The sequence below is a fragment of the Cajanus cajan genome, chromosome 2, assembly GCF_000230855.2.
Source record: "Cajanus cajan strain Asha chromosome 2, NIPB_CcT2T_4, whole genome shotgun sequence".
In the NCBI taxonomy this organism is placed as follows: domain Eukaryota; kingdom Viridiplantae; phylum Streptophyta; class Magnoliopsida; order Fabales; family Fabaceae; genus Cajanus; species Cajanus cajan.
In genome coordinates, this window is record NC_138518.1 from 16,037,529 (window position 1) to 16,109,617 (window position 72,089).

The window sequence follows — 72,089 nt, forward strand, 5'->3', positions numbered from 1 at the left end:
TGAATCAAATTTAAAATATATCTTTATAAATATGATTTAAACATGTTCTACTTCATGCTAAGCTCAAAAAACTAAACTAAAAAATAAAAAATCAGACTTAAACTTCATTTTAAAAACTTCGATTTGCATTTTATTTGCCCCTCTAAACTTATGATCGGATGAATCATTGCGTATATTATATTTATTTTAAACTTCTGTCCTATAAATTCTAATTAAATTCTTCATACATATATTTTTTTTATTCAGAGAAGACCACAAGGCCAAATTCTTCGTATAATATAAAAACAGCACCAAAAGCTTCATCTAAGTATTATTATTTTCTTTATAATAAGGAGTTGAAATCTTCACCATCTTCACTAAGTACTAGTTGCGGTTCTTTCGAAGCCCCTTTCTTCCATCACAAAACGCAAATCCCGATACAAAAATTTGCATGTTCTAATCACTGTGAACGTCAAAACTCAGTAGTACAAAAAATTCATCACCCATTTCTCATTTCTAATTTCTCTGTCAGCCTTTCACTAGGTAATCCATTTGTTACTTTCTCTTCTTTCACGATTCAATCTTATTCATTTGGATCAATGATGCCATTCTTTTGTACATATTTTCTATATTTACATGTGTTTTGTTTGAAAATTCTCTGTTTTGATTTAATGGGTATTGGAATTTTCTATCATTTAGAATGCAGGCATCAACTTTTGGTGTTAAAGGACCCACTTTTGGGGTTCAAGAGCGAAAGGGGTTGGTGGGGTTTGGAGAGTTCAGAAATGGGAGTGTTCTGAGACCCAGAAGAGTCTGCATGAGAAACAATGAAACTGATCTTTGCGGGTTAAGGCTTGGTTCTGTCGCTATGGAAACTGAAGTAACTCGTACTAGAGTTCGTTTTGGTGGCATTTTTGGGCCCTCTGTTAAGCCCAGATCAGTGAGGGCTATGGCTTCTGGTTTGTATGCTGTTGCTGTGGCTTTGATTTGTTTGGTTTATTAGCAATTCTGAAAATTTTTGGACTGCATTGCCAGCGATGTGTATGTAATGTGCTTGGTTTCTTGGATTGTAGATGGGCCACGTATTATTATTCTTAAAGATGCCATGTTTGCCTTTCTTGACAAAATTGCTTTTTTTTTTTTTTTTTTTTATGTTTGATTTTGTTGTTAATGAACTGCGTTGATGTTTTCTAACAGGGCTTGGCTTGTCTATGTGTGTTTGCTGTTGTTTTTGTTGCTTTTTGACTCAGTTAGTTAAGACTGTTGCTTGATTTCCCCAACATAAAATTCTGTGATTGATTTTAGGAGAATGCAGATCATGATAAATTAATTAATAATATGATACAATTTGATAACTTTCTTTCTAGCTGTTGCATATACTTATATCTTCTTAGTTCTTACAGATACTCATAGCGAGTAAAATTGAGTTGCAGATGGAAACATTGAGGATGTTGTTCAACCTATTCCTCAGGGAAAATCTTCTGGAACTGTTCTACCCTATGTCGGCGTTGCTTGCCTTGGAGCCATTTTATTTGGCTACCATCTAGGGTATGGATAGCCTCTTCATATTAGAATGAACGGACTATAATGCATTGTGTCATTTTCTTTATGCTGCCATCTTAAGTTATAAAAATGATATGAGTAACTTGTGGAGATCTTTATGTATTTTTGCTACTACACATGTGTATAACCGCTACTATTTTTATTTAAATAATATGTTCATGTTGGAGAACTCTAACATCCCTGTTTGGTGTAGAGTGGTAAATGGTGCCCTTGAATACCTTGCTACGGATCTTGGAATCATTGAAAATACTGTTCTACAAGGTGCATGCTTTATTTATGTGTGTATTCATAAATTATTTTTTTTTATTGATTTTATAGGTAATAAAATTATAGATAGATGAAAATGCTGTTTCTTGATTTACACACACATATCATTAAGGGCAAATTTTCAATGTGCATTAGCAGAAAATTAGTTGAGCTTTATGGAAGAAAGTTTAAATGATTTTCTTAATTATTTTGTTGACATGAATTTAGCTTCACTTTCATATGTGCCGTCAATTGTTTTCTCTTGATTATCATGAGTGAAAATCCATGAACAGGCTGGATTGTCAGCACACTACTTGCTGGTGCCACTGTTGGCTCATTTACTGGTGGATCATTGGCTGACAAATTTGGAAGAACTCGAACTTTTCAATTAGCTGCAATTCCTCTAGCAATTGGAGCATTTCTTAGGTCTGTCAGTTGATCTTCAGGATGAGATTTTATATTTTTATATTTTTGAAATCTGACATCATAAACAACGATATATTTACAGTGCTACAGCCCAGAGTGTTCAACCAATGATCATTGGTCGCTTACTTGCTGGTATAGGAATTGGTGTTACATCAGCTATAGTACCATTATACATATCTGAGGTAATTTATAAGTTATTATTATCTTTGTGATCATGATTACATAATGTATATGGACTATATGGTGATTTCTTCTAATGCACAGATTTCACCAACTGAAATTCGTGGTGCACTCGGTTCTGTTAATCAACTTTTTATATGTATCGGGATTCTTCTGGCACTGGTGGCTGGGTTGCCTCTGGCACGAAACCCTATATGGTATTGAGTTGTTTCACCTTAGCACTGTTTTTTTTTTCTTTCAGGGGGAGGGGGTTGGATATTTTCACCTAGCCTCTTTTTGAACTGTTTATTTATTCTGGTGATTGCTATCATCCAGAGATGGTAAAATATTAGAAGAAAGTGGAGGTATTTGTGTTTTTTATGTGACAAATAATTTGACAGAAGAAAACATGTTCCTAGAAGAGAAAATTTCACGAAGGTTTTATGGATGGTCCCTTGCCCCTACCTATCTCCAAAGTATTTTCTCAATAAGAACTGATGTCAAGGTTTTGATTGGGGGCTTGGGGCTAAATATAGGTAGTTATTTTCTAATAGATGGATTTCTTTAGTTTAATAATATGACATGTCCCACCACTTGTTGCTTGTTTTAATCTTCCCATCATCTTTGACATGAATGAATAAGAGAATTTTCTTATGAACATGTGCTTTGGAATAAAAATGCAATTGCAAATTTTCATATACTCTGGTCAGTGGTTATTGAAATTCTGTGTTGAAAAGCTGCCTTAATTGCGGTCATCCCTAGTCCACCTTAGTTGTGATCTCTTTGGTAGATGCCTTAATTGCAGCTTCAAGGGTGGTGTAGTGTTTAGTCCCACATTAACTATAGATATGGCCTAAATAGAGCGTATAAAGCTTGGATAGTCATCACTTTACAAGCTAGTTTTGCGAGATTAAGTCAGGCTTTAACCCAAATTCTAAGATTTAGACACTATGATGAAGGATAAACTGTAGTATTCAACAAGCAATATGAAAATTTCATGTGCACCAAATGATATTAATTCCATTTTTTTAACCCGGGGGCTTACTTTTGTCAATATTTGAAGTCAGTACTTAATATTTCTACTATATAGAAGTCATAGCTTGTTATAGCTACCATCTGGATTCACTGGAAGTTTTACACCTCTGCACATTTGTCTCGAAAATAATTATTCCTGACTGATTTGGTCATGTAACATGTTAGTTTCAAGTTAGATCAAAAATTTTTGTTGTCTTAATTGTTTTTAATTTATTTTCCTCTTGGGTGATCAAAAACATTTGGTGGTCAGATTTCTACTTCTAGTTCATTTAGTGTTTTTAATTTTATTTTATCAGGTGGCGGACAATGTTTGGCATTGCAGTAGTTCCATCTGTTCTGTTAGCACTTGGAATGGCAATTTCACCAGAAAGCCCCCGTTGGCTTTTTCAGGTTTTCCTTTGATTATGTGGTATCTTTTGTTATGGAAGCAATAAATTCATATGACAATTAAACTACTGGGAAAGAAAATTACTTTTATACAAATCAATGGCTTTTTTATCTAATAATTGTATCACAAACCTAACCATGGGACTTTGTCATATAGTGACAACCTTGCAGACCTACAAGCTTATTTAAAGACTGGGAAGTACAGCACATTGAAGTGAAGATTATATTGAATTTTAAATATAATTAAGACTATGTGAATTTCCTTAAATGCTTAAACTGGATTGAAACAGTTGTGATACTTATGTTTTGTTATGTAATGCAACAGAACATACATATTATATGTAGAAGACGTGTCTTTTATATATGTTAAGATATACTTAAGAGGTTAGACACTATCAAATTCCTTAAATGATTAAACTAAATTGAAATTGAAAGTGTTGGGATACTAATACTGTTATATAATCCAACAGAACATACATATTATGCATAGATGATGTGTCTTCTATGTATATCTGTTGAGAGTTTAATGCAATAATTTTATTGTTGGTTTTCTGACAAAATTGTATATATTATTTTCAGCAAGGAAAAATTGCTGAAGCTGAAAAGGCTATTAAAACACTCTATGGAAAAGAAAGAGTTGCTGCAGTTATGTATGACTTATCAACTGCAAGTCAAGGTTCATCTGAACCTGAAGCAGGATGGTTTGATCTGTTTAGTAGCCGATATTGGAAAGGTATCCTAAATTTCGGTCAGGACTGATTCTAGATTTGATCAAAAATACTTTTTGCTGATAATACTAAGCTGCATCTTTTGAAGGTCTTTTCATTAAAATTTCCTTTCAAGGGTGTTTGTGTAAAGGAGGTTCAATGTAAAATAATGGTTGTGACAATTTTATCTTGAATGATGATTCATGAAAATCAATTATCTTGGTTCAACATAAACCCAATGCATAGATCAGATTTGATAACACATGTGACTTCCCTTAGATGTTTGATTTCATTGAGGCCCTTCTTTTATATCTGATATATTTGTGTGAAGAATTTATTAAACAATAATTTTTCTGATAACTTTTTCTTAGTTTACTATATAGTTGTTTAAATGTATTCTTATATAAAATAGTATGATTTAAAATATGCCTTGTTGCAGTTGTCAGTGTCGGGGCAGCACTTTTCTTGTTCCAGCAGTTGGCTGGAATAAATGCTGTAGTGTATTATTCAACTTCTGTGTTCCGTAGTGCTGGCATTGCTTCTGATGTTGCAGCAAGTGCCTTGGTTGGTGCATCAAATGTTTTTGGTTAGTATTTTTTAATCTTAAATATGTTTTTTGTGCATTTAGTAAAAAAGGTGATTGTACATGTTGCACAAGCAAGATATTGTTTTTTGATTGATGTGTTATTTTGTTGCAGGAACTGCTATTGCTTCCTCCTTGATGGACAAACAAGGAAGGAAAAGTCTCCTTATCACAAGCTTTAGTGGGATGGTAATAGTTATTTTCAGTGCACATCTGTGTTAGACCCAAAGCACAAAGTTTTAGATATTCCATGAAAAATTAATGATATGCATGAAACATCACAAGATTAAATGTAAAATATTATTTTTGTGGGCCCAATGCTTTGCCTGGCTAAACTTGTCCAGAGTAAAAGAAATATATCTTTTGCATGGTTGGACTTTGGTAGTGACATGGTGCATGGTTGGTTCATGCGTCCAGATATACTTTTTCACTTCAAATGTTAGTTTAGACACGAGCATTTTGATAAGTCAGAAACTATCTCCTTTCAGCATTCATCTCAGCTATGATACTTGAAAGGTCTACCTGGCAAAACATGAATACAAGTAACACTTACTTATCAGTACTCACGATATACTAGAAATGCTTCTGCAGAAAAACAACTGTATTCACCCTACTCGAGTTGCTGATTTGCTTTTCCATCTTTGAATATTCTCTTCCTAATCCTCCACATACTTTTGTAGTTGAACCTTTAGTTTTTATTGATGTGTGTGGAAATTGATTGCAATTTGCAAATATCATTTTGATTCGACCCAAGCTGGTAAGTGGTAAGTATGGCATGTGGATTCTATTGAGTTTATTACTTACTAAGGGGAGTCAGGAGACTCGTATGCCAGTCAGACGAGGTGCTTTGCAAGAGTGTATGCCCTTGTCTGGCTAGTACTTGGGAATGGAAGGGTTTATAGATACTACTATGCCATATTTTAAAATGTGAAAGATAAAAATAGGCAATGCAATTTTGAGAAGTACAAATAACAGGTTAAACTTTATCTTTTCTACTTCTCTCATTCCCCTTTTCTCGTGGAAGCTTATATTTTATTCCACTCTTGAAGTAAGGCAATTTTTAAGCATTTATTATGTTCGATTTCATTTCATGATAACATGTTAGAAGCATAATTAGGTTGGTAGGTATGGATCTATCCTTACCCTTTGTTGCTTAAACATAACTTGAAATAATTTTGTTTATAATTCAAATCCCTGTCCTCCTGGATGACACGATGCCTTTGTATTTATGTTTCTGTTTGGCACACGATCAAACTAAATATCCATTCCAATGGCTTAATTTTATTTCTGGTGCTATAACTTTTTTGACTTATTCTAAGCTATGTAACAAAACATCCTCCATTTTTCATTTGTATAATTGACATCCTGTTTTTATGTCTCTCCCAGGCTGCTTCTATGTTGCTTCTTTCTCTGTCTTTTACTTGGAAGGTTCTTATACCATACTCTGGCACCCTTGCCGTCCTTGGGACTGTTCTGTAAGTCATTTAATTTGTCAATAATAGTGATAGTGATTTCATTCTCTGAAAGATTAAAACTTCAATGAACCTATAGGTTCATTTATTATTTAAGTTTTCTATTTGTGATGACTGCATAATCTATGAATCTTAACCAGCTATGTCCTATCCTTCTCTCTTGGTGCTGGTCCTGTGCCTGCCCTTCTTCTACCGGAGATATTTGCTTCTAGAATTAGAGCAAAAGCGGTTTCTTTGTCATTAGGCACGCATTGGGTGAGTGACTTCACTGTGGAATCGAATATTTTACCTTTGGTCAATGCCTTTATCTTGCAACAAAATTTTGATATCATACTTCTTGAAAGCTAAAACAAGCTACAATTTTTGTTCTTTGTAAGAGTAGTTGCTGTAAGTGTGAGCTTACCAAACATCCAACTTGCTGTTAAATAAAAAAACAGAAGTATCTTGACTTGCCACCCATAAGTCATAATTCTCGGCAACACAGTTTTGCTTTCTACACATTGATTTTCTAAGTGAGTTGGAGAAGCATTCTTTAGAAAATAGCTTCACAATGAATTTCCTTACCCAATTTATTGCTACATTAAGCAATTTCAATAATAATTATTTTATTCGTTGCCTTCATATTATTTTGACGATGAAACTATGGATTTTTTTGGTATAATCAGATCTCCAACTTCGTCATTGGCCTCTACTTCTTGAGTGTTGTAAACAAATTCGGTATCAGCTCTGTCTACCTGGGGTTCTCAGCTGTCTGTGTTCTTGCTGTTTTGTACATAGCTGGTAATGTTGTGGAAACAAAGGGTCGATCATTGGAGGAAATAGAACGTGCTCTCAGTTCAGCATGAAAATCTTCCAGGAAATGCATGTGTTCATAATTCCTATGCTGCTCACAGAACTGTTAATAACTTGTTTAGTGTAATCAAATTTTGCTCATGTGCAAATATGGGAATGATGTGTGAGCTTTGTTTAAGCATCTGTGATAAGTACTATCTTTTCAAACCGATAGTTCTTGTCACACAATGTATGGCAGATATCAGCAAGAACATTCTCACTTCCTTTGTTAAATTGAATAAATTGGACGTCCTTTCTTTAAAATTGAGAGTGATAATTTTCACGATCTTCTGATATAATAAACAAGTGTTGACAATCTGAGTTTCTTGAAGGAATGAATAATAATATTGGATTTGTATAGTGAAAATAATAGACGAATGGTATAACTACATAAGAGCATCTCAGAAGAAAAAGGTGACAAAGCGGCGAGTATATATCCTGATATGCACTCTATTAGGCCTCTGGACCATTGGTGTCATAAGAACTTATGCTGAAATGCAGTAACTTTGTGCACAATTGTCACATCAAGATTTTCAGTTACACGATGTGTCCTATAAAAATATAATCGTGACAATAAAGTATCACTACAATCATCCAAAGATTGGACAAGCAATAAATGATTAGCTAAGTGCATAAGAGGCTTGTGTACTATTTAAACTTACACAACAGCTATTCAGTACAAAGAAAAAATATCAGTTTCCCCAAAGACATGAATTGATACCTGAATTATTGTCTTATTTCTTCCACAATTATGAATTAAAAAATAGAAAAAATTACAGTGTTTCCTTAACACATGTTTGTATTGTTTTGATAAAATCGATTTCTTAAGAATTAACCATATTCTTAAACTAAAAGAGCAACATTTAGCATGACCATCCAAATTTATTTCACTCAACTTGAAATGAACAGAGAAAAATGCAGATAACTAATAAGAAGCAAATGAAATGAAGCCTTAAACAAGAAATTCATAGCTTTTATTTTCTATCTGAAGCTCAAATTTGTTTCATGAATTCACTGTAGATAACATTAGCTCATTACATATCAAGTTTATTTGTTAATTGCTATAAACAATAACAGCAGTGTTGTTACTGATAATCATGGTGTTACACGTCAACTTTAAAGCCCCAAAATATGAAAACTAATAAACATGGTGTACATGTCAAATTTTTAAAGCCCAAAAATATGAAAGCTGATGTTCCCAATGCATGTGCTACATTTGCAACTGCAACACCATCTCGAACACCCCATGGTTATCTGGCCTCCAACAATTGTCATTTTATAATCATCTTAAGTAAATTTTATAGATTCTTCATTGCAATTCCATGGTGATATCTACATGTTGGATTTCCTCTCCCACCTCTCCTTGGCGTCAAGCCTACAAAATGTTAACGATAGATGCATAAAATTGTGAACCACTCACATGAAACAACACAAACAAGTGAAATAACCATATATAAATGGATAAAAAAACAATTACAATAGTATAAACACAACCAGTAATGCGTGATGTGTAAACAGAGATTAACTATTGTTAACTAAGATCTATCAACCAAAGTGGTGTGAATTGTAATATACATACCCCCAATGCAATTTTTGCTTCTTTAATGCAGAAAACACAGGCACACCATCCTTTGAGTCTTCATTCCCAGAATCAAATCCTTCACAATCATTCAAGAAGCTTGTTGATTCTTTGTGATCAACTTCTACACTTTGAATTCCACTGTTTTGGCTTGATAAATCACCCCCTTGTGACTTTTTGTTGACCCCATCTAATATAACACATGTAGAAGAAAACATCAACAACAATAGCATCAGCAATGCATAATCAAATACAATTAAGAATTAAAGAAAGAACCTTTGGGTTTCGTTTTGAACTTTGATTTCGACTTTAGTTGCAAACGCCTCTTGTGAAGTTCCTACCACATTTAAAAATTCAAATAACGTTAATAAGGAAGAGCGTCAAACAAAGAAACACAGCAGTGGAACAGTACCCAGGTTTCAGAATGTTGGGAAAATCTAAAATTTTCAAATTTTTTAATGGAAAAGTGTAAAAAAAAAAAAAAAAAAAAAAAAAAAAAAAAAAAAAAAACAAGAGAAAAGTGAAGAGGCGAAGAGGGTACCCACGCGAAATTTTGAAAGCTGGTGTTGGGTGATGCCTTTAGGGTTGAAATTGGGTTGCAGAAGAGGCGTGGATGCGATTGCAGCTTCTCTTTTACGGTCCTCTTCTTCCATCCTCTTTCTTTTTCATATTTCTCTCATTCGTGTGTGGCTTCTTTTATATGTTGCCACTTGTAAGTTGGAATACACTATTTTTTTTTCTTTGTAAACAAAGTAAATATACTTTGTTATATAAAAAAAGTTTAAATATATATTTTTTTAATTTATCACTTTTTCATTTTTTGTTCTTGAAAAAAAAATTATTGTTTCTTTTCTAATTTTTTATAACATTTTAGAAATAGTTTTTGTCATTAATTTTTGATAAAAAAATCTTATATGAAACGAAAAATATATTATATTGCACGAATGTAAATTAATTTTAATTTTTTTTAGACAAAGTCTCAAAATACACTTCATTGCGACACTTTATCATACTCTTCATGTGCATCTTTTCTAGACTATGGAATGTTGTGTCCTGGTTGTTATCAATGATAAAGTTAAATCATTGGCCTCCTTTTCTCCGATGACGAGTCCCACACATTGCTATTGTGGTAGTTACGCTAGTTAACAACGATTTTGATGATTTTGAGCCAACCGACATAATTCTTCTTGGCCTTGGAGAGGGAGGCATTGGCAATGGCACCAGTAGAGTGTGGACATTCTCGTGGTGCATGAGCACCTACATGATCGAAGAGTGGTCAAATGTGAGGTTGAACTCCTTCATAAGGAGATGGCGGTTGATGACAATCTCATAAAGATGGTAGTTGTTGAGGACGAACTCGACATTGTTGTTGAGATCGTGGATTGTGAGAAATTGCTCCTTATCAATGGTATTGGAGTTTGCATTGAAGGATTTAGGGTTTGAAATATCAGTTTTGGATTGAAGAAGGGAAGTTCGACCACTAGGTGAGGGTTTGGGTGCGATGAAATGCATTTTAAATTTTTTTAAAAAAAATTTAAAATCAATTTACCTACGTGACAATAGTAAAGTGGAATATAATGAATATAATATGTATTCTATTTGCGATGTAGGATTTTGTTAGTGGTAGTTGACGGTAAGGACTATTTTTGAAACGTTATAAAAGGTCACGGATGAAACAACAACAAAAATTATAGGGACCAAAAATAGGGACGAAAGTTATATTTAAATCTATAAAAAAATGTTATATATTAATTATTAATGTTTTTCAATTTAGACTAAATTATTTTTTTCTTGTCTTATCTTTTATATTCATTTTAATTTTTTCAATTGACTTTCAAATCCCAAACAACTATAAACATATTGTTGAGCAACTAGAAACTAATGTGAAAATCATATTTTCTTTGATTTTTTGGTTGGTAGTTAGACTTATTTGTATGCGATTCCCACCATATTTATGACATTTTTTAGTTTGAATTTATGACATTATACATATTTATCAGTGGAGAAAATATAAACACTAGAAGAGGGGTTGAATAGTTAGTGTATATAAAAAATTCACACGTTCTTTAACAGTGAAGTAGTAACACTAGTTAGATGAAGCAAGAAGAGCAGTCAAATGGAACATCGAGTATTTTTATACTAGTTCGACTCAACTACCAAGATTGCGTCTAGTTCTGAATCCACCAAATTGAGTTCCACTATCTTTAAACAAAGATATAAGTATTCTTTTAACAAGTCACTTCTAGCTCAACCCTAAGTATTCTTTGACTTGTCTCTTCAAGCAATTACCCAAGTATTCTTTTAACAACAAGTCTCTCTAAGCTTAACAACCAAGTATTCTTTTATAGTCAATCCTCTCCATGCTCAAAACAAGTATTATTTTACAAACAAGTCTCTCCAGGCTCAACCTTATAACAATGGTTATAAAGGTTACTCAAATGTTGTATTTGTCTCACTTAAACATTATACAATCAATTATAAAGCAATGAATGTATACAAAAAAGAATATATTTTTATAGAATGTTTCTATACAAATGTATATGTATCAATTATAATTTTTGTCTCTCTTTTTCTAATGCTTTGAATCTTCTTATATAGTAGCTCAAAGAAGATGAATATTGCAACACTTTGAGTCCATCTCACAAGTTTACTTCCTTTGTTTTCATTGTCTTCCCTTATGGTGGTAGGTAACCATTTGACACATTTAATGTGAACATTAAATTTATTTCACTAAATAGTACCTCTTATCTTATTAAGAAAGCTACTTATCAACTTTTCATACCAAACAAAGTTTGTAGAAACAATGTTAGTGTAGAGCAGCTATAATAGTGACTTTATCTACTTTTTCCCATGATTTTTGGGATTTGGTTCTTGTAGAAAGCATGGTTCTTCTCTTTAACAAATTTGTAAGTTTCGAGACGGTCTTTTGATTCAATCTGTTAAGGAATGAAACAGTTAAAGAGAACTTTGTCATTAGTCTCAATAAATGATAAATATTTAATATATATAAGGCAAACTATATGTTTCGTCTGATTAACAGTTGTCTTACAAATAATCTACTGTTAAGTCAGGCGAAGCAATTCCCAGTAAGGTTTTGAATGAGACAAATATAATGCATATTGTTATTTCTAACAAATGTGTTAGTATTTTAGATAAAGATGCACAGGTAAGCTGAAGATTTAAGAATATACATAACATGTATCACCTTCTACATCAAAACCAAGAGACATGAGCTAAGCACCGAATAAATGTTGATCAAAAGAAGGAAATACATCAAACAGAGAAACTCACAAACACAATGCTAAATAAAAGGACAAAGCACAAGCAACCAAGATAAAGGGTAAAAGCTACAAAACATCAGATGAAGAGATCAAACGAAAACAAGCTCAACATAAGAAGAAAATTAGTAAAGCATCAGATGATACAAAACCATGGACGATGGACAAAACTGAATCAAAGCATCCTATATGGAGTCAAGAGCTTGCATAGCTGACCAGACGAAGACTCGAATACACAGACAAAAACTAAGAATGCTGGATTGTGCCTGAAGTCACAACAAGAAGAATTCCCTAGCATCCACACTCTTAGTAAAAAATATGGAGTCATCAAAATAAAAGAAAAAGAGTAAAGAAAAATGGACTAGCACTTATCCACAAGTCAAAATTGCATGTGTTAGAGCAAGTACACCTACCAGTCAGCAAAAGACAACGCCTCTGCAGCTACAATGCCAGGAAAGTACAGAGATGTGTAGGTCATGATTGAACCCAGACATAGAAGTATACAAACGGTACAAAAGACTTCACATCACTGAGCAAACAGTTAATGCAAGATCAAATGCATTAAATGTAAGATCTATGAAGGCTGGACAAACTAAACAAAAGAATTAGATGATATGGCTAGTCAGGCATCAAGATTAGGTCTGATCACAGATGGAAGAACATTCAACAAACACTAGATGAGGCCTACTACAAGTCAAGACATTGAAGTATTAGAAGAAAAGCCAAAACAAGACTAAACCTGGAACAAGAAAAGATGTGTTAAACATCGGATGTAACCAGATGGTCAACTCTGATAAAAGAATAGTAAGGCAAGGCATATCATGAGAACCAGACCAATCAAATTGAAAAAGACAAAGTACAATATGGGCACCAGACGACTGTGAGTCCAATATTAGATGAAATTATGTCAAGAACAATCTCCAGTGCAACATAAGGAATTAGACAAAGCATGGGACAAACAATAAGAGAAAGTCAAATGAAAGACAGGGCAGATTGAAAGACACGACAGATAAAGAACAGAGTTTGTCCACCAGTAATGTTGATTAGAATAAGAGAAAAGTCAAAGCACTAAACTCAGATGCTTAAATAGAGGACAAGATTGAGATGCATAGGACCAACAGACGCAGACGAAGACTGCCACACAAGCAATTAAAGAATCAAGTCTTAAAGGACAAATCAAGGCATCGTTTACAATCACTTAAATGCTCTCAACGTAAACGCGTGATCAAAGGAAGAAGAAGAAAAGCATGCATGTGTCAGAAAAAGTACATTACTTTTTCAATTAAGAACAACACTCTACAACTATGTGACCAGAAAAGAACAAAAAGGTTCCTAGGTCTCTGCTAAATTCAGACACAGCTGCTAACAAGCCAAAGAAGACTACACACAATGTCTATTACAGGAAGAAACATTTAATGCAAGAACTCAAGCATTAAATGTGAGATCAAACTAGTCATGAACGACTATATCTGCTTCAATGAACACTTGCAACAGGAAAATTCTACAAGACAATATATATATCACTATCTCAAAACTTGAAAGGTTAGCTTTTTGGCTATCCTTCGGCTCTGCATTTCTAACCAAGTGATATCAAGCCCACGAAACAACAAAACCAGAGATAGAGCATATAGAGTCAAATGTACCACAGTGTATTCATCTCTGTAAACTAAGGTGTTCTAAACATGTGCATCTTAGGAACAAAACCTTAGTGAGTGTACCAAATTTATGTATCCTCTCTGTGAGAGTAAACCAAACACTCAATCGTTGTAAAGACTAATGTTACATACTGATGGAAAACTTGTTGAGAAACCGGATTGATGTTGATTCCTCTTCAAGTTCCTCCCTAGATCTTTGGCTCATTGATTCTTCCTAGGCTTGGTTAAGGTCTCCAAGGGAGGAGGAGACCTTAGGACCACCACGGTTTGGTGGAGAAACTCTCCCAAGAGGCGCCACTCCTTGAAGAAGAGATAAGCCCCTTCAATTCTCACCACACTCTTCTATGGAAGGGATAAGAGAATTGGATGCACTCAAAGAGGTTTAGGGACTTTTGGAAGAGAGAAAATCTGAACTCAATTTCAGAAAATGAATTCTCAATACATCAAAAGTTTTTTACAAAGAGGGAAAAACAAAAATATAGGAGTAGGAAGCTTGGAGAGTAAGCTAGTCTTAACCATGGTTCACTAGGAACCATGGTAAGGTCTAGCTAACCACCCATGGTCTAGAGGCTTGGAGAGCAAGCACCTCACTTAGCTTGCTTGGTAAGCTAGCTAAGGAGAAGCTTGTGCTTCAAGCTTCCAAGCTTGAGAAGAACCAAGCTATTTGGCCAAGTGTGAACACAAGTGTGAACACATCTAGGTGGGCGGCTCTTTGCACTTAATTTACTCCAACCGGTTTTGAAACTGATAATTTGGTTTAGTTAGGTTCATCCAATGTGAATGGAACCTAGCTAAATCAAATCTATGAAAAATTAGGAGTAAAATGAGTCCAATATGTAAATTTTAGCCTAGGACCACCTTTTGGCTAAATTGCTAGTAACACTTTCTAGCTTGCTAATGACACTCTCTAGCTTGCTAATGTCACTCCCAATCCTACTACTAGAAAACTAAGAAAAGAATGTATTTCTAGGTTAGGTTAAATGGAGTCAAAGTGCCCAAGTAACCTACCCTAGAAACAATATACAATAGCTACTAAAAAGGAAATAAAGTGCCTCACAAATACAAAGGCAAAAATACACCTATACAAGTATCTACTATATACAAGGTACAAGAAATCAAACTATACAATGTATTTACAATAGAGACTATGAGACTAACAAGAGGAATCATACTCAATACTCATATTGAGCATAGGTCTAAGAAGCACCTCCTCTCTAGAAGCCTCCTCTAGCCTCCTAACCATGGACCTAGTTAAAGGCCCAATGGTCTTCAAGTGTGAGCATCCTTGGATCACCCTTCACCCTTCTTGGTCTTACCTCTTCCAAAGGGATCCTTGGGGATTAGATTTTCCAAAGGGATCCTTGGGGATTAGATTTCCATCATACCCTCCCCCTTCGAAAGGATTTGTCCTCAAATCCAGTGGTCCTTCCACAAGGATAGCATCACCTACAAAAATAAGAAACAAAGCATTAGTAATGATATATGCATATAATACATGTGGAAAGTGCACCCTATGAGGAATCCCTTCTATAGTCCCAACAAGGGTTCTTAGACTAGGAGGGATGGGTTCTCTAAGCATAAGAATAGGATCCTCACTATAGTGTAGTCTAAGTGTAAAACTAATTCCTAAAAATGTGAAAGTGCTAAAACTATAAGAAACTAATGAAGTAGTCCTATATACTAAGATATCTTGCCTAAAGTTCCCTATGTAGTAACCTAGGCTTCTACAAGAAAACAAAGTGAATACAATAAGGAAACTACCTAGACAACCCTTGATCATATTATATGTTAGATACATCATGGATGAGGGTGTAAAGAGTTTAAAAGAGTCATAGAATCTAATTTGGTCTTGAAGGGAAGTAGTCAAGTTAAGTTCAAAGAATTTTGAACTTCCCTTAAGATCAAAAATAGAAAATAAAACACCATGAGATGTATCTAATAAACAATATAAACCAAAGATTGGGTGCTTTATTAAAATAACTAAAGAAACAGAAGTCCTAAAGAGACAATGGCTGTCTACTTTGGGCACCACCAAAGTAGTAGCATAAGAAGTGCAACTAGGTGAAGTCCACTTCTTCTTCACTAGACTAAGAACTTGAGATCCTTTATTTTCAAAATTATTTAGGTTGTGGATCTTAAGCTCTAAGTCCGTGGCAGCAATAGAAAAAGAGCTAAAATCTTGGTGAAGAAGAAAAGTATTTTTGCAATCATTTTTAATAGAAAAGTGACTTTCCTTTATCACAAGATTTTTGGAGGAGACACTATCCTCCTTACTCTTTTCCAAGAGTAGTGTCTTTTTATCATTGAGAAGGAAAAAAGGTTGTTCAACTAGAAGACATTTTTTAATAGAATGTTCTATTAAAAATTGACTTCTAGGAACAACTCTAGAGGAGTCAAGGTGTGTTTCTTGCCTAGGTGGACTAGGCGTATTTTGTTTGTAACACCATCATGAATTGCCTTCCTATCATGTTGCCAAGGCCTTCCAAGTAAAATGTGGCTTGCATCCATTGGAATTATATCACATAAAATTTCATCTTTATATTTTCCAATGGAAAAAGGAACATTTACTTGATCCTTAACTTCTATAGGTCCATCCTCATTAAGCCATTGAAGTTTATAAGATTTAGGATGGGCTATAGTAGTTAGGTTAAGCTTATCAACCAACCTTTGGCTTACAAAGTTATTACAAGATCCACTATCAACAATGAGAGAACAAGTTTTCTTAAAAATTTTGCATCTATAATGGAAAAGGTTCTCTCTTTGTGATTGGTCTTGATCATTGGGTTGGTTGGTAAGTAACCTTTGAGCAATGAATAGGTCACCTTCACATGGTGCTTCCTCACTAGAACTAAGGCTTTCATTTTCTTCACTTGAGGAGCATGAAGAAGATGAAGTGCTTTCCTCACTTAGGATCTCATTACCCCTAATGATCATGGTCTTTTTTGTGGGGCATTGGGAAGCTATGTGTCCCCTCCCTAAGCATTTAAAGCACTTTATGGAACTAGTCCTAGTTTCATCGGAAGGTTTTTGTTTTTGTTTTTCTTTTAGTGGCCTTTCTATTGAATCGGAGGGTTGATCCTCCTTCTTGAAGTCCTTTCTAGGGTATGAGGTAGATTCCTTCCTAAGGGTAGGCTTTCTCCTAATTTGTTGTTCTACTCTCACACAAAGTTGAACTAGCTCATTTAGATCTCTATAGGGTAATAGTTCAACTTTATCCCTAATCTCTAGGTTTAGGCCACTTTGAAACCTAGCTATGGTGGTTCTTTCTTCCTCTCTTATGCCAGCCCTTATCATAAGCAACTCCATTTGTTGCCTATAATCCTCAACACTAAGGGTTCTTTGTTGGAGTCTTTGGAGCTTGTCCATCAACTCCCTCTCAAAATATGGAGGAATGTGCCTTCTCCTCAAGGAACTTCTAAGCTCATTCCAATATTGAATTGGAGGCTCATGATGAGTTCTTCTTTCCCTTACAAGGGAAGTCCACCAATACATGGCATACCCTTGAAAGCTTAGGGTAGCCATGGGAACCTTTCTCTCTTCACTCACATTGTGGCAAGTGAAGAGTTGTTCAACACTACAAGAAAAATACAAAATAGCGACCGAATTTAGCGACCGAAAATTATCGGTCGCTATTTTGCGACCGAATAGTTTAGCGACGGATTTAGCGACCGAATTTGATCAGTCGCTGTTTTGCGACTGAATTAGCGACGGATTTTATCGGTAGCAATAAAATCGGTCGCTAAATCAGTCGCTGTTTATGTTTGTTTCATGGGAACGTAGTTTGCGACGGAATTAACGACCAATTTTGAAAAAATTATCAAAAAATTGCGACCGAATTAAATTCGGTCGCTAATACTAAACTTTTGAAATTTTTAGCGACCGATTAAATTTCGGTAGCTAAACAATACAAACAAACTTAGCGACCGAATTAAAATCGGTCGCTAAATTTTTTTATTAAATTTTATGAATAGACTAAAATTACTCATTAAAGTTACACAACCAGGTTTCAATCCTGGGTCCTGTGGGTAACCATGGGCTAACTACGAAACCGTTACGCCAGTTTGATTCATTGATATATTACTGAAAGTAATTATATATATATATATATATATAATACAGAAGCTTATAATTTTTATTATCTTATAATTTAATATTATATTTCTTTTAATTATAAAATATAATAAATAAAATCTAAAATCTGTATCAGTTTCTTTGATAAAAATATTTAATTAAATTTTAAAAAAATATTTAATTATATTCTTTTGATTTAATAGTGGATTTGTTTTGATTATAATATTTTAATGTGTTTTATTTGAAATATTAGTTAAAATATTTTATTATCTTTTCATTTTAATTTATTGTAAAATAATTAGAATATTTAATTTAGTATCATTAAAAAAATAACCATTATAAGATTTAATTTATTTAATTTCATTATTTATTAAAAAGTGATAAAATATAATTTATTTTCAATTAATTTAATAAAATAAAAACTTTAAAATATATATTTAAAATCTGTAATAATTTATTAAATACAAATATTTAATTAATTTTAATATAACTAAATTTAAAATTAGAAAATTTATTATGATTTGAATTATAATTTTTATAATCTTTTGATTTAATATTAGATATGTTTTGATTATAAAATATAATAAATAAAATCTAAAATCTGTAGCAATTTTTTTATACAAATATTTAATATCAGAATATTTATTATAATTTTAGTTATGATTTTTATAATCTTTTAATTTAATACTGGATTTGTTTTGATTATAATATTTTAATGTGTTTTATTTGAAATATCAGTTAAATTTTTTTTTTATTTTTTCATTTTAATTTATTGTAAAATAATTAGAATATTTAATTTAGTATAATTAAAAAAATAATCATTATAAGATTTAATTTATTTAATTTCATTATTTATTATAATTTTTTTAAGTCACTTTATTGATAAAAAAATATTTTTAATTAAAATATATTTTCAAATTTTAATTAATTTACTATATCATTCACTTACTTTATTAAAAAGTGATAAAATATAATTTATTTTCAATTAATTTAATAAAATAAAAACTTTAAAATATATATTTAAAATCTGTAATAATTTCTTAAATAAAAATATTTAATTAATTTTAATATATACTAAATTTAATATTAGAAAATTTATTAAGATTTTAGTTATAATTTTTATTATCTTTTGATTTAATATTGGATTTCTTTTGATTATAAAACATACTAAATAAAATCTAAAATCTGTATCAGTTTATTTGATAAAAAATATTTAATTAATTTTAATATATAATAAATTTAATATCAAATTATTTATTATGATTTGAGTTATAATTATTATAATCTTTTGAATTAATATTAGATATGTTTTGATTATAAAACATAATAAATAAAATTTAAAATCTGTAGCAATTTCTTTGATACAAATATTCAATAATAGAATATTTCTTATAATTTTAGTTATGATTTTTATACTCTTTTGATTTAATATTGAATTTATTTTAATTATAATATTTTAATGTATTTAGTATTTTTGATTTCTTTTGATTTGAATTATAATTTTTATAATCTTTTGATTTATTATGATTTAATTTTTATAATGTAACAACCCAACATTTAAAAATAATGTTATTTTTAAGATAAATATTATTTAATTATTTATAAACTTTATTTATTAATATAATTATTTAATTATGTTATTTTAAAGATAAATATTATTTAATTATTTATTAATAAATATTATTTAATTATTTAAAATAATTCCTTTATTTTAATCTAATTCAATAATAATATGTTTGATTCAAATTAAATTTTAAAATAAATGTTTATTTATTTATTTATTTTAAATAAATAAGCACAAATTAAAATTAAAAAAAATCTCCTAAAGAATTAATTTTTTTTTTATTCTTATAATTTAGTTTTGTGAAACCTTCCTCCTTCTCCTTAATTTGTTATACGAGTGAAATTTGTTGTGAACCTTCTGACTCTTGCCCTAGCACCCCCTTCCTCCTTCTTAATTTCTTCTCTGTTCCAACACTCCCTCGCCGGCCACCACGCCTCCTTCTCCGTTAAATCGCTCCAACAGCCCCTCGCCGGCCACCACGCCTCCTTCTCTGTTAGGTATTTCATCGCTTCTCGCTGTTTCTCGCTTTCATTCTCCCTCACTTTTTATACTTTTATTTATTTAAACTCATTCTTCTCGCTGTTCTAACGATTGATTTACGAACATACCTAGTTATTTGCCTTTTTGTTAAAGGAAAATTACAAATTAAACGATAGCAATTTTCTTTTCCTTTTATGTTTTTACAATATTTGCCTCATTTGAGAAATCTGAATTTCTGGCACTCCAAAAATCTTGTCGCAACGTCAGACTTAAAAAGGTTGTGACATCTTCAGCAATTTACTCTTAAGGGATGTGTAGAAATGGTGCAGATTGATCCATTTATTGATATATATATTTTAAAATTTTTCTTGGATGCATGTTTAGAACAGTCTTTTTACTAGAAAGAAAACTCTATATTTTAAGTAGAAAAACTCTAAAAAAATTTCTCCTTATATCTAAACAGCTCAGCTCCAGCGGTTGTACATTGTTTGAAGTATAGTATTATGAAGAAGTGTGATTAGTGGAAGTGTCTGTCTTTTTATTATCACAATTAGTATGCTGATTTGTTTCTTGGTTGTCCAATATCGTGTTGTTGCACTGCACTTAAAAATCGTTGTTCATAATGGCTACAAAATTTGGTATTTCTAGAATTTGGTTGGGAGAATTTCAAAAGTAAAGCTTATTTCAACTCTTTGCAAAAGTATCCATTTTTTTATGCAAAATTTGAGTTTTTGGTCCTGCGAACAATTGATAAAATTAGTATCTCCTGCTTTTTTTTTTGTTGCTCTACTTTCTGTGGTGTGATATTGAGAAGTTTGCTTAAGTTTTCTTAATGGGAACTGTATTCTTATTATGTTGCTTTTAAAGATTGAGATATAGAAGTTAGATAATAGCACTTGACAATTATAATTGTAGAACAATGATATTGTAAGAGCAAGGAAGTTAGTTAGATTTTTTTTTACATAAACACAATGGTGAAACACTTTATCCTATGCTTATTCATTGTCCTGTTCACTCATTTGTTTTGGTATCTTTCACATTGTATCTTTGTAATTTTGTGGCTTGTATCTACCATTTTAAAGAGCTATTTTTCTTTCATGTTGAAAGAAGTTCTGGCTTTAAGCTAAGGTTAAAAAGGGGATAAAAATGTTTCCATTAATTACAAGCTCCAAGCTTTGGATTATAAGAACTTCTCTGGATTTGTTATGGTGGAATTGAATTTCATACATCTTTCTAGATTGTTATGATTTCTGATATGTATTACTTTTTTCAACATCTTGAGTAAATAAATAAAGAGTTAGGAGATTACCAACTTCTGCAATTATTCTCTACAAGTAAATCAATTTTTTTTATAAGGTATGCTATTCAATTTCATGTTGCAGAAAACCAATATAATATAACCAAAAAACTGGAGAGTTTAACAGTGTTTGTTAATGTATAAATCTGGGTGAGGGGCAGAGCACGCAGAACTGAGGATGTAGATACAGGAGGTTCTGGTGCATCTCAATCTTCGGCAGCTATTTCTGGTTCGAGAAGAGTAACTAGAAACTCTGCTCGTCTGATGTAAATCAACAACGGTGCCTTCTTTTACTGCTGCTAGGTATATTTTGCTGCTGACTGTTGTAATTTAAGCTGAACTTTTGTGGATATGTGAATGGGTTCTTTAGTAATGCAGTTAGCTAGTTTTAGTGACTATTTCTTAATCAGCAATCGTATTATGTTAGGTTGACCTGTGGCTTAAAACGCCAACCTTCTAGTTCAGAATACCAACATGTAAATTTGTGTTAGTGTCAAAGGATCATATTAGAGTCATTTTGAGGTAGTGGCATTATTATTTTGCTCAGCTTTGATATTTAATTGTTTTTTATAACCGTGTTTTGATATTTAATTGTTTAGTGTTGTGCTTCTTTAATCATGACTTTTTTATTATAAACTTGCTCATGATACTATCTGTTTAGCTTTGTATCAAACTAGACAGCTATAAGATGTCTAATTTCAGTCATTTGTTATTAAGATTTTTACATGTTGAATTTGTTTACTTTAAAATATCAATGCTTGTACGAAAAAGTTAATAAAGCAAAGTAAAATCTAAATTCATTCCAGGGAAATTTGGCAGCATGGTAGATTTGAGCGTTTATCCTTTATTAAATAAAAGTCAAACTCGAGTAGTGAACAAGTTCATGAATCATGAAACAATTATATTTTGTCTATGAACTCCAAAATTTCTTCCGAATTATTAAAAAATTGATTTAAATAATAAAATGTAAAATTAAATAATTTCTTACATTATTCTCCCAAATCAGACTCTTGTTCAAGTTTCCTGCTTGAGAAATATAACCATCATAAAACTGTATATACCAACAACAAACTACGCTAAAAATAATTAATCTTTAATAATGTTGACTAAGATTCAATAAAATAGATAGTAAACAAGACTAGAAGCTGCCATTAATAGTAAACAAGGTAGGTACTAAGGTACTCAGCACTACCATTAGTGTTTTCAGATTGATGTCAACCTGAGATTGTGGGCCTAAATGACATTTATATGAAACTTACTTAGATGCTGGAGATGAGAAAAGCTTGAAAGTTATTGATGATCTTCAGTCAAAGCTAAAGTTTGCGAATGCAGAGTTAATTTCAGAAAAAGAGAAGGTTGTACACATTTATGACTTATTAAAATTATTTAATGGATTGAATATCATGCATCCTTTACTAATAATTTTTTTATTTTTGCAGGCTCAGATACTTGCTGTAGAGAAGGAGAAACATAAATATTGAATAATTCATCTTTTGAGAACCACCAAGGATCTCAGATCAAAGTTAGAGCAAGTAAGTATAGCTAATTTGTTTTTAAATTTTTATTGAAATAAATGTTGTTGAATCAATAAAAGCTTGTACAGCAAGTGTGCATTATTTGAGTCAATATGAGTTCAAAAGTTTTTGATCAGAGACTCATAGTGTCATACAATAATTTGGATTTTTAGATAGCAATGTGAAAACTGAAAACTAAATTATATTTCTTGGTTCAAAATATATTGCCTCTTTTAATGTGTTGCTTCAAGTAAAAATTAGCCAATCTGATTACAAAATAAATTAAAGGCAGGAAAATCAAGTATCAATTCAGATCATAATCAAATTTGATTATAAAAGAAAAATGAAAGATCAAATCTGGTTCCATGATCAAATCATATTAGAGTCAGATTTAATGTATTCTATCCATTCTTCTAGCCAACTATTCAAATCTGAAAAATTATTTATAACTACATCTACATTTTTTATACTTGTTATTCTAACTAGTTTATCAACAGTTCACTGTTTTTGATAGATTGATTGTACATAGTCCTTGTGGGATGAGACTATTGTCATTGTTTGGTTGTATCTAGTGATCTTTTTTATGCCATTATGATGATTATTATTAAATCTATTTGATGAATCTACTATTTATGCTACAGTTATTATTATTACTTTGGAAAACTTTCAATTTAATCTTATTTGTCATTCATTTTAGTTGTTTTTTTTTGTATATTTTTATAAAGATATTAATTAAGATTGTATTCACTTTGCATACTTGAATTTCAAGTACATAGGGTCTAAACTCATTATTTTGACTTTACTATTAAGCTTCAACCTATGATAAGTTGCATCAATGGAAATTCCCGAGAATCGAAGGTGGATGTATAATAGATTGGATGCTACTAAACGTTTGAAGGTTGAGTTTGTAAATTGGTAAGTTTATTTCAATTCTTTATTTATATTTAGTTCAATTTAATATAATTGATTGGTTGAATTGCAATATTTAAATTTATATAGGCGAAGGAGCTAAATCGTCCCCCTACTGCTTGGGAATTAGTGGAAAAGACAAAAAAACTTAAGACTGGAGAATGGGTCAGTGATAAAGCCCGCAACATTGCTGTAAGTTCCTCTCCATGTTTTGTTTTATTCTGTAATTTTTGTTGACTTTCCTTTTTGTTTGTGATCAATTTTTATTTTGTCATATGATTCGTTCCATTTATCAATTTATCTTTATTTCTTCTTCTATTTTTTTTACACCGTACACCCAGAAATGGGATGTAGCCGCGTTAACATTTTCCCTTTTCCTTTGGGTGAGTCGTGTATAAATAAAATTTAGGCCTTGTTTAACATACTTGACTGACCTGTGAAATAGGGACCCAATTCTATGAGAATACGACTATGAGTATTTTTAAGATTTTAGAATACGACTATGAGTATTTTTGAGATTTTTTGAGTCTTGATTAGATTAGATTCGGATTTTGAAAAATGGTTATTTAAAAACTTGGGTTGAATAAGTCTGGTCCAACCTGACACTCCTATTGAATTCAAAGTTTCTATTGTTTTGTTGTTTTTACTTCAATTAAAAAAACATGTTTTATTTTTTATTTGGCTAATTACATTTTTTATCCTCTTATAATATCAAATCTACAGTTTCAATCTTTCAAAATTTAATTCCATTACTTTAGTATCTGAATTTTATAAATTTGTAATTTTAATTCCTTCACTGCATATTTAAGTTTCAGTCCACCTCTAGCAAGTAAGCCAACCCACTTCACCCTATTTTTTGGATGGGTTGGTGGAGGAGTGGGTTAAAACAGAGCAAGCTACCTGTTTTGTCACTCCTACTTTAAAACAATTGTCATTAAAAAAACTCTAAAAATGCTATAATTTAATAGATTGAATAGGAGACGATTATTCAAAATGACTATTTTATTTATTGATCCTATTATATGGTTCACTGAAAGATTATGAAAAATGTATCAGCATTTCATACTAGTAGTAAGTAAACACCAAAAAGACATCGGAAAACACGGAGATGGATCCAAAAGTTTGTTAAAGGAATAGGCCTGAAAAATATTAAATATTATATTATAATACTTAAAAAATTTTATTTAAATTATGCACGTTCTTTCATATCATATAATTCACAAACAATATAATTTATATTAATTTTTATATTGATCACCACTATATTATAATAACTACTCATTATCATAAACATGATAAATTATACCATGTCTTACTTTTCTGAATCAGTTTTGGATTTGCTCTATATTTTCATGCACGTTTGTTCATTCATTTGTGTAACAGCTTTTGCAATTTATTAATAAGCTTGCCAATTAATTGTTTGCTAATTGTTCTGGCCATGGGAAGGCAAACTGATTTTGGTTTTTACTTTGTCAACGAGAATAATTGGCCTGAAATATTCATATTAGTTAATTATATTAATTAAAATGAATTGATATATATGCACTATTTAATAATGGAGTAGAAGTCTTGGGCTTATTTGACATGAAACTTTCAAAATATTTACTTTCAAACGGCATCTTAGTTGTAAAATAGGATGAAATAATTGACCCTTTGGTTTCAGCAATTCCACCATTTGTATTTCTCTTGGTTACGCATGACATTTGTCCAGAATATTGACTGGAAAATACAGTGACAAGGAGATTTTCCTTTTTCCTGTTAAGGCGATGATTTGATTGGCCACATTAATTTTCTTTAACTAATTGTTGACTTTGGGATAAAGATACATATAGGGATATGCTTCTTTTAATAGATAATCATTTAAGGAATTATATCTCTCTTTGTAAATATGGGTGGCACCCGCCCAAATATTAATATATTTTATTTTCTGTTTCAATTTTTTTTAAAGGAATTATACATATTAGAAAACTTTATAATAATTCATGTTTCTACGCATGTTATACTTATAACTAGTTCTATAGATTCATACAAAAAAAACCCCTCTGGATACGTGTTCAAGAATCTATATTTGCTTTAAGGATATATATTGTGTGATTGGTTAATCCTGTAGAAAATATCATGACGTTGACTAGGGTGAATTATTTGCTGTAAAATAACAATTATTTGCTGAATTAAAATCAAAGAATATATTGTCTTGAATTTTTTGTTGAAATAATATTTTTTATTTTTTTTTAGGAGAAATATAACGAGCGTCTAATTGAAGTCAAGCAACAAGCTACACAGGATGACACAGAGGGCTCTGCTTCTACTTGTATTAGTGATAATGAAGTTTATTTGCATGTGGTTAAAAAGAATCCGAAGGGGAACTTGTATGGGATTGCTGGATTGACCGATGATTTCATTCGCTCAACACTTCCACAATCTTCTAAGTCACAGCCATCACCAGTCACTGCAGGGGTGATTGAAGAAATGCAAAATAGGATAACTAAATTAAATGATGAGCTTGCTGCAAAGGAAGCAAAGGAAAAAGCATTGGAAGAGCATATACGACAGCATGATGAGCAGATGCAATATATACTACGCCATCTCAACATTGACCCTTTAAGGCCAACCCCTCCTGCACCGAGTACTAGGCCAGATGATCCTGACCATGCTGTTGATGATGCTCTTGATGACATAGCAGAAGACCCTTAATTAAGCTTCTTTATTTTACTTGTTTCAGGATATTTTATTGTATTTCACTATTACTTTGTTGAAGTTTAAACGTTTTATGTTATTATTGTGTTTTTAGCATACTATATTGACATACTTATATTTTATTTAGTTTTCACTATAATATAAATTTTCATCGATAAGATTATGTCTTTTAGTATGTTCTAGTTTATTATTATAAATTGTGTAATAAATATATTGTTAATTTCATATTCGTTAACAGGTATAAATTAATAATTAAAAAAGAATTTAAAAATACTGGTATATTTTAGCGACCGAAATAGCGACTGAAACAATTTGTAGCTAATTCCAGTTATTAGCGACCGAAATAGTGACCAATATAATTTGTAGCTATTTCAGTTTTTTAGCGACCGAAATAGCGACTGATTTTATGCGTAGCTATTTTAGTTTTTTAGCCACCGAAATAGCGACTGATTTTATCCGTAGCTATTTTAGTTTTTTAGCGACCGAAATAGCGACCAATTTTATCCGTAGCTACATCAATTTTTTAGCGACCGAAATAGCGACCGATATTATCCGTAGCTACATCAATTATTTAGCGACCGAATTAGCGACAGATTCATAAAATGGTTTTATTAAATAAATGCAAAAAATAGCAACGGAAATTGCTACCAAAAAATTCGGTCGCAAAATTGGTCTCAAGAAGATAGGAGACCAAAATTTAAGCGACGGATTTGTATTGTCTAGCGACTGATTTTTCGGTCGCTAAATTGCGACGGAAAAAATTTCGGTCGCTATTTGAAATAGCGACCAGGGTTTTAGTGACGGAATTTTTCGGTCAACTTGATTTTTTTGTAGTGCAACCTTCATCTCCCAATCTAGATAATCATCCACATTGTCTTTTCCATAGAAGGGAGGAAGGTCAAACCTAGGTTCTCTAGAAGAGGTTGTATCATGCCTAGGCCTATGGTGCCTAAGGGGTCTTTGATAGTAGCCATCATCATGGTGACTACTATAAAACCCTTCACTTGTAGATGCATGAGTGTGTGGATGATGGCTTTTGGGCCTAGATGACCCTTCATCATGTGTGTTCATATGAGACCTAGAAGGCCCTTCCCCATCATGTCTTTTGGGCCTAGTAGGCCCATGACCCTCATTGCCATGGGGTTTGCTAGTCTCACCCCCTACCACAAGTTTATTCAACAACTCTCTAATAGACTCATTGTTTTTTTCATTTTCTATTTATTTTTTCCTAATATATTCCCTAAGTTTTCTAAGCTCATCTTTAGTGCTTTTATGACTCTTAGGAGAATGTTTACCATGCACACTACTATCATGAGAATGATCACTCATTTTTGCAAGAGAAAAGGTTTTCACAAGTCTTAACAAATTTGCAAAGTGAGTGATAAAGATTTTCAGAAAGAGTTTTCTCTTTTTGGTGTAATACTAAGTACTTGGAGGTCTAAGTATACAAGTTGCATTATCAAGGGAGGTGAGCTACAAGGAGCCACTTAATAACCAAGCATTTTCAAGTGGAAATTACTAAACCCCCTTATACCTTTCTTACAAAACAAATTTTTCACACAAACAAGTTAAGTAGTTGTGTGTGTGTGCACGCAACCCCTATTAGGCAAAGAAAGCCTTCTAAACGAACTTAGAAATTAAAACAAGTTAGGGAAAGCAAGTAAAGCATATACTAGTCGTAGGGTCCTAGGGTGGAAGTCCAATTGACACTTGAAGTCTTTTGGGACACTTCCACAAGTTCTATACGTATTATGAAAGCAAATAAAACTAGGCATGTCCTAATGGAAGCCCAAATGGCACTTAAAGCCTTTGGGGACCCTTCCACATGTACTAACCGAGTCTAGGAGTCTTTATTTAGTACTATTTAGGAAGTGGTGGGACTTAAACAATCTCCCAAACAACCACTCCTAAATGTAAGTTTGTTAACAATAGTAAACTTAACAAGTTAACCCAAGGTAGGGTTTAAGAGTTACAACACAATGGAAACAAACTAAAGCAAAACTTCTTGAAGAATCTCCACCAAGGGCAGTTAGGAGGCAAGCTTGGACAGCCTTGTAGTCAAGTGGAACGTCCCTAATTGGTCTCCACCAATTCTACACCAAGTTCTCCAAATCCGTCACTAGTTTCTCCAAATCCGTCAGTAGTTTGCTTCCAAAATCCGTCTCTAATTGTGACCTAAAAATCAAAACAATTCTTGGCTGCAAAAAAAACAAACAAGTGAGCCTATCCAAGGTGTTTCACTCAGGTTAGGTGTACCTCAATCTCCTTCAAGTATAGACCCCTTTGAGATTAGCTAATATGTCTCAATTAGTCCTTCCTTCCAAGTGTGATGGCTTGAAAAAGGATTATGTCTCACCAAGGCTTAGCAACCATACAAGAAAGAGTAGAGGCCAAGAAATGAAAAATGAAAAGCACAATTTAGAAAGGCTACACTCTAGTAGGAATTTAATGAGACAAAACAAAGAGAGCCAAGAAGACACAAAGCAACAAATAAAGGCAAATTTCAAAAGCTAGCACACAAAAGATTAAACCTAGGAATGACTCTAGAATGGATTATAAAAATCAAAATAAAATTTTTGCTAATGTTTTGAGGGTTTAAAATTCTTTTTCCAGCCACTGGACAGCAAGCAAACCTCAAGAAAAAGTCACACAAAAATTCAAGGCCAAGTGCTACTAGTGATATTTTGTTTTCACTTTGTTTTTCTAGGTTTTTCTCTTTTGTTTTCTTTTCTTTTTCTTATCCTTTTGTCTCTTTCTTTTCTTTTTCTTTTGAACACAGAATATTAGCACTTAAAACAGAGGCCAAACAATTTAATAAGAGGTTTCCAAGTGGTGGAGAAAAGAAGAGCAAGAAGTGTAAGCAATGTAAGTGTACTAGTCAAAATTTTCAACCACAAAATGTTACTAGTTTTGGTACTAGTTTGTTCTTATCTTTTGTACACTTTGATTTTTGTTTTCAATACACTTCTAACTCTGTTTTCTTTTGTCAAAACAAGCACAAGACACACAAGGAATTGCTGGTCACAAATTTCTAAGAAACTAATAGCAAAAGAAGTTCACAAAAATTGACTCTAGAACATGTTAGGACTAATAACATGCATTGGAAACATTTTATGAGCACACTAAGAATTATTAATGTTAAACCAGCAATGACACCATATAAGGACAGAGATGAATTCATATAGATTCAAAAAGAAAAAGGCACAACAAATATTTGATGACAAGTAAAACAACTACACATGACTCTAAGACAAAACTTGAAGATTAAGAAATGAAAAATGCTTGTATTCTTGTTTCTTTTTAGGAGTTTCTTTTTAGTACGAATTTATAGGAGTCCAAAGGAAGATAAAAGCAACCCTAAAACAATTAAAAAGACATACAAAGAATACCTAAGGCACACACAAGGATTGATTCACAAGAATTTAGAAGATGAACCAAAAACAAGCAAGACAAAGTGAGTGTGTTCTATAGATTTATAGATGTGACACAAGAACCACTCAAGGCACACAAACACAAGACACAAAAAGGAAATACATGGAGGAACAGTATAGACACATATTAAGATGGTTTGAACCAAACAAAACAAGACAAAGAAGCTTAGGAACGAATTTACCAAGGAGACCTAGCTCTTGATACCAAATGATGGAAAACTTGTTGAGAAACCGGATTGATGTTGATTCCTCTTCAAGTTCCTTCCTAGATCTTTGGCTCCTTGATTCTTCCTAGGCTTGGTTAAGGTCTCCAAGGGAGGATGAGACCTTAGTACCACCACGGTTTGGTGGAGAAACTCTCCCAAGAGGCGCCACTCCTTGAAGAAGAGATAAGCCCCTTCAATACTCACCACACTCTTCTATGGAAGGGATAAGAGAATTGGATGCACTCAAAGAGGTTTAGGGACTTTTGGAAGAGAGAAAATCTGAACTCAATTTCAGAAAATGAATTCTCAATACATCAAAAGTGTTTTACAAAGAGGGAAAAACAAAAATATAGGAGTAGGAAGCTTGGAGAGTAAGCTAGTCTTAACCATGGTTCACTAGGAACCATGGTAAGGTCTAGCTAACCACCCATGGTCTAGAGGCTTGGAGAGCAAGCACCTCACTTAGCTTGCTTGGTAAGCTAGCTAAGGAGAAGCTTGTGCTTCAAGCTTCCAAGCTTGAGAAGAACCAAGCTATTTGGCCAAGTGTGAACACAAGTGTGAACACATCTAGGTGGGCGGCTCTTTGCACTTAATTTACTCCAACCGGTTTTGAAACTGATAATTTGGTTTAGTTAGGTTCATCCAATGTGAATGGAACCTAGCTAAATCAAATCTATGAAAAATTAGGAGTAAAATGAGTCCAATATGTAAATTTTAGCCTAAGACCACCTTTTGGCTAAATTGCTAGTAACACTCTCTAGCTTGCTAATGGCACTCTCTAGCTTGCTAATGCCACTCCCAATCCTACTACTAGAAAACTAAGAAAAGAATGTATTTCTAGGTTAGGTTAAATGGAGTCAAAGTTCCCAAGTAACCTACCCTAGAAACAATATACAATAGCTACTAAAAAGGAAATAAAGTGCCTCACAAATACAAAGGCAAAAATACACCTATACAAGTATTTACTATATACAAGGTACAAGAAATCAAACTATACAATGTATTTACAATAGAGACTATGAGACTAACAAGAGGAATCATACTCAATACTCATATTGAGCATAGGTCTAAGAAGCACCTCCTCTCTAGAAGCCTCCTCTAGCCTCCTAACCATGGACCTAGTTAAAGGCCCAATGGTCTTCAAGTGTGAGCATCCTTGGATCACCCTTTACCCTTCTTGGTCTTACCTCTTCCAAAGGGATCCTTGGGGATTAGATTTTCCAAAGGGATCCTTGGGGATTAGATTTCCATCACATACCTTAGTGAGTGTAGGAACCTATGTATCCTCTTTATGAGAGTAACCCATACACTCAAACCAAACTTGTCTAGTTGATAATTATAAAGCCTGAAGAGGCTAGGAAAAGAATACTTGTAAAGCCTGGAGAGGCTTGTCAAAGAATACTCATTGCGAGCCAGAAGTGGCTGAGTAAAGAATACTAGCGTTGATGAGTGAAGTCAACGGGCCAGGAGTTGGTTGAGAATACTTACTGGGAGCCAGAAGTGGCTGATCAAAGAATACTAGCATTGATGAGTGAAGTCAACGGGCCAGGAGTTGGTCGAGAATACTCACTGGGAGCCAGAAGTGGCTGAGCAAAGAATACTAGCGTCTACGAGTAAAGTTGACGAGCCAGAAGTAGCTGAGAATACTTGAGACCAGAAGTGGTCGTGACCTGGGCGGTCTATAATACTCACTGCGAGCCTAAAGAGGCTGAACAAACAATACTTGTACCTTATTAACTATCGAGTGGAACCCTTCGTTTGAAGGAGACTGGACGTAGCTTAGTTTGAGTGAACCAGTATAAAAATACTTGCACCATGCTTTAATGTTTTAGACGCACTTTATTTGACTGATCTTAAATATTGAAAACTTCGTCCAATGATAATCGTCTATTAAAAACATCTTCAGACGAAAATCATACTTGTTCAACTTGTCACCGTAAAGAATGATTTTCGTTTAAAGAAACATTTTAACTAAACACACGATGAAACTCCCAGATTGAAAATGATTTTGTTAACCAATCCTGGGTAGTTTTTGTTCAACATTTACTAATATTATTTTACTGGACGAAAGAGAGGCTTATTACGAAAATGTTTTTAAAATTCCCTTGTTTACATACACACACATATTCAAGCCCCCCTTCTATGTGTTTTTCATCTAACTTCATCTACATCTTACACTTTATCTAATAAACATTTCAAAGATGTTTTCATAGATATTTCTTCCATATAAAAGTGTTTTATTTGTTAGCATTAAAACTCTGAATTTAGGGGGATCATCTTTTGACTTGACATTATCTCAATCCCTACCACTAAGCCAACCTAGTAAGTCAACTCTATTGGTTCTTCATTATTAATGTTTGAAATTACATATAACTATGTTATTGAATATTTTTTTTCTTACCAAATGGGCCTTGCCCAATTTTTTAAACAAAAGTACATGAATTGTTATAAACTTATTTAGCATTAGAGTGTATTTGGGAGAGATTATAATCTCACTTTAGTTATATTTTAGAAGAAAAAAAAAAGTTTTCAAAACAAAATTATGTTTGGGAAAACAACTTAAATTTATAAATGGTTTTTTCCCAAAACAAGTAAGTTATTTTTGTGAAGCTAAAAAATTGTAGCTTATCATTATTTTCCAACTTTTTTCCATATAAGTTGATTTATTACATAAAACTATTTTTTTTTTTTGTATTCAAACGAAATTAATCATCTTAAAATTATTTATCAACGAACTTACTAAAACAAATTTTTATTTTCATTATAATTGATAATTGAAATAATGTATGCATTTATTATACCAACAAACATTGTGAAAACAAACGAAACAAACCACAAGAGAGAAGCTCAAGGATTTGCAATGATTATCTATTTTCAAAGCACTAAACAAAGCTTTTTACAAACAGGTTTATAAAACACAAAAGCTAACTCTTTAAAAAATTCTAGAGCTTTAATCGACGACATTCTCAATCAAAGTCTATTATGATAAAAGCAAAGGATAATAATTACCCACAAAATAAGCATAAATAGAATCAAACAATTCATTTTTGTTTTCTCATTATGCAACTTCAACTTTAACTTGTTTATCTTCTTTGATGCTAGCTCCATCAATAATGATAAACACACACAACAACTTTGAGTATCTCCACTTGCACCAATCTCGCCTTCAACCTCATTAGCAAAAAAATAAATAAATAAACTTACAACCTCTCTCTACACAAAAAAAGGTCACAATCATAAATGTGTTGAAAAAAGCATAAACTTATCACCATTATCATACCACATTCTAGTTTCTTCATCTCCAAAACCTTCTTCAAGGATTATTTGCATTCTTCGACATGTACATTCGAGTTGCATTTTCACACCCACACATTTGCACCATTGCTTAGCGAATCAACTGAGTTGCAAAAGAGGAAGCTTAGTTGGAAGCCATTGAAAGGAGATAAGAAGATTAAGGGATAAACAAACCCTAAATCCTTAATGTGATTGTGACCCACACACTTGCATGAAGTTAAATGTGCATTTTGAATTTTGCTCTGAAATTTTTTTAAACAAATTTAATTATGTGGCAATGGTGAAATGGAATCTAATGAATATAATAAACATTCTATTAGCCACATAGGAATCTTTTTTTTTATTTTACAAGAATGGATGGTAGGAACTATTTTAGAAAAATTTAGGGATAAAATAACATAAAAAAAATTAAAGGGACCAAAAGTGAAAAGTTGTTAAATTATAGGGACAAAAATCATATTTAAACCTAAAAAAATATTATATTATTTATAACACCATTTTTTTTAATTATATGTATTTATGAATTATGTAATTAAGAGTGATGTTTTATATTGTTTTAAGACATTTTATGTTGATTTGCCTATGTTGGGGTTGAGGTTAGAATTGAGATAACCATAGGCTTAAGTTATAGAGGATATAGAACTTAAGTTGTGAGAGGTTGTCAGAGGAGTGCTGAGGTATATAAGGTGAATTTTGATAAGTGAACTTTCTAAGTTCATACCTCAAGATTTTTAGAAAAAAGTTAGAAAGAAGGTCTTTAAGAACTTTTAGTTTCTATTCAAGCTTTTAAGTGATTTTGAGGTTGTGGATCTTCCCTAAAACTAGAGATTAGTGGATCTTGAAGCCAAATGGAGACTATAAAGCTAAGATTTTAGAGGATCAAAGCTGAGGGAGCTCTGGTTAGAGTTGTAGATAGAGTTTTCTTCAACCTTGATTATTTCTCGTACGAAGCTTGATTAAGGTAAAAGAAGCTTGATTATAATATATGGATTATATAAGCGTAGTTATTACAACTTTGTGTGGAATTGGTGGATGAATGTTAAGAATTGAAGTTATGCATTTTGATAGTTTTTGGAGTTTTGAAGATGAATTTAATGTTGTTGATTTTGAGTTTGAATTGTTGTTACATGTGTTATTTCTAGGTAGATTGGTGATCAAGATTAATTTTTGGTGATTTTTAATGGATTGCTTGTAAGATTTGAGGTTAGGAAGGTGTCGAAAAGTGCTAGCACCATGGAGGTGTTGTACATTCTTACCCAATGAGATGATTGTCGTTGAGCGAGCCTTTGAGGGATGAAGGCCAGAAACCTAGGTTTGGGTTTTCACTTAATGAGGTTCATCTCACTAAGAAATTTTGGCTTCTAGTTTAAAGCTCCACTCAGCAAACCATAGCTTATCCAACAAGGGGAGTCATAGATAGTTATGGTCAGTAAGAGAGAGATACTCGCTTAATGAGAAGGGAGCCATCAAAATTTGTGGCTACTGAGCAAGAGATGCTCACTCAGCAAAAGAACCCCTAAAGAGTCCAAGTTGCTTAACGGGATTTAACTCACTAAGCAAAAGTCCTATTTTTCTTAATAAGATGTTTTTGGTGTTTTGAGGTAAACCTCTATGCCCCAGATAGGCTCAGGGGTGATGTTGATACCATGAGACATTATGTTGCATTTTTCCTATTTGAGTATAAGTGTTGTGTCCCAAATAGTCTTAAGGACTAGAAACATGAAGCTTTTGCCTTAGGTCTAGTGATGAAAGGACCATAGGTGTAGTTGATTAAATTACGATGTCTCTAATAATTGATGATGATAATGATGTTTATGTTGTTTATGATGTTGATGATTATGTTGATGATATTGATGATGATTGAGAAGTTGATAATGATGATGAGGTTATTCTCGGTAATGATGTTGTGTGTGTATATGTGTGTGTGCAGGCACGTATAGATATCCATGTATTTTGTTGTGTGCTTAGATGTTGGCATAAGCCTATGGTGGCTATAATTGAGTAGTATATGCCTATGCATGATGTTGAGAGTTAATGTAGGGAAGGCTTGAGCCCCTAATTCACCTGGTTGTGTGTGGTGTTAAGAAGGTTGAACCCCCTTTACCCATGTTGTTTTGAAAAATTCCCTTTATGCAACTTGAAGGAGAGTGATGAATTGAGATGTTTTGTTGAGTTGGAGATGCCAATTGATTGGATCTTTGGAAGCCTAATGCTTTATGGTCCCACATAGGGATGAATTTTTATGAAAATGTGGTTCTCCTTTAAACGATGTTGTGAAAATGGTATGTAATGAGTTGTTACGTACTAGCTATTGAATAGATGTGTTTGAGTCTCTTAGACCTAGATGTTAACTTTGTGACACCCTTTTACTCCAAAGCATAATAAATAAATATTTTTATACTTAAAAGTAATTAAAATTAAAAAATTTATAAAATACGTAAACTTTAGCTGATAATAAAAGGATTCATATAACTTAATTTAAAAAAAAAAACTCTTTAACCAAACCATAAACAAAACTCAACATAGTTCATCACAAGGTAGAAACTGCCTTATTACATTAATGAAAAATTTCAAACATCATAAACAAAATCAATTTTTAACTACAAATGCAAAACAATAAATTATTCGCCTCAATGTCACATTATCAAAGCAAAATCTGAAATAACCAGGAAAGCTCTAACCTTCACCACCATCAAACTCTTCTTCTTGTACTTGATCTAATTATACAAGTGGCGATTACTCCAAACACGCATAACAACAAACACAAGGAGTTAAAATACATTTTATCCATGTGTAGCATATATAAGGCATAGGATAGAACTATTAAGATATACAATAAATTTAACATCATCCATATAGGTATATTCAAGTTCCACATCTCAAGGCATATTCACATCAAAATACAAATCACATTACATAAACTTATCATCAACAATAACCATTCATTCCATTTAAGATATCTCAATTATATGACTTATTTATGTACTATACTCATATGCTTGTGGTACCAATCTCATCAACATATAATTTTTTTTAATAATTATCCATCAATTTAAATTAATGAAAGAAAGTCTCAAATAGTTTTCAATTTTTTTTTTAAATTTTGCAAAATTTATCTATGTAGTAAGTTTTAATTTAAGGGTTGGATTGCTAAAATTTGATATAGAACATGAGTTATTGAATGAAGTAATTTTATTGAAACTTACTCTTGAAGTAAATGAATCTCTCTCTCTCTCTCTCTCTCTCTCTCTCTATATATATATATATATATATATATATATATATCTATAGGGAGTGTATCAGGTGAGAGGGTATTTTATTGTGAGAGATGAGAGGGTTAAAATATAACCCTTAGATTAATTTAACGAATCAAATTAAAACTTCTTGTCCAGGTTAAAATTTCTAATTTACCATCTCACATTATTCTCTTCCTTTTTGTACTCATATTGTATTGTAGCTGCATTTTGATGGATTCAATCCCAAGCCTTCCGGTACCATTTTTTTAGCGTCAAAGATTCTGGTTTCGGAGACACGCAACAACATATAAGAATAAGAATTTTGGTTTCAAAGATGTGTAGCAACAGTAGCATATAACACTCTACTCCATCTCTACTTAGCCCCTTTTCAATCTCAAGCCTTTTGGTAACATTTTTTTCTAATTGCACCATCTTCAACCATTTTTTTCATTCCTTTTAACCCCTATTTAGATACTAAGAAAGTTTTGGACAATGTTGTGACATCTTTTTTTCTTTAGGTTACCAGTTCCGTGTTGTCGCTTTCATGCCCTTCTGTTTCGTATCTATTACTTTTCCAAACTATTAATATTGTAATTGCTAAACAACCCTAAACTTTAAAAGTTAACTCTTTTTGATTTATGTGTTTTTGGGTGTGTTTGTTAGAGCTTCCTGATGTTGGGATTTGGTTCTCAAGCTATGAGTATCAGTCTCATAATCTGGATTCCAATTTTAACGTTTTAACTTTCAAGTCATAGTTGTCTTTATAGTTTCTATTTTTATATTCTTAGTCATAATGGTATTTTTCTTGAATAGTACCGTGTTTATGAATAATTGAATTTGGGGATGTCTGTGTCTATCTTTATAAAAAAATATCTTTTATTAAATACTTAATGCAATGTTTTCTTTAGACCACTATGTCATCACCAATGACTTGCTCTTCCCTCGACATTGATATTGAAGAGATTCAAAAGCCCCCAGTCCCACATTTCTTCCGACCTTAACTCCACGAGTCTTAGGCCACCTACACCTCAGGTAACTTTGTTTGATTGTAAAATAGCTATGATTTTATTATTAACACCATGTTTTTTCTATCATTTTATTTAAATTATATATTTTGTACTTTTTAGGAAAATGAATGGGTACTGAATTGTGATGAAGAATTGAAGTCCAAGGTTGGTCAACAATTTGATACCTTAGAAGAAGGTGAAAAATTTTACAGAAGGTATGCACATAATGTGGGATTTAGTGTGTGTTGCTCATTAGAAACTAAAGATAAAGATGGTGTGAAGCGTTGGAAGTATTTCTTTTTCTCAAAAGAAGGTTATAAACCAGATAAGAAAAAGGTTGTGGAACAAAGCAACTCAACTATTAAGTCTAGGAAAAGGACTCTTTCAAGAGAATGATGCAATGCAAAGGCTATTTTCAAACTGGTAGGGAAAGGTAAATATGAGCTAATTCGATTTTATGAAGGTCATACACATGAAAATGTACCATCTCTTTTATTAAATACTCAATGCAAAGTGAATCCTTTTCATAAGAGTTTATTGCATTCATATAATAGATCTAATATTGGGCCTTCAAAAATGTACCATTTATTAAAAGAACAGTTTGGGGGTTATGAAAATGTGGGGTGCACGCAACGGGATCTTCAAAATTATTCAAGAGATTTGAAGACCTAATTTAAATATAATGATGCACATGTATTTATTGACTACTTTAGGAGGAAGCGAGAAATTAATCCATCATTCTACTATGCATATGAGGTGGATGGAGAAGGTAGACTAAAATATGTTTTTCGGGCGGATGAAATTCTAGGAAAAACTATTCCTTGTTTGGGGATCTTGTTTCATTTGATACCCCATGTGAAACAAACAAATATTCAATGATTTTCGCTCCATTTATTGGAGTAAACCACCATATGCAATGTATTATGTAACACCCCGAATTTTTCTACTAATACAATGAATAATTATTATTTATTTTTGTATTTATGAAGATTATTTTTTTATATTTTTTTTATAATTACTGTATATGTATGTTGGGGTAGAGGGTGTCACATTAAGTGGTATCAGAGCAGGTCGATCCAATCGGCCGTGAGTTATGTACTTATCGTGATTCTGTTGTGTACTCTGACAGTGTTTTGTTTGTTGTATACCTTGATGATGCTTTGCTTTGATAATGATGATGATGATGTTCTCCTTATGCTGTTATTGTAGAGTTTGATATTGTTAAGTTATTTTGTAATTAGAGGAATGATAGTCATGATAGTGTTAACTAATACCATTATGACCGCTTTTCTTCATTCTTATAATTTCTTATTTGTTTGATACTTCTTGCTTACGTAAGAAGTAGTGGTTGAGTGATATCCTTGTGTTGCAATCATATGTGCGAGTAGTGATAGACGAGATATTGTGCTAATATTTTAGGAACTATTGAGGCCTTAGCTTTGGTTAAGACATTAATTTTTTTTTAGTGTATTAAGAGTTTATGATTGGTAGAATTTTTGAAAGCTATAGTTGTAGCGAGTGAATCTAAGGATGATGTATGTTGAGAATTAGAGTTTTGGTATTTTTAAGGAGAGATTGAAGTGTCGATGATTTCTAGAGTTTGATGGTTGCATGTTGACCTTTTATGGTTTAGGTAGCATGTGAATTTTATTTTCTAAGCCTTTTGTATTCAATATGTGAGTTGTTTTGGTTTGGGAGTGTAGTGGAAAGCTTGAATATGAAGTTGAGGTGTGAGTTTGGAAGGGTTGAGGTATTTTGTGGCCTTAGATATATTGATACACTAATGTTGCTTGGTGTAGAGGATATTTTCGCTGCAGTTTTGTTGTGCCAGTATGAGTACCTTATTGACAGATTTAGATTTTATGGTCTTCACAAAACTTGTAGCCTTAGACGTTATCTTTCCAATGGAACTGGAATCAGGTAAAACGGAGGTCTAGAGCCCTAGTTATAGCTACTTTGTTGATCAGAGGTCTAGCTGTAAGCGCTGAATATATCTGCTGCGGTTTTTGAAATTTTAGCTAAGAAGATGATCTTTCTAGAATCTTATGTCTTCATAGGAGTTGTAGCTTATTCTCTTAGCTTTCTTTTGAGATAGGTTTGAGATCATTTGGATGAGTAGAACTCTCTGTGTGTTATTTTCTTTGATAGTTGTTGAAAGGAGAAGTAGGCTGTAATAATGTTTTCGGGTTAGTAGGCAATGCAAGGATAAAAAAATTGATTTTGTTAAGATGTTTTGGGGTGTTTTCATGTGGATTGAGAGGTTGTTTAAGGCTGTATGATGCTATGTGATAAAGGTTGTTCATGTACATTCTTATAGATGGTATATTTGAAGGTTTAAAGTAGGTATTCTAATATGATTTAATATGCATGTATGTTGATATGTGGATAGATGACCTTAGGGATCAATTGGTGAATGTCATGTGGTTAGTGAGATTGATCTTAGGGTGTGATATGATCATATTGTAGTTGAGGGTGGAGATATATCCAAGACGGTTGTATGTTAAGTTATCTAAGCATTACTATTTTATTTTATTTTATTTATTGATTTATTTATTTATTTTTATTGTATGAGATAAGTTTTCTAGTTCCTGTAAATTCCAGTTGAGGTAAACATGGATCTCTCAGGTAGAAGTTGTGTTTAAGTGGGGAGATATCTAAGCCAGTTAGTGAGATAAGAGTTTTATGAAGTTAGCTTATTATTAGTGGAGATTTATTGAAGGAATTTCTAAGATAGCATTGCCCTTAACTACGTTCATTAGGAGAAGTATTGTCTTTATGTGGGATAGTAAGTATCAGAGTAATTCCAACTCTTAAGGCAAGATTGACTAGTGTTAATATTATTGGATTTTAGTAAGCCTTTTGTGGTATATAGTAGTACTTATAAGATGAATTTGGATGCATTGTTGATGCAAGAAGGAAAGGTAGTAGCTTGTGTTTCTAGGCAATTGAAAATTCATGAGAGAAACTACCTTATCTATGAGTTAGTGGTTATGATATTACATTAAGATTTGGAGACACTTCCTACATGATTCTAAGCTTGAGGTATTTAGTGATTGTTAGAGTCTTAAATATCTTTTGACCAAAGGAGATAGTTGGAATTTCTTAAGGACTAGGATTTTAATCTCAATTGTTATCTAGGTAAAGGCAATGTGGTGACAGATGTCTTGAGTAGGATGATCTTTCATCTATCATTTTGATGATTTAAAGGTTAAATTTGATTGAAGAGTTTAGAGATTTAAGCTTGATTTGTGAGCTTACCCTTAGAAGCATTGAATTGAGTATGTCGAAGGTGACTAGTGAATTAATGGATGAGATTAGAGGAGCTTAAGAGTTAGATCCTTTCTTAGTGAACCAAGTGGATAGAGGATTGGTAAGGCTATAAATAACCCTTTTCGAGTGGAAGTTGATGGTGTTTTGTGGTTTGAGGATAGAATCTATGTGCCTAATAATCCCGAATTAAGGAAGATGATCTTAGAAGAAGACAATAAGAGTACTCTTAGTATTCACTTAGGAGCTATTAAGATGGATTAAGACCTTAGGAGGATGTATGAGAGTAGCGTAGCGGAAGCGTGGTGGTCTAAGGTGAAGAGAGGAGTAGAGGAAGTTGTGGACTTGTGTGTAGTATTCCAAAAGTCTAAAGTGGAACATTAGAAAGTCTAAGGCAGGAGACATATCCATTTTTATTTGTTTAGGTAATTTCGGGGACGAAATTTTTAAAAGGAGGGGAGAATTGTAACACCCCGAATTTTTCTACTAATACAATGAATAATTATTATTTATTTTTGTATTTATGAAGATTATTTTTTTATAATTATTTTGATTAATTAAATGGGTTTGATTGAAGTTTTAAAGGTTATTAATAATAATCATTTATGAAAATTATTTTGTATAATATTATTAATTATGATATTTTGTTATAATTATTATTTGAAGAAAATCATGTTTTAAATTATTTTGATATTTTATTTTAATTTGATATATATATATATATATATATATATATATATATATGTGTGTGTGTGTGTGTGTGTGTGTGTGTGTGTGTGTGTTAATTATTTATTTATTAATTAACAGTCCTGGATTTTTGCAGCTCTGGAACGGGCCGTTCCACTTTGGGAACGGGCCGTTCCGGATGTGATTTTTAAAAGAACAAAGTTTGACTCAAAACGGGCCGTTCCACTTTGAAACGGGCCGTTCCGGAAACCCCAGAACGGGCCGTTCTGGTGTTGGAACGGGCCGTTCTGGGAGAGGCTTTTGTACCTATTCCGTGTGCCCAAAACGGGCCGTTCCGGATTCGGAACGGGCCGTTCTGGCCGCGACCTGATGCCTATAAATAAAGCGTTTTGCACTCTCTAAAACTCATTTTTTCATTTTCTAATCTTCTTCCTCCTTTCTCTCTGAAGACGAAGGGGAACCTAGAGGGGGCGACCAACAAGATTCGGCTCCTGCTTATCGAGGTAAGGGGGGAGTGAGAAACCTCGCTCTGGGTGTGGGATTGTATGCTGGGTAGTGGGATTGGCCCCCAATCCTGTGTTTGTTGCATTTTTGTATGCTTATGTATGAGGGGTTTTTCCCAATTGTATCTGTTTTTCCTATTGTTTTCTTATATGTAATTAATCGTAAGAATTGAGATTTCTATGGGTTCCTATGGGAAACCCTAAGGGAATGCATTAATAATTGTAAGAGGCAAATTTTAAATGTTTTCTGTTTTACCTTCTGAGTTTTCTGTTGTGTTTCTTGATATTTGCTGAGTGTAAATATGTATATAATCTTGAAAATAAACAAGTTTTGATATGAATTAGAGTGCTCTGTGGGTTCCTGTGGGAACCCTATGAGAAACAGGCAAAATATGAATGTTTTCTGTTTTGTTTTCTGATTGTTCTGATGTATTCCTTGTTGAATGAGATGTATAAATATGTGTTTATTTTTGAAAATATATCAGTTTTGATATGATTTTGAGTGCTCTGTAGACACTATGTGAATATGATGAGATGATGTGAAAAATGATGATTATGTGAATATGATGAGATGATGTGAAAAGTGATGACTATGTGAATATGATGAAATGATGTGAAAAGTGATAATGAGACATGATAATGTGATATGGGAATGAGAAATGATAATGTGATATGAGAATGCATAGAGTCTTGATTGACATGCATCATTTGCATAAGTGTTTTAAGGGTACGATATGGAATACACCGCCAGAGAAGGCCCCCTAGTGTAAAAGCTTTGGGGATTAGTCCTTGGGGATAGCTCGGTTTGGAAGTCCCAGTCTCGCCCATTGTGTGCATGGGATGTATCTTGCGCGGCTTAGCTATCCCGACGAGACTCTGGTAGTATATCCTTCTAGTGAGAGTGCGCAGAGGGTGTGACCCGGCATGTACTCCTAGACTACTCTTCGTGTATTGCTAGCGGCAATATGCCATGTGATGTTTTACTGGCGCCACATGCATGATGATATGTAGTCCGTGTCCATGCATATGCATTCTTAATGTTATATGATAAAGTGATGGTTTATGTCTTGGATGAGTGTGATGTTATTATTAATTTATCTATGTTATACTTGTTTTTGTTTGTGTTTGGCTATTTGGCATATATTTCTACACTGTGAGTCAGAGTGAGATGTTTCTCACTCCCTTTTCTCGTGTTGTTTTGTTTTGACTGTTATACAGGTGATCATCAGCGTGAGGCTAAGATGTTGGTGATGAAGCTTAGGCTTCTATGTTGGATTTTTGCTCTGATAGGACATGTGACATCGGGACATAGATAGGATTAGTTTAAGATGTTCTTATTAAATTATTTTAGAAAATTCAGTTTTATTTCTTTGTAATTTTACCGACATGTTATTTGGTTAAGTTTATGAATGTGAACTCTTTACCCTTACGTGGTTGGGAATTTGATTTTTAATGATGAAATTTTTTTATATTTTTTTTTATAATTACTGTATATGTATGTTGGGGTAGAGGGTGTCACATATTACATTTGGTGCAGCCTTTTTAGTAGATGAGAAGGCTGAATCATATTTGGTTGTTTGAAAAGTTTTTAGAAGCAATGGGGGGCATCAACCAAATCTTTTAATTACTAATCAAGGTCTTGCCATGAAAATTGATGTAGAAAAGATTTTTAATTATTCTTCTCATAGATTTTGTATGTGGCACATTATGAAGGAAGTCACTGGATGACTTTGAAGAAACATGGAAATTTATAATAATTAGGTTTAAATTAGAAAAGAATGATTGGCTCTCACACATGTATGATATTCGAAGTATGTGGATCCCAGCTTACTTTAAGGACATTTTTTTAGTTGGGGTATTGAGAACAACCTCAAGATCAGAAAGCGAGAATTCATTTTACGGTAACTTTTTGAATCCTCATGTTAGCCTGGTTGAATTTTGGATAAGGTTTGATTTTGTAATAGAAGCACAAAGGCAGAAGGAGTCACTTGCTAGTAATGATTCACTTCATTCTATGCCGACATTAAAGTTGGATCGTGATTTGGAGAAGCATGGAAGCAATGTTTATACTCATGAGAATTTTTATATATTTCAAAAGAAGTTATGGATTTCATGTTTAGGTTATCGAGTTGAAAATAAGAAAGAAGAAGATGGAAAATAAATATTGCTGATAATTGATAATAGTCTGGTCAATGGTAAAATACGAGAAGTGGTTTATAATACTTCAGATCACAATGCAAATTGTTCGTGCAACATGTTCAAATTTCATGAAATACCTTGTAGACACATACTTTGTGTTCTAAAAGGGAAGGGTTTAAATGAAATACCAATTTAATTATATTGTGAATAGGTGGACTAAGTTGGCAAATAAAGAACTTATTTTTGATATTGCTGACAATGTCTTGAAAAGGTGTTCTAAACCAGAAAATGAGAGCAAGTTCATCTCCGATACATGGGAAAACTTTTTAAAGTGCATGGAAAAAGCTGAACAAAGTAAAAAAAAAATTACTTGTGATAAATGGAACCATGGATATTGAAAAACAATTGGCTGATTTTGAATGGGATTCTAAACAAACTAAAATAGATGATTTACAAGCCTTTACTAGATCTAATATTCTTAAAGAAGTGGAGATTTTTCCACCACAGTTTTCAAAGACAAAAGGAAGCAACAAACAAATTAAATGTGGCAAGGAGAAGGTTGTTGAACAACAACAAAAAAAGGACAAGGCTTTGTAAATCATGTGGACAACATGGATATCGTGATAGCCATAATTGTCCTTTAAAATCATCTCTTAATTTTGGTAAGAAACCTAATTTGTTGTCCAATATAGTATTTTTGTGACACCCTTACTACCCCAACATATATATTGTAATAATAAAAACTTATAAATAAATTTTTCAATTTCGGTAAAAGGGTTCACATGAGAATCTTAAAAATTATCCTTCAATAACCACAATAACAAAAAATGAAACGCAAGAGTTTTCAAATTATTTTCAAAATAACATTTACAATAAAAACCTATGTTCTAAAAATCCTTTTTGCCCCGATGTCACAATATCAGAGCATCCCGATAATTCAACCGTTGGCATTCTAGATACCACTCGTAGCCAAATCTTTCTCACCTAAAATATCCACAAATCGCACGGTGAGAAAAGAAAACATCTATATATATAGCACATAAGAAAACACAATATATTATTTAATATTCGTAAATATTTCAACATATCGTATTTCAATCAATCATGGATTGTCATCACGTCATAATTCTCAATCAAACCAATCATCACAAATCTTGCACTTCACACTATGCCAAGGTCACGCTACCCATTTAACAATCCCGGGCCGTGCTCACCCCTGATATAACACTGTGCCAAGGTCACGTTATCCCTATCCTAGGGCCGTGCTCACCCCTGACATGTTAACCAAGGTCACGATACCCACGTAACAATCTAGAGCCGTGCTCACCCCTGATATAACACTGTGCCAAGGTCACGTTACCCCTAATCTAGGGCCGTGCTCACCCCTGACATGTTAACCAAGGTCACGATACTCATGTAACAATCTAGAGTCGTGCTCACCCCTGATATAACACTGTGCCAAGGTCACGTTACCCCTAATCTAAGGTCGTGCTCACCCTTGACATGTTAACCAAGGTCACGATACTCATGTAACAATCTCGGGCCGTGCTCACCCCTGGTCATAGGTGTGAAGAACCACAACCACATCTTATTCAGATTCCACACAACATCTCATAATTTAATTTCATACATATATCAGATATGTCCAAAATAATGGGTTTCACACGTATCAAGTAATTCACATTTAAATCATCCATTTTTATCAAATAATATAACAATGATATTCATAAATTAATATAATAAACAACGGAATTACCAATTTAATATAATTTCAACATAAACAGTAAAACCCCTAATTGTTCCAAAACCTAGCTCACAGGCACTTTTCTACAATTTCGTTCTCTCTCCCAGATCATCATTCTTACGATTTAAATATATATTTATAATCCTCAACACATACGGAATCTAATGGTATAATTAATTCCTCAAACAGAAATAATCCAATTTTTCCAAAACCTAACCTACAGGCACTTTTCTATAATTTCTTTCTCCCTCCTAGAGCATCATTTTTACAAACAAATTATATATTTATTGTCCTAAATATATACAGAATCAAATAATGCCAATAATTCTTCAAACAGAAATATTTCTAAAATTGCTCATAATTCTAAGAGGTTCTTCCTCTACCCAATTCCCTCATGTAACTCTATATATAAATCATTCCCTTTTCCCCCGTACCTGGATATGAAGAAGCTGAATCTAGACTAGATCTGGTTGATCTCCCTCGCTGGGTTCCCCTCGGTCTGAAGCAGAAAGTAGAGGAAAGAAGAGAGAGCAGAAGAAAAGAAGTCAGAAAATGAGAGGTGTGCTTTTTGGGAGTGGCAAACAGCTCTATTTATAGGCTTTTTACGCCGGAACGGCCCGTTCCAAATCCGGAACGGCCCGTTCCGGACCCTTAAAACGTGGCTAAAAAATACATCCAGAACGGCCCGTTCCAAAACCAGAACGGCCCGTTCTGGTGTGCATTAATTACCCCCAACGACCATAATTTTGGGAACGCCCCGTTCCAGGCCCGTTCTCATTTAGGGTTAAAGGCATATTTAATCGTCTGGAACGGCCCGTTCTACCTTGAGAACGGCCCGTTCTGGGCTATTAACTCACACACAACCTGGTAGTTTGGAACGGCCCGTTCCAATTCCGGAACGGCCCGTTCCGAGCTACTAAATCACATGTTTTTTGGTAGTTTGGAACGGCCCGTTCCAATTCCGGAACAGCCCGTTCCAAGCTACTAAATCACTTCTATTAATTTTGTAAAATTACCAAAATACCCTTAATTAAAAATAAATAAATAAAAAGTGAAATAAAAATTGGGATGTTACAATTTTACTGTCCAGAACATTATGCTTGTTATCCATTCTTATGATTTTGTTTTATTTTCATAAATAGGATTGGCTGTCATATATTTGTTTTCTTTTCATATACAAGCTTGGATCATAACTGATATGGCGGAGATCACTTGCTTAGTATCTCCTCAGTTTAGTTCCTCACTTAGAATATGATTTAGAATTTGGTTTGTATCTGGACAAATGTGGTTACATTTCATTTTTTTTTAGTTTTTGTCATTTAGATAGAAAGTGAACTTTCCCAAGGGATCTAATTTTTTATTATATTCATATATGGATTTAAGGACCTTTTCCATTATTATAGTCTCTATGTGATGATTTAGTTCAAAATTATATAGCAAAGACAGAAATAGAACAAGAAAAAGATATGATAATGCGCAATGGCAACCCAAAATATATTAATAAGAAACTCAATTTACTATATGGTTGAAGCTTGTTTACATTGATATTTACCAGAATAAGTAAAAAAAATACAAACATTTGACTCTAAGCTTCCTTTTAATTTTCTCATCTCCAAGGTTGCCTCTAGGTCACTCCTTGCAGTGAAGTCAAAATCTGTATTTGGTTTCTTTGGTCTCTAGACCAAGATTATGTTGCAGTATCTTATCTTGCATGCATGGTTTCAAAATCTTTTTCGGATGAAGAGTATCAGCATGCATGGTTTCAAAAATCTTTTTCGGATGAAGAGTATCAGCAGATGAAATTTTCTTCATTTCAGCATTATCATCACCATATGATTTTAACAACAAAAAGAAAAAAGAAGAAAGAAACAGTGAGCACTGATGCCTTGGATGAAATTACTAGACACATTTATTTATTTAAAGTCATGTATGATCCAAACTTCCTTTCACTACAAAAGAAAAATTTATATATTGTCGGTTTGTTGTTAAAACTCATCCTATTGGCAAGTTCATAGGGACAAACAATTAGCATATGGAAGTTTTTGTTTTTTTGTTTAAAATTCCAGTAAGTAAACAATATATATTCATCAGCTAGTGAAGCATTCTAAACTCAATTTATAAGAAATTAAATGAGGGAGCTTCTGAAAAAGTTGAGATGCATTGTTTAATTTTGATTTGCAAGATTAATTTGGTTCATTTAATTATATACCTCCTTAATTCAACTAATTATCTTCTTCTATAAGTACTTATTAAAAAGTTTATCCAAATTGACTCATAGTCATCTTGGTGAGAGAACAAATTCAAGGTTGTTAACAAATTCTATAAGCACATTTTCGTTCATCCTCATGTCCAGAACCATTATCAAATAAATTCCAATTCAGGAGCAAAATCAAAAAAATAACATGATTTATAAAAACACCTTTTTAAAAGAGAAATGCTAGCACACAGTCTTTAATATTGATAAAATTTGTTTAATGAGTTTTTGTACTTTTCAATAAATTTGAACCAATACTAGAGTGTATGTCTCCTTCCTTGCAATAATAAAATTTCTAGAAGTACCAAACTCTTGGCAAATCTTACTAATTATAAACCACAGGTGCACAAAAGTGTAGTGAATGATTGATTATAAGTAAGAGAAGGTGGGAAATACTGACCTGGTACCCTATTGACACAAGCTGCAAGCTTCTCTTGGACGATGCTTTCAGCCAAGTTCTTACCTGCACAACCACCAACATACGTGAAACTGTTGAACATTTGGGATTACTTGTTAATTCTTAACAGGAATCATGAATTAGAGCACTATATACATTGTTGATTCTATCATCGATCAATATGCTACTTCTTAAATTTATTCTCTCTACTTAATCCTATACCTATGATCTCTATCATTTTTATCCTCTTATCACCGATAATTGATAGAAATAAATCTTATAGGCACTAAATATTTTTTTTATCCTTATTTAATAGGTATATACCAACTCTTCACAAATTTATGCATAATATTGCTCCATGTTAATATTCATAAATCATATATTCAGACTTGCATGGAACCTGCAATCTCAGGCAGGTAGTTAAATTTCTAGTTTAATAATCTGACATTGAAAAAATTGACATCTAATCATTACCCATTCTAATACAATAAACCAAACTATTATGAACGATTTTGTATAGGTAAGAATTTATCAGAGTAATTTATTATTAATTTCTTTAAAAAATAAAACTCATTTATTTATCATATTTCATTCATTGTCTCTCTTGCTTTTTCTATTCATTTCTCTCTAATCCCTAAATTTTAAATCTTAAACCCTATATATGCACATGCACACACGCAACCAGACAAAAGTTTATTACATGATTTTAACAATAACTAACTTCTACAATTAATAATTGTTTAAAATAATAAATTAAATATTTACACAAAAAATAAATCCATTAAAATATGTGCGGTGACTTCCAATACTCAAACATGTGCAAGGAACATTATTCACTCTTCTAGAAAGTACTTTAAGAAATATTAACAAACTCTTTCAAAAAAAGTATTTTTTTTTGTTTAAGAAAAACTAACAAGTGTTATGAAAAGTACATTCAAGAAAAGTGATTATATTTTGCTCCAAAAAAATACTTTTCAAAATTAAAAAAAGAAATCACAATATCTCATTACATAATATGAACATTGAAAGATATAATAAAATTAAATGTTAAGCACAATATTGACATCAATAAATACGATGAAATTAAGTATATATGACACAATATTAATACTGAAGTATTTTTCTTGTATATTTTTATATATATACATGACTATCTTTCTTGTATCAATAAATTATTAGAATACAACAAGACAAAATTAAGATGAAATTCTTTGATAAATTAAAAAGGAGTGAAAATAGACAAGAATTTAGATACAGATGAGAATAAGGTATAAAAATTAGGATTTCTATATATTTTACATAAAGGATAATTTTGGTTTAAAGCGTATTTATAATTAAAATTAACAATTTAAAAAAGGGGTAGTGAAGTTTTTATAGAAAAATAGGGGAGTGTAAATAGGAAACATTACTTAGCCTAACATCCTATTTATCCAATGGGCTGTGGTGGGGGCTATCAAAAAAAGTTTCATGATATATACATTTCTTTTTTTATAATTACACCTCCTTTTTAAAAAAATTATAAAATATTATAATTTTTAAAAAAAATTTAATTTTATACTTTCAACTTTTAATTTGCTATTTTCTTCTTTTTATTCACACATTTTTTTTTTCTCTTTTAATTTTCACATATTACCAAAATAGGTGAGGTGAAGGAAAAATAAGGGGGTGCTTGTAAAAATTGAAAAAAGGAAGAAAGATATGTGAAAAATAAAATATTAAATTAAATATTGTAGATCTAAAATTAAAAAATTGAAAAGAAAAAATTAAAAATATTTTAAAATTTTAATTATTTTTTTTAAAAGGAGGTGTATTTATAGAAAAAAGAAGGTGTATATATCATAAACCTCAAAAAAAATGTTTGATTCCTCGAAAATGGTTCTCTGGCCGATAATTGAAAGGATGGGCCTCCTTATTTTTGCACCATATTTGGTATATTATGTTAGCCTAGCTGAATCTATTCAATTCACACGTTAATTAATATATATATATATATATATATATATATAATACTATTTAGTAACACTCTTTTTATAGTAATATAATATTTATTATTAAAAATTACTTTTATCTGTAACACTATAAATATAATATATATTGGTGTATTGTCAAAAAATGTTGATATAAATTATAATAACATTTAAAATATGTTATTAAATTTTATTTAAAATTAACATAAAAATTGGTGTAATTATATAGTAATTTCACAAAATTGAAGGATTAAGAATTAATCATAACACTAATTAATTCAATAAACATTAGTAATTTTTAAATATATTTATTAAATAAAATAAAAAGTATCACTATCCCACTAATTTTAATAAAAATATATGTCATAAATAATTGTTATATAGTACTGGTTCAACCATTGAATCACATTCTATATAAATTAATAGAATATATGGGTTATAAAAATGATGGATTGTATTTTTACAGGATAATTCCTTGTAAAGGTTAATCCCTTTGCTTTGAAAATCATTTATTTTCTCTATATTTAATTATAAGATAATTTAATTAACCTTTACAATTATTAAAAAAAAAATAAGTTAACTATATTTAATTTTATCTCAAAAAAAAATTCTATATTCCCTTTCATTGAATTTGATGTCAAGAATTAAAAAGTGTTATTAAAAATAGAATTTCAATAAAATGAAAAATATTTTAGACATGGTAACATTAAATAGAGTAAAAAGAAACTAAATTTATTTATATTTAAATTTATAATTCATAAAACAAATTGTTTATACTTGAGTTCAAAAGAGTATATTTTAACTAATAGTTAAAAACGATTTTTTTTAAGAAAAAATAAAAAAATATTAAAATAAATTATGTTTATTTTCTTATAAAAACTAACCAACAACCCAAATTTTAATCATATACTTAAAATAAAACTAATTATCTACCTATATATACTCATTTTATGTATATATAAAAGTAATTCTTTATTTTTCTGTAAAGTTTATTTTAGACATTTCTAATCATTTGTACAATAACAACTAATAAAGATTATTATTTTTTATATAAAAATTAAAAATCACTTATTGCTTCCACTTAAACATGTATTTATAAAAGTAACGATTGTTAGATGCTTTTAATTAAGAAATGAATGAGAGAGATGATGTTGAGTAGCCGTGGTACAAAACTCATCACGAGCCTTTAACTTATCGATCTTTTCCAAAGGAATCTTGATCATGTTTTCGACAGCAATGATTCAAAAGTAATGTCAAACCATAGTCCACACTTTTAGCCCACAGAAATAATCTGTCTCCATCCAAATGCTTCCTACTTCTCTTTCTTTTATGTAAAATAGGTGAAATGGGATATTATTAAGAGAGAGCAAAAAAATTTTAAATTAGGATTCTTTGATTGGTTAAGATTAAATAGTTAGAAAGGATATAGAAAGAAAAAAAATTGGCCTTATGCTTTATACATTTTCACATGAAAATGAGAAGAAATTATGGGTTGTATATTTCAAAAAATATTTTTTAAAAAAATTAAGATGTTTATTTAATTAAAGTTTATACAATTAGTTTAAATTAATTAAGTTTTTTTATTAAATTTTTTAAACTAAATTTATTCTAATTATTAGAGTTAGTCTAGTAATTGGATAAGGAGGGTTTAAAGTATTTTAAAGCACAAGAATCTAAGTTTAATCTTTGTGGCAATTATTTTTATAATTTTTTTCTATTTTTACTAAATAAACTTAAATTCATTCTTATTAACTATATCAAAAGATGATTTTAGAAATATAATTTTCTTTTCTTATAAATACAACGATTTAAAAAGACTTTATGGAATTTTTTATACTTATTTTTGGAAAACTTGTTTATCATACAAATAAATCTTCAACTGTGATACTATCACATATATCAAGTTATTAATTTATTAATGATCATGATTATATAAATTAATAATCGATTTATAAAGATGGATAACAATGTATAATAATCACTACATGTTTGTCTTGTATTATAAAAGTTTTAATTGTTTATTATATATATATATATATATATATATATATATATAATTGATTATTTATATTGATTCTTTATTTTTATCTTTTTACTTTTCTTAAATCAAGCATTTATATTTTCATTCTAGTTTTTATTTGATTCTAAATTGATTTTCTTTTTCTTCTTTTCCTTTACTTTCACGAGACTTTCCAATTGCATCCTAATTTCTTTCATGTAGTAACACCTAAGTACTTACCATACTCCATTGGTTACATAGTTTTTATTTTGGAGCTTTATCAATCACCACCCGTGAATAACATCATGGTGTTCTTTATCAGCGAAAGCCACCTTTCGCCACAAAAAATGTCGTTTACAACAAAGACACTGCTCACCCTCCCTCGTGTGTATCGATTATCCTCTTTCTCACCAATTTGGCTTCTTCAAATGTCATTACAAACATAAATGAAATATTTAAATTAATTTCAATGAATTTAATTTTTATTATATTTTCATGCAATAATATTATTTATTTATTTATATTAACAATGTAAATATTTTTTTATGTTATTTTTTACTATTATATTATTGTATATAATAAAATTGTTAATGTTTATAATAATTATTTTATAATTACTATTTGTATTTCACAATTTCTCTTACTTCACATATTTCACATTTTTTTTTCATTCCATAATAAATATAATAAAAAAAATTATAATTTTACAAAATTAATATTATAATTAATTTCCTTTATATACAAAGCAATAATTACAGTGTATTACATGTGCAGCAGTCGAAACTTGAAATTTGAAACTTGAAAACCTCTTTGTTGATTCTCTTTACAAAGGTGGTTTGTCTCTTTGTGGCGGGTTGAAAAGGAATGGTTAATTGGCATTCATTTTATGAACTCTCATTAATTTCCTCGGCATCGAACTGGATGACTTTTCGTGATAGATACAAACATTAGTAAACATCGTAGAAATCTGAATCACGCACTCATAAATGCATAATGAATCTGCTGCATATAAAACAAAAAAATACAGTATTCAGATTTCAGAATATACCTGACATTAATAAATTCTCATATGGGATCATCATCTGCAGGGTTAACTTATACAATCATCATATATGGATGGATTGGATGTGTATGGCAGTACATTTAATTGATATTTTTATTATTTTTATCATCATATTTCTAGTATTTATTACATTTATATTTACTTTTGTTTCGTATTTATTTTTTAATAAGTTAATACAGTGTGATACAGATAATAAATAATTTTACTTTTTATATATGCAATTATAAGAATTTCATTTTAAAATATACATGTATATATAATAAAAAAAATATAATAGTTAATTTCTTATATGAATTTTAATACCATATTCCATTAGTTTTTTGAACTTTTTTATTTTATCAGTAAAAAAATATTACGACAACAATAATAAGATTTCGACTTAAAATAATGTAAAAATTACCTTTATTTAAGTAAGTTATTATGATTCAGTTTTTTACTCATTAATTATGTCATCTTTAAAATTTAATTTATCTAATCTATTTAATAAAAAAATTAAATTTTTAAAAAAAATCTATTTATATAAAAAAGTCATACTTAAACTTATATAAAAGTCTATTAAATCGGTATATATATATATATTATTAAAAATATAAATAAATAATAAATTTATAAAATAAAAATAAATTATCAATTTTTTTAATATTTTTTATATAATTATTTTTATTATAAATTTATACATTTATGATATGTGCATGAATGTGCATCAACATACATGACTGTGTATGAATTGTCCCTTCAAAATAGAAAATGATTCAATTTTTTTCTTATATTTTTTTTAAAATTTAAATTTAATAATATTCAGTCAATTATATTTTAAAAATAATTTTTTTAATTTTTAAAAATTAAACGTATTAACCTAATTAACATTAATAATTTAAATAGGTTAATAGATTAGGCCAGACTTATAAAAAAAAAACTTATAATAAATAATAGATCAGATTTTTAGACTTTAATTTTACAGAATAGACCCGTCTAACCTAATCTAGCCTATCTTATTCTTATCCGTACTCATTTGCCCATAATATCTATTATAAAAAATATTTAAATATATTTTTTATTTTGTTTTATAAAATTATTTTTTAAAAAAATTCTTGTAAAATTTATTTTCATTTTTATTATTTTAGTTTAGTCCTTATAATATTTGATTCACTATGAATTATCTCCTTTCAACTTTCAAACAAAATTAGTAGGGCTAACAAATTAGTCAAATATTACAAAGATAAAAATAAAAAAGAGAAATTTTACGAGAACTATTTTTAAAAAACAAACTTATAAGAACCAAAAGTATATATATTCCCTTTGGTTATGAATATAAGAAGAAGAAGAAAAAACTCATATTTATTGATTTTTAATATAAATAAATTTTAATTAAATTTAATATTTAATGCTAAAGTTCCTAAAATGGCTCTTTATTCAATTAAGGTAGTATTTTTAATAATTTTAATTATTCTGAATAATAAATTTAAATAAAAATTATTTAAAAATTAAATTATTTTTTAAAATAAAATTAATGAAATTAAAATGATATTAAATAATTTATTTAGTTATATTTAGAACTATAAGAAATATTTAAGTTAAAAACAAATATCAGTAGTGTAATATTTCTTTTTTCATCAAATATAATAGAAGTATTTAATTAATAAGTTTAGTATTTTTATTTTAATTAATAATAGTTGATTAATATTTATTTTAATTATTTCATATGCTTTGGATTATAATATAAAATATTTTAATTAAATATTTTTTAAATATTTATTTTATTAATTCAAAGGGAAGAGAGTTAATTAATAATTAGGATTAAATGTTTTAACTAAAGGAGGGTTAAGGGAAGGTTAAAATTTTAAAAGAGAAGTTTTTTTTTTTTGGTGACAAATGTAAAGAAAGAAAATAAAGAAAAATCAAACTAAAAGCATCCTAAACAAAACAATTCAACCCAACAAGCGGAGTAGGGAGTTCTTGATGGATCCGCAACTAATAACAATTGAAGAACAGTCTCTGTTTCTTCAATGATTACTAAGGAAGTGTCTGACATCGAACCCTTCTTTGCTAACTAGTCCGCACAGGAATTTTTTTCTCGAAACATGTGAGTGAGTGAGCAACTCCATGATCTACCCAATATCTCTTGGATGAGTGTAATCTCATTTGCATAATGATGTTGAGGGTTGGTTCCCTCTTGAACAAGCTAAACCAGATAAAGAGAATCTGACTAACACTGGACATGAGAGAACCTCCTCTCCTAACATAACTCTAACCCATTTACAAGATCTATAATCTCTGCATGAATGTTGTTCGAAATGCCAAGGCTTCCAAAAAATCCAAATAAAAACTAACCCTTCGAGTCTCGCACCAAACCTCCAAACCCAGCACAACCAAGATTCTGTTGAGCGCTACCATCTACATTCAACATTACCCAAGGTGGGTTCGGTGCCTTCCAAATCACTAAATGAGGCACAACATTCTGTCTATTGTCCAAGCTAGCCTTCTAAAACACCCTCTAACATGCGTTATGCTCTGCATACACCATGGCTGTGAGAGTATGCAATGTATCCAATGTTGCTTCAAAAATCACCTTATTTCGAGACTTCCATGTGACCCACAACAAAACTGGAATAACCGTAACATGTAAATCTATAAGCATTTTCAACCAGTCCATTGTTATCACAAGATTCAATGGAGGCGAGGGTGGAACCAAACCCAAAGAATGCCAAAGTTGTTGAGATAATTGGCACTCAAATAAACAATGATAAATTGACTCCACTACTTCATGACACCGAGGACAAATATCTACATTCGTAATGTGACGTTGTGCAAGAGTTCCCCTTGTGGGGATTGAGTTATGATAGACCTCCCATAGAAAGAATTGAATATTTTTTGAGAGAGGCAACTGCCATATCCACTTCCAACTTCCTTCTACACTCCATGTCAGCGAGGATTGAAGAAGCCATTGATAAGCCTTTCGTATCGTATAAGTTCCTGAGGTATTCACGCTCCAAATCCAAACGTCTATGGCCCCTTGCACTAGTCGCGGTGACAACGAAATGATAGATTCATGGAGATCAGGTGTGATTGTGGTTGCTAGTGCATTCAGATTCCAACAAGAACCTCCCCAGACATCAGCCACTTTTAGTTCTGAATCACTAATATATACCCAAGGAACTCTTGCACCCAAGGTTTCCTTTGACAGCCAGACATCAAACCATAAACTACTAGCTCCATCCCCAAGCTTTACCTCAAAACCATCCTCTAGCCAAGGGAGAGTCTTCCTGATTGCATTCCAGATAGGTGATCTAGGTTTTTTAGTAGCCAAAAACAAGGAACCATGTCGCATATATTTATGAATCAAAACACGTACCCACATCTTTTGGCTTCCATGAAGAATCTCCCAGACCAACTTTCCCAACATAGCCACATTATGTAGTCACGCAATTCTAATAGCCAACCCACCATTTTTTTCTAGCCTTTGTTATGTTCTCCCATCCCACCAAATGGAGTCCACACTCATTGTTACCTTTCCAAATGAAATTCCTTACCTTTTTATCTAGGAAATCACAAACATGTTGAGGGAACCAGTGTATTTGCATCTAATATGAAGGAATAGCTGATAAAACAACATTTACAAAAGTCACTCTACCAGGTTTATTTAGTGTCCTCCCTTTCTAAGAAGCCAACTTATTGTTTACTTTGTCTATAACATGCGCAAAGTCCTCCTTCCTATACTGACCCATAATGATTGAGAACCCCAAATATTTTTCCAGTCGTTGTGTGAATTGGATGTTTGTAATAGCAAAGATTTTGTTTGTTCTCCCACGGGGTACTGCATTTGATGCGTAAGCCCGAGCTTTCTCCAAGCTAATTTTAAGGCTAGACATAACACAAAATTCTCTAAGAATATTCACCATAATTCTTGCCTGTGAAGGTTTGGCATGCCCAAATAATAACACATCATCAGCAAAAAAAATAGATGTAAAATTGTAGGACCTCCATTTGAAATGTGAATTGGCGTCCAACACCCTTTTTGAACTTCTGTAGTGATCATCCGACCTAAGCATTCCATGTAGATAACAAATAAGTAAGGGGAGAGGGGGTCCCCTTGCCTCAACCCCCGTTGAGGGAAAAACTGATTTATCTTACTCCCGTTCCATAACAAGGAAATTGAGGAGGAGGTAATACCATGCATTATGAGTGAAACAACGATGTCTGGGAATCCAAATGATGTTAACATTTGTCGTAGAAAGCACCAATTTACCCTATCGTAAGCCTTTTCCAAATCCAACTTCAAAATCATGTTCCCCTTTCGCTTCTTAGACTTGCACATACAATGAATAACTTCCTGTAATATAATTGCATTATTAGCAATGCCTCTACCTGGTACAAAACTACTTTGTATAGGAATTATGATTTTTGGAAGGAATACTCTCATTCCTCCAACCAAGACTTTGGATATAATCTCGTGAATCACATTGCATAAAGTGATAAGCCTGAAATCCTTTAAAAGAGAAGTTTCAATCAATTTTCATGTTTCTTTAATTTTTTTTATTTTTCACAAACGCATTTGTACTTCAGAGCTTGAAGAACTTAATGGTGAAGGAAACCACTCTAGAGTTTGCATCCATTGTCTAGTGTTTATCCAGGTAAATAGGGAGTGAGAAACCTCACTATGAGTATGGGAATTTATGTTGGTATAAGATGTAACTAAAGAATTTTAGTTCTGCACCTTTATCTTTTACATCCATAGGCTCTTAGTTTAGACTTTCTTTATGTATATAAAGAGGTTCATTCAATTCAATAATACAATTCAGTTTCTCTATTTCTATCTTACTCTCATCTTCATCAACTATCATATGGTATCAGACTGTGATCCAACCATGGTCGCACAATCTTCTTCTTTTACTTCTTCGATAGTTCAACCTCTTGTACTAGTTTCAATCAAGCATGATGATGACAATTTTCTAATATGGAAAATGCAAGCAGTTGGTGTCATTAAATCCTTCAAGTTGCAAAAATATGTAGATCATGAAGTTAGCTGAAAAACACATAGAAGGGGGGTTGAATATGTATGTGTTTGAACAAAGGAATTTTAAAACCTTTTTCGCAAAAAGACTCTCTTTCGTCTAGTAAAATAGTATTAGTGAATGCTGAATAGAAACTACCCAAGATTAGTTTAACAAAATCATTTTGCGTCTGGGAGTTTCATCGTCTGCTAAGAGAAAATACTTCTTAACCGAAAACCGTTCTTTTAGGATAATTAGTTGAACAAGTATGGTTTTTGTTTGAAGATAGTTTTAATAGACGATAAGTGTTAGATGAAGTTTTCAATATATTAAATCAATCAAATAAATGTGTCTAAGGCATAAAAATAGTGCAAGTATTTTTATACTGGTTCATTCAAACTGAGCTAGGTTTAGTCTCCTTCAAATGAAGGGTTCCATTAGATAATCAATGAAATGCAAGTATTATTTGTTCAGCCTCTTCAGGCTCGCAGTGAGTATTATAGACCACCCAGGTCACGACCACTCCTAGTCCCAATTATTATCAACCACTCCTGGCTCGTCAACTTCACTTGTTGATGCTAATATTCTTTGCTCAACCACTTCTAGCTCCTAATAAGTATTCTCGACCAACTCCTGGCCCGCTAACTTCACCATCAACGCTAGTATTCTTTAATCAATCACTTCTGGCTCTGAATGAGTATTCTCGACCAACTCCTGACCTGTCAACTTCACTCATCGACGCTAGTATTCTTTGCTCAGCCACTTCTAGCTTGCAATGAGTATTCTTTGACAAGCCTCTCCAGGCTTTACAAATATAATTTTCTTAGCCTCTTTAGGCTTTACACACATTAATTAGTCAGGTTTGGTTTGAGTGTTTGGGTTACTCTCATAGAGAGGATACATAGGTTTGTACACTCACTAAGGTATGCAACCTTAGTTCTTACAACGATTGAGTGTTTGGATTACTCTCATAGAGAGGATACATAAGCTGAATACACTCACTAAGGTTCATGTTCCTAAGATGCGCTCTCGGAACTCCTTAGTCTACAGAAATAGTTATCCTATGGTACATTTGACTCTATACGCTCTATCTCTGGTGTCGTTGCTTTGTGGGATTAATATCACTCTGATTAAAATTGCAAATACAGAAGCCAACCTTTCAAGGTTTGAGATAGTGATATATATATTGTCTTGTGGAATTTGCCTGTTGCAAGTGTCCGTTGAAGCAGATATAGTCGTTCATGACTAGTTTGATCTCTCATTTAATGCTCAAGATCTTGCATTAAATGTTGCTTCCTATTTAAAGACCTTGCGTGAAGTCTTCTTTGCCTTGTTAGCAACTATGTCTGAATTTAGCAGAGACCTAGGAACCTTTTTGTCCTTTTTCGGTCACGTAGCTTTAGAGTGTTATCATTCTTTGAAAAAGTGATGTACTTTTTCGGACACATGCATGCTTTTTATTTTGCGTGCTTTTCCTCTTCTTCTTTCATCACGCTATCATGTTGAGAGCATTTAAGTGATTGTAGATGATGCCTTAATTTGTCCTTATGCGTCTCAATCTGTGATTTTTGTCTAAGCATTTGAGGTTAATGCTTTGACTTTCTTTTGATTTGGTCTACGTTATAGATGGAGAGACTTTGTTCTTTGTCTGACATGTCTTTTAGTTGATGTTTTCCTTCGTCTTATATGTTTTTGACTTTCTTCTGTTCTTTGACTCATGCTTCCTCTAATTCCTTGTGTTGCACTAGAAGGTTGTTCTTGACATACCTTTGTTTGATATTAGACTCACAGTTGTCTGGTGCACATATTATACTTTTTCTAATTCTCATGATGTGCCTTGTTTTGACTATTCTTCATCTGAGTTGACCATTGGGCTTTCTTTGATGTTTAATCTATTTTTGTCTTGTTCTTGATTTGGTCATGTTTTGGCCTTTCATTTGATACTTCAAGGTTTCAACTTGTAGTAGGCCTTGTCCAGTGTTTGTTGAATATTCTTCTGTTTTTGATTAGATATAATCTTGTTGCTTGACCAACCATCTTTTGATTTTAGTACGTCCAGGCTTTGTAGTTCTTGTATTTAATGCATTTGATCTTGTATTAAATGTTTGCTCGTCGAATCTGCGTTACACGAAGTCTTTGGTACCATTTTTTTACTTCTATGTCTGGCTTCAATCATGACCTAGACATCTCTGTACTTTCCTGGCATTGTAGCTGGAGAGGCGTTGTCTCTTACTGACTGGTAGGTGAACTTGTTCTAACACAAGCAGCTTGTCTTGTGGATAAGCGCTAGTCCATTTTTCTCTTCTCTCTTCTCCTATTTTTGATGACTTCATGTGTTCTTATGAAAGTGTAGATGATAAGCAGTACTTCTCGTTGTGTTTTAGTAAACTTTAGACGCAATTCAACATTCTTCATTTTCGTCTGTATATTTAAGTCTCCGTCCAAAAAGATAGATTTTGACTTTTTCTTTCGTCTGGTTAGCTGTAAAGACTCTTAACTTCATCTAGGATGCTTTGATTTAGATTTGTCCATCGTCTATGGTCTTGTATTATCTGAAGCTTCATTGTTTTTCTTTTTGTGCTGGACCTGATTTCGTTTGATCTCTTCATCTGGTGTCTTGGTTTTGGTGTAGAAGGTGGTACATGCATATTCTCTATTCTTCATCTTGCCTGTACGTATATTTTTTTGAAACACTAACATGCTTGTTAGAAATAACAATATGCATTATATTTGTCTCATTCAAAACCTTATTGAGAATTGCTTTGTCTGACTTAACAATCTCCTCCTTTTTAATGATGACAAATATAATTGATCAAATGGTTTCAGATAAACTAAATCAGAGATATTCATATGTCACAGCAAGCTCATATGTTGTTGTCACAACAAGCTCATATGTTGTTGTCAATTCATTGCACCTCTCCCCCTTAGTCTGTGCTCTCCCCCTTACTAGATTGTCTCTTAGGATGCTTTGATTTATGTAAAATATTTGATTAATTCTTTTCTATTTCTCCCCCTTTGTAATCATCAAAAGGAATAGATACCAACCTTTATTCCAGGATATGTAATATAGCAATCGAGATTCCACGCAAGAATATTCATCATAATATTGATCATGACATAGATATCAAAACATTGATCAGAGCATTCCAGTTACTAAGACAATAAATTTGAATAATACATGTATACTTTTGTTCAATTAGAATGATTTGAACTACAAGAGTTCATAAAAAATGTGTATTACATTGAAAATATATTTAAGTAGAAGAAGAATCTATTCAATCACGTAGATATAGAATACATCTAATCATCCTTTCCCTTTGTAGTAATCAAGATAGATGAGTTTCTAAGGGTAATTAGATACCAGAAAAATTAAGTGAGATGCTTAGGGAATTAGAGAACTGTAGTCATGAGTAGATCAATTCATACATCAAACAATAAGTTTTGAAAAAAAAAATTCATTGATCTGAATCAAAAATATGTACAACATGAATAGTCTATTTAATCAAAAGAAACTCTTTTTCTCTATTATGATTATCATTGTTATTCTATCTTTCCTACTGTGATCATTCAAATGGAATGGATAAGTTTCTAGAAACAGTCTGATACCAGAAGAGTTATCATATCCAGCAAGAAAAGAAAATAACATTAAGTTGATTATTCTATACGTCAACCAATAATTCTAGATAAGAAAATGTATATATATTATTGACTTGACTTAGAAATATGTACACCATGAAGAATTTACATAGTCCAAAAAAAAATTCTTCTAACATGGTTATCCCTATTATTCTAACTCCCTTAAGGTGGTCATAAAGACGGAAGTAGATCTTTGGCAGGTTGCAACGTCATCAAGTTGAATAGACGATTCAACTTCTTGTCTTTGTCTGCTCTAAACTTGTTGTATGTCTCAATAAAATCATATTACTCTCCAGGTTCATACGCAGAAAGAAGGATTTTATAGGGGGCAGACAACGCTATAGGTGTATTTATACCTCGATTCTAATGACCACTTATTGTGGGGTCAGACGCTTAGAAAGAGCGAATATGACCTATATTTTTAGGAATGAAGTTTAAGGATGTCAGGATAAATTCTTGGTAGAGGAAATGAAGGCTGATGTAGACGGATGGTTAAGTTGGTCGTTTTGGCTTTGCCCTCACGCTTCAACCTAATCAGTTCCTTCTCCTGCTCATTGTATTCCTTAGCGTGCTATTTGGCTCCTTCCATCTTCACAGCTTCTTTGCCAATGCTCATTCCTCTTTTGCTTCTTCAGCACGGACTCTGGAACAATTGTTTTCACTTCTTCACCCATCTCGTGCTGTGGCCTCCTTTGTGACTCCTTGATGTTGAAATACCGAGGATTTCACAGTTGGTCAAATCCTTATAGATGGTTATTCCCCATTCATTCATCTGGCTTATGTTGAAGTGATGCTCCAGGTACATCATTGGCTTTACCTTCGTGGAGAAGGTGTAGGCACAATTGATGGCCCTACGCATTTCAGCAGGGATGATCATGCAGCATTTTCCACTTGTGCATCCATTTTAGTGGGTGAGGAACATTTGGAAGAGAATAGAGTGTTGGGATTTTGAAAGAATTTTGAAGTCTTAAGAGTTTAAGGCATGTGAAGCAGGATACTGAGTGCAAGGGAATATATAAAGATTTTTGGTGTAGAGAATTTTTTGTTTCTATTATTATCATTATGATGTGACACCCTTTGTTTCCCTCGTTCTGTAAAACGTGCGGCTTGCATTAAATTTTGGATAAGGGAAATGTCTTTTCCAAGAGGAACCTTGAGTGACGGTCATGCTACTCATTAGTTTAAAGATTTTATAATTTTTTTTTAAAATTAGATTATTGTCTTTGACTGATTTAACTGGCACATCGTTTGATAATGAAGGTCATTTATTAGGAGTATGGTAGACTAAATTTCTTAGACGTGGGAACTGAATGTTCAGATGCAGGGAAAACTTCCTAGACGCTTCATCAGATAAAGATTTTTCAGACGCAATAATTTCTTACTGCATTCTGAGGAATATTTAAACGTAGTGACTTATTATGTTTGTTACCCTATTATGTTTTAGACGAAATTGCATAAACACATATAATGTCCTCACCAATTAGATGTAATTTACTATTATAATATAAGCAATATGCATCATTCAAGTAGATAATTTGATACTACGTTTACCTATACTAGTCGTTTGAGTTCCTTGGTCTTCACGGATCATTGTGTACCCCAGTACCAGTTGTTCGTCTTTCTTGATTTTTGGCTTCCCATTTTTCTTTCGTTCTTCATGGATCATATTCTACCCCTTCATTGTTAGATGCTCAACCCAAGGGGTCAAGCTCTGATACCAATTGAAGTTAGATGAAAAACACATAGAAGGGGGGTTGAATATGTGTGTGTGTGTGTGAACAAAGGAATTTTAAAACCGTTTTCGTAAAAAGACTCTCTTTCGTCTAGAAAAAGAGTATTAATGAATGCTGAACAGAAACTACCCAAGATTGGTTTAACAAAATCATTTTGCGTCTGGGAGTTTCATCATCTGTTAAGAGAAAATACTTCTTAAACAAAAATCGTTCTTTTAGGATAATCAATTGAACAAGTATGGTTTTCGTCTGAAGATAGTTTTAATAGACGATAAGCGTTAGACGAAGTTTTCAGTATATTAAATCAATTAAATAAAAGTGTGTCTGAGACATAAAAATAGTGCAAGTAATTTTATAATGGATTACTCAAACTGAGCTACGTCCAGTCTCCTTCAAATGAAAGGTTCCACTAGATAATCAATGAAGTGCAAGTATTATTTGTTCAGCCTTTTTAGGCTCGCAATGAGTATTATAGACCACCCAGGTCACGACCACTCCTGGTCCCAAGTATTATCAATCACTTCTAGCTTGTCAACATCACTTGCTGACGCTAGTATTCTTTGCTCAGCCACTTCTAGCTCCCAATGAGTATTCTCGACCAACTCTTGGTCCGCTAACTTCACCATCAACACTAGTATTCTTTAATCAGTCACTTCTGGCTCTCAGTGAGTATTCTCGACCAACTCCTGGCCCGTCAACTTCACTCATCGACGCTAGTATTCCTTGCTCAGCCACTTCTGGCTCGCAGTGAGTATTCTTTGACAAGTATCTCTAGGCTTTACTAGTATTCTTTCCTTAGCCTCTTCAGGCTTTACATACATTAACTAGCTAGGTTTGGTTTGAGTGTTTGTGTTACTCTTATAGGGAGGATACATAGGTTTGTACACCCACTAAGGTATGCAACCTTAGTTCTTACAATGATTGAGTGTTTGGATTACTCTCATAGAGAGGATACATAAGCTGAATACACTCACTAAGGTTCATGTTCCTAAGATGCACTCTTGGAACTCCTAAGTCTACAGAGATAGTTATCCTATGGTACTTTTGACTCAATACGCTATACCTCTGGTTTCGTTACTTTGTGGGCTTAATATAACTCTGATTAAAATTACAAATACATAAGCCAACCTTTCAAGGTTTGAGATAGTGATATATATATATATTGTCTTGTGGAATTTTCCTGTTGCAAGTGTCCGTTAAAGCAGATATAGTCGTTCATGACTAGTTTGATCTCTCATTTAATGCTCAAGATCTTGCATTAAATGTTGCTTCCTATTTAAAGACCTTGCGTGAAGTCTTCTTTGCCTTGTTAGCAACTATGTCTGAATTTAGCAGAGACCTAGGAACCTTTTTGTCCTTTTCCAGTCACGTAGCTGTAGAGTGTTATCGTTGTCTGAAAAAGTGATGTACTTTTTCGCACACATGCATGCTTTTGCTTTTGTGTGCTTTTCCTCTTCTTCTTTCATCACACTATCATGTTGAGAGCATTTAAGTGATTGTAGAAGATGCCTTAATTTGTCCTTTGAGACTTGATTCTTCAAGTGTTTTCGTGGCAATCTTTGTCTGCGTCTGTTAGTCTTATGCATTTCAATCTAGAATTTTTGTCTGAGCATTTGAGTTTAATGTTTTGACTTTCTTTTGATCTGGTCTACGTTACAGATGGACAGACTTTATTCTTTGTCTGACGTGTCTTTCAGTTTGTGTTGTCCTTCGTCTTATATGTTATTGACTTTCTTTTGTTCTTTGACTCATGCTTCATCTGATTCATTATGTTGCACTGGAAGGTTGTTCCTGACATACCTTTGTGTGATATTAGACTCATAGTCGTCTGGTGCACATATTATACTTTGTCTAATTCTCATGATGTGCCTTGTTTTGATTATTCTTCATTTGAGTTAAACACTGGGCTTTCTTTGATGTTTAATCCATTTTTGTCTTGTTCTTGATTTGGTCATGTTTTGGCCTTTCATTTGATACTTCAAGGTTTCGACTTGTAGTAGGCCTTGTCCAGTGTCTGTTGAATATTCTTCTATTTTTTATTAGATCTAATCTTGTTGCTTGACCAACCATCTTTTAATTTTAATATGTCTAGGCTTTGTAGATCTTGTATTTAATGTATTTGATCTTGCATTAAATGTTTGCTCGTCGAATCTGCGTTACACGAAGTCTTTGGTACCATTTATTTACTTCTATGTCTGGCTTCAATCATGACCTAGACATCTCTGTACTTTTCTGGCATTGTAGCTGCAGAGGCTTTGTCTTTTACTGACTGGTAGGTGTACTTGTTCTGACACATGCAGTTTGTCTTGTGGATAAGCGCTAGTCCATTTTTCTCTTCTCTCTTCTCCTATTTTTGATGACTTCATTTGTTCTTCTGAGAGTGTGGATGATAAGCAATACTTCTCGTTGTGATTTAGTAGACTTTAGATGCAAAATAATTAAATAAATAAATATATAATATAAAATACTTCTTCCCCTATAATAATAAAAATATTTCTAACCAAAATATAATAATGTAAAAATATTATCATTATTGTAAAAAAGGGTGTTACACCTTAATACAAGAGCTACCAATCACATCACAGCTAATGCATCAAACATGGCAGGGAAGTTAACTCACACAAGAGAGGCAAAACTCAAAATGGCTAATGGAGATTTTGCATCCATTCAACATATAGGTCATTCATATCTTTACTCTTTTAACTCAAATAAACCTTTTTTCTTGAAAAATCTGCTACATGTTCCTTTAATATCTAATAACTTGATCAGTGTATCTTAGTTTTGTAGAGATAACAATGTGAAATTTGAATTTACTACTAACAATTGTTGTGTCAAATCTCAAGAAACTAAGCATATACTTTTGGAAGGACACTTCACAAAATGACTCTATGTTTTTTATAATATTTTTGTGGGACCCTTAATTTATAATTCTATTACTACAAAAAACTCTAATAGTATTCGTGATTTGTCTAGTAATAAGTGTGATTTGTATAGAATATGGAATGCAAAACTAGGATTTGCAAACTACAAATTGTAAATGATGTTATGAATAAATGTGGAGTTTCTGTTTCTAAAAATTCTACCTTTTCTTTAAGCAAATAATGTTGTTTAGGAAAGTTACATAAGCAACCATTTTATTATTCAAATATTGTCTATAATAGTCCTCTACAGCTCATGTACACAGATATGGGGACTTGCACCAATCCCTTCTTCATTTGGCAACTGGTACTACATAGGGTTTATTAATGCTTTTTCAAAATTTACATGGATTTATTTGGTTTCTAATAAAAGCCATGCACTGCAATGCTTCATTCATTTTTAAAAACATGATTGAAAATCAACTTAATTCCAAAATCAAGTGCATACAAACTAATGGAGCAAAGGAATACTTGGCCTTTTCAAAATACTTAAATGATTATGCCATTTTGCATAGAATAAGTTGCCCATATACACATGAGTAGAATGGAAGTGCAGAAAGAAAGCATAGACATATAGCTGATATGGGATTGTCTCTTTTAGCTCATTCATCTATGAAACTTAAGTTTTGGGGAGAAGCCTTTCAAGTTGTTGTTTATATAATAAACAGACGTCCAACACCTACTTTACAACTGATTTCACCAATTAAGAAACTTTTTTCTACAAAACCTGAATACAACAATCTTAAGGTGTTTGGATGTGCTTGTTACCCTTACTTAAGACCATACATCAAGCATAAATTTGATTTTAGGTTTGAAGAATGCATATTCATTGGTTACAAACCTTCCTACAAAGGCTATTTGTGTCTATCATCTTTAGGAAAATTCTTCATTTGTAGGCATGTTTTGTTCAATGAACATGTATTCCCCTTTGCTACTAATTTAGCTTTCTCTAGTTCATGCAGAAATAGGTCTAATAATGATGTTCCTTTAGCTGTTCCATTTATTACTATTATTCAACATTCTCTTATATCAAATCCATTTACCACAAAGAATATCTTCCCACCAAATTCTCCTACAACCACCAATACCTTACCTCTAACCAATTCTAAAACACAAACTCAACCATCATCAACCAGTGACACCACTGCCATCACAAACACTCACCCTATGATAACTAGGGCTAAAGATGGAATTCATAAACCAAAAGCATACATCACTGTCACAACCACTCCTAACCCTTTTCATGAACCTAGATCTATCTAAGAAGCTATTGCTATTCCACTTTGAAAAAAGACTATGGAGGAAGAATACAAGGCCTTAATAAAGAACAACACCTAGAAACTGACTACTCTACCTGTTGGCAAAAACTTGATAAGATGTAGATGGATTTTTAGAGTCAAAAATAACTCTGACAGTTTCATAAACAGGCACAAAGCACGACTAATTGTAAAAGGATTCCATCAAAGAGATGGTTTTGACTTCTTTGAAACATTTAGCCTTATTGTTAAACCTATAACAACTAGGATTATCTTAAGTATTGTTGTAGCAAGGAACTGGGACATGAAAAAAATTGACACAACTAATGTTTTTTTAAATGGAGACTTCAAGAAGATATATACATGGCTCAACCCCAGGCTTTACTCAACCTAACAAAAGCCTTGTGTGAAAGCTACAAAAGTCCCTTTTATGGACTCAAAAAATATCCAAGAGCTTGGTTTGAAAGGCTACACCTATCTTTATCTTAAATTGGCTTCAATTTTGCAAAAATGGACTCATATCTCTTTATCAGATTTCATAAGGATCATATCACCTTTATCCTTGTATATGTGGATGATATAATCATCAGTGGTTCCTGTACATCAGATATTTCCTCTGTAGTTCAACAATTACAAAGTGAATTTCGTGTCAGAGACCTTGGTTTTCCAAATTACTTCCTTGGCATTCAAGTTGATCAACTTCTTAATGAAACTCTAATGCTGACTCAAACAAAGTATATTACTAATCTCTTAAACATGGCCAATATGCACATGGAAAACCTATTCAAACACCAATGGTTGTTGGTTGGAAACTCTAGCCTTTGGAAGGAACAACTCATGATGAAATAACTCAATACAAATCCATTGTAGGTAGTTTATAGTACATCACAATTACAAGACCAGAAATTGCTTTCTCAATTAACAAAGTTTTTCAATTCATGCAAACTCCTAGGGATAGTCACTAGATGGTTGTCAAAAGAATCCTAAGATACCTCAGTGGAACTCTCAATACTGGTCTACATCTCACCAAGTCTCCTGACTTCACAATCAGAGGATTCTGTGATGCAGATTGGGGATCAAATTTGGAAGATAGGAAATCAACTACTAGTTATGTAATATATCTCGGAGCTAATCCTATAACCTGGTCTTTTAAGAAATAACAAGTAGTTTCCAGGTCTACAACTGAAGTAGAATACAAAATTATTGCTACTATAGTTGCAGAAATGGCATGGTAAAAGAATCTTCGATATGGGCTTCACATTCCTACAACAAGCAGACCCACAATATATTATGACAATCTGAGTGTTGTTTTATTATCTGTCAATCCTATCTTACACTCCAAGACTAAACATTTTGAGATTTGTTAGAGATAAAGTTCAAAATAAGCAATTGGTTGTCCATCACATTCCTTCATCAGAACAAATAACAAACATTCTTATTAAAGCCCTATCCTTTCCTACCTTCAATCATTGCAAGAACAAACTCAAAGTTCGTTTGCATCCCACCTGATTTTGAGGGAGGGTATAAGAGATAACAAAAGCATTTTAGTTCTGCACCTTTATCTTTTATTAAGTTTGTTATTTGACAGCTCATGACAATTATTTTTTTTACATCCATAAGCTCTTAGTTTAAACTTTCTTTATGTATATAAAGAGGTTCCCTTCTACCTCTTCTCTGTGTGTGTATGCATTTTTCATTCAATTCAATAATACAATTTAGTTTCTGTCTTTCTCTGTTCTTCATCAACTCTCAAAGTTGGGTAATGGGATTAGCCCTCAAACCTATCTCCATTGTATGCCTATGTGTGAGAAGTTTTTCTCAAATGCGTCTATTTTGTCTCTTGTTATTCTTACACGTTTCTAGTGACATGAATTATTTTAATGTTTGATCAATTGTATGCTTTAGATTGTAATTGTATGATCTAAGGTTCTTGTGGGTTTCCATGGGAAACCTTAAGTGAACTTGTTATGATAGTTGCGTAAAGATATTGGTTGTATGTGTAAATTGAGTAATATGAAATATTAATTATATGCTATAGAACACTTCTATCAATTAGATTAAGAATTTTGGTGATTTGGTTCATCACTCATAAATTACATTTTTTTTATGAGTTGGTTCTGATGCGATGTCGGGCACCACTTGAGGCGCGTCGGGCATCGTTGAGTGTGAGAGCAAAAGATTTCTCTCAAGGTCTCTCACGCCAGGCATGGGATGATCCTAGCCGAATGTGAAAGCTCTAGGGGATTCCTTGTGACACTCTCGCTAGGCATGAGCTGACTCTTGTCCGGCATGGACGATACAGGGACCCTTTGTGGTGTTTTTGTTGGGCCTAAACTAGATCACGTTAGTTGCAGTTCAAATAAAATTTTAAGGACTAAAATCCAATAAAATTTGTTTAAGAATTAAAACTAAAGTTTTGCATAAATTTAGAGAATAAAAACATATTTTATCCAAATTTATAATATAGATAAATATAATTTATGTGTTTGCTTTCCTTCATTTAAATATATATATATATATATATATATATATATGGGAGAAAGATCAAGTTTGCATATGATACTTATAAATTTGTATTACCTATATCATTAACATGCATCTACTTTTCGGAAGCTTATCACTTAAGTTAAATGTGTTTGACTTAGAGGGATTTAGTGATGAGTGACCTTCTGGAAAGTTTTCTCAACAAGTATGCAAGTGAAGACAAAAATTGCTAAAAAGTCTTGTGTTAGTTTGTGGAGATAGTCAATGATCCTAAAGTTAGTTGGTCATCTAAAAAAGAGCTAACCATAATGAGTTCTAGCTGGTGAATGATTTTGATCGAAGAGGAGTTATGTGAAGTATCATTGTGTAAAGTGCCATGGAGTGAAACTATTGAAACATAAATTATGAGAGGTGTTACAAATGGTATCAAAGTAGAAACTATCCCAATATTGTGTAATTTGGCAATGAACTAAGTGAAAGCTGGTGAGCTTGTAACAATCCAACACACTAGAATGAAAGGGATTCAAAGGTTATACATGTGTAAGATTATATAGTTGAGGATGGACTAAAGGAATAAATTTTTCCTACCTATACCGACAAGATGCATCTACTTTTTGGTAGCTCATCATTAAATAACTCCACAATTAAGCATTCTTGACTTGGAGCGATTTAGGAATGGGTGGCCTTCTTTGAAGTTTTCCAAGAAAGTGTATGGATAAGGAGAAAACATGCTGAAATCTCTTGTGTTGGTTTGTAAGGATAATCCATGATCATAAAGGTAGTTAGGAATCTCAAAAAGGACTACCCACGAAGGGTTCTAATTAGTGAAGGGTTCTAACAATGAGGAGTTATGTGAAGTATCATCGTGTGAAGTTCTGTAGAGTAGAGTCATTAAGATGCCAATTCTAAGAGGTTTTACAAAATGCATCATATGCATGAATTTACAATCATACACGAGATTTCACCTTTGGGTCATGAGTATTCACCTTAAGGATATGAGATTTTGCCTTCAAGCCATAAGTATTCTGATAAGCGCATCAAGTCAGCACCAATATGGAGCAAAGATTTCATAGTTTAATTAATAATAGTGGGCCTTTGGATATTATGATAGTTTAACTTGTTATTTTCCTTTGTTATTGGGCTTGGAATTGTGCCTAGCGGAGCCCATTTGTCTATTGCTATTTAGCTTGAGCATTTGTATGGAAAGGGAAGATGATAATTTTGGATTGAAAATATTTCTTAGGTTTCTCTTAGTGTAGCTTCTCTCTAGTAGCCTAACATATTCACCTTCAGCCTATGAGTATTAGCCTTCAGGCCACATGTTTTGAGATTCTTTAGTGTCACATGAATATAATCTAGTGAAGCTCGTATTCATTACATTTGTGTGGTCAAGAGTATTGTGGATATGTTGATGTTCATTATATTACGTCTTTAAGTTATAATTA

General features: G+C 32.2%; 2 protein-coding genes and 1 long non-coding RNA gene across 3 annotated transcripts; 2 read left to right on the forward strand and 1 right to left on the reverse strand.

The window, feature by feature from the left end:
- The first annotated feature begins 279 nt into the window (after nucleotides 1-279).
- On the forward strand, nucleotides 280-7,652 carry LOC109818229 (plastidic glucose transporter 4). The gene is made up of 14 exons (XM_020383659.3): nucleotides 280-522; nucleotides 679-938; nucleotides 1,413-1,527; nucleotides 1,736-1,803; nucleotides 2,082-2,214; nucleotides 2,297-2,396; nucleotides 2,479-2,591; nucleotides 3,705-3,798; nucleotides 4,375-4,528; nucleotides 4,942-5,088; nucleotides 5,201-5,274; nucleotides 6,472-6,560; nucleotides 6,698-6,812; nucleotides 7,223-7,652. The coding sequence occupies exons 2-14, from the start codon at nucleotides 680-682 to the stop codon at nucleotides 7,400-7,402; spliced, it is 1,641 nt and encodes a 546-aa protein (XP_020239248.2). The 5' UTR covers nucleotides 280-522; nucleotide 679; the 3' UTR covers nucleotides 7,403-7,652.
- A 688-nt stretch (nucleotides 7,653-8,340) lies between these two features.
- Nucleotides 8,341-9,671, reverse strand: LOC109818235 (uncharacterized). The gene is made up of 4 exons (XM_020383667.3): nucleotides 9,513-9,671; nucleotides 9,244-9,304; nucleotides 8,968-9,157; nucleotides 8,341-8,763 (listed from the first exon to the last, which is right to left on the reverse strand). Exons 1-4 carry the CDS (start codon nucleotides 9,618-9,620, stop codon nucleotides 8,721-8,723), a joined length of 402 nt encoding a protein of 133 aa, XP_020239256.1. The 5' UTR covers nucleotides 9,621-9,671; the 3' UTR covers nucleotides 8,341-8,720.
- Nucleotides 9,672-21,271: 11,600 nt separating this feature from the next.
- Nucleotides 21,272-26,092, forward strand: LOC145954190 (uncharacterized). The gene is made up of 3 exons (XR_014431351.1): nucleotides 21,272-21,615; nucleotides 22,752-22,844; nucleotides 25,971-26,092. It is a non-coding gene; the product is annotated as an uncharacterized LOC145954190 (long non-coding RNA).
- The last annotated feature ends 45,997 nt before the right edge of the window (nucleotides 26,093-72,089 follow it).

What these genes read in the sequence shown, in the direction of transcription:
- LOC109818229 (XM_020383659.3), top strand. Translation starts at nt 680, where the DNA reads ATGCAGGCATCAACTTTTGGTGTTAAAGGACCCACTTTTGGGGTTCAA. An exon ending in TTATTTGGCTACCATCTAGG is followed by an intron (nt 1,528 to 1,735) that starts GTATGGATAGCC and finishes TGTTTGGTGTAG; the next exon opens with AGTGGTAAATGGTGCCCTTG. An exon ending in TACCATTATACATATCTGAG is followed by an intron (nt 2,397 to 2,478) that starts GTAATTTATAAG and finishes TCTAATGCACAG; the next exon opens with ATTTCACCAACTGAAATTCG.
- LOC109818235 (XM_020383667.3), bottom strand. Translation starts at nt 9,620, where the DNA reads ATGGAAGAAGAGGACCGTAAAAGAGAAGCTGCAATCGCATCCACGCCT. An exon ending in ACCAGCTTTCAAAATTTCGC is followed by an intron (nt 9,305 to 9,512) that starts GTGGGTACCCTC and finishes TAAATGTGGTAG; the next exon opens with GAACTTCACAAGAGGCGTTT. An exon ending in GTTCAAAACGAAACCCAAAG is followed by an intron (nt 9,158 to 9,243) that starts GTTCTTTCTTTA and finishes GTGTTATATTAG; the next exon opens with ATGGGGTCAACAAAAAGTCA.